The sequence below is a fragment of the Nicotiana tabacum genome, chromosome 1, assembly GCF_000715075.1.
Source record: "Nicotiana tabacum cultivar K326 chromosome 1, ASM71507v2, whole genome shotgun sequence".
In the NCBI taxonomy this organism is placed as follows: domain Eukaryota; kingdom Viridiplantae; phylum Streptophyta; class Magnoliopsida; order Solanales; family Solanaceae; genus Nicotiana; species Nicotiana tabacum.
In genome coordinates, this window is record NC_134080.1 from 34,672,908 (window position 1) to 34,736,171 (window position 63,264).

The 63,264-nt window shown below is 37.8% G+C and overlaps 4 protein-coding genes, 1 non-coding gene and 1 pseudogene across 6 annotated transcripts; 5 read left to right on the forward strand and 1 right to left on the reverse strand.

The window, feature by feature from the left end:
* Nucleotides 1-33,196: 33,196 nt before the first annotated feature.
* LOC107808890 (peroxidase 64-like) lies at nt 33,197-34,895 on the forward strand. Its single transcript, XM_016633453.2, has 4 exons — nt 33,197-33,455; nt 33,578-33,766; nt 34,009-34,171; nt 34,338-34,895. Exons 1-4 carry the CDS (start codon nt 33,234-33,236, stop codon nt 34,733-34,735), a joined length of 972 nt encoding a protein of 323 aa, XP_016488939.1. The 5' UTR covers nt 33,197-33,233; the 3' UTR covers nt 34,736-34,895.
* Nucleotides 34,896-36,248: 1,353 nt separating this feature from the next.
* LOC107808891 (la-related protein 1C) lies at nt 36,249-41,184 on the forward strand. The gene is made up of 6 exons (XM_016633454.2): nt 36,249-36,915; nt 37,115-37,646; nt 37,719-37,881; nt 38,044-38,134; nt 39,360-39,431; nt 40,349-41,184. Exons 1-6 carry the CDS (start codon nt 36,433-36,435, stop codon nt 40,652-40,654), a joined length of 1,647 nt encoding a protein of 548 aa, XP_016488940.1. The 5' UTR covers nt 36,249-36,432; the 3' UTR covers nt 40,655-41,184.
* Nucleotides 41,185-42,067: 883 nt separating this feature from the next.
* On the forward strand, nt 42,068-42,139 carry TRNAE-UUC (transfer RNA glutamic acid (anticodon UUC)). Its single transcript has one exon. It is a non-coding gene; the product is annotated as a tRNA-Glu (tRNA).
* A 939-nt stretch (nt 42,140-43,078) lies between these two features.
* On the forward strand, nt 43,079-50,849 carry LOC107808892 (CO(2)-response secreted protease). Of its 2 annotated transcripts, XM_016633455.2 has the most exons (10): nt 43,079-43,348; nt 46,328-46,587; nt 46,692-46,803; nt 47,055-47,571; nt 48,163-48,266; nt 48,368-48,613; nt 48,720-48,797; nt 49,340-49,454; nt 49,562-49,745; nt 50,072-50,849. In XM_016633455.2, exons 1-10 carry the CDS (start codon nt 43,161-43,163, stop codon nt 50,629-50,631), a joined length of 2,364 nt encoding a protein of 787 aa, XP_016488941.2. In that variant the 5' UTR covers nt 43,079-43,160; the 3' UTR covers nt 50,632-50,849. The 2 variants fall into 2 exon arrangements, with proteins under 2 accessions (XP_016488941.2, XP_016488942.2); XM_016633456.2 differs by lacking the exon at nt 48,720-48,797.
* Nucleotides 50,850-51,090: 241 nt separating this feature from the next.
* Nucleotides 51,091-54,057, forward strand: LOC142179470 (receptor-like protein 7; annotated as a pseudogene).
* Nucleotides 54,058-55,770: 1,713 nt separating this feature from the next.
* LOC107808893 (uncharacterized) lies at nt 55,771-56,262 on the reverse strand. The gene has a single exon (XM_016633457.2). The coding sequence runs from the start codon at nt 56,260-56,262 to the stop codon at nt 55,771-55,773; it is 492 nt and encodes a 163-aa protein (XP_016488943.2).
* Between the last annotated feature and the right edge of the window lie 7,002 nt (nt 56,263-63,264).

The window sequence follows — 63,264 nt, forward strand, 5'->3', positions numbered from 1 at the left end:
CTCCGCAATTTTTGTATTTATTTTTGGCGAAGCACGCCTCCTTTATTTTATGGATATCTTAAAATGACTACATTTCTATTAAATTCGTCTCTAAAATAAAAGAGAAAAAATCCTAATTAATTACATGCTTAAAAAAATGTAACATATTAAATGCTAGGTTAAGACAAATGTTAACGAAAAGGAATATTACTAAAAATTGAAATTATAAATACAATACGGGATCTTAAATAATATATTCAAAAGAAACTAATTATCCCATAACCAGATTAAACTCTCATTGTTAGATGACTTGAACCGTTGAAATTAATTATTTACAACTATTGGAAATTAGAATCAATCTTAATTACTAATGCGTATTTCGAAAATTTATTAAATTTAACATTAACTCGTCTTGTTTGAACTCAAATCATGTCATAATGCCTAATTCGCGAAATTAATTTAAATTCATGCTTTAACTAAATTTAGCTACATGTTTACGATTAACTTAATGTTGACAATATTAAAACCTTCATAGCTAGTGAACTTAATCAGTTTTGCCAAGCCGATTCACTAAAGACCAACTCATGTTATTTTCCTCTTATTCCAATTATTAAACAGTTTGACAGTAATGAGCATGCATAAATATATACTACCTAATATTCAAGTTAAATCAAAGTATTATTTAATACATCACTACAAGATGCCTGGTTATGCAAAGCGACAGAAATTTACAGAATAATAATACATAAAATAGACTAAATACAATTAGTAAAAGAACAAAGAAAAAGCTAAATTAAAACTTTAAAGTTCCATTCTTCATATGTATTCATACTTTCACATTTCAGCTTACAATATGCCAAAGTTACAGTTGTGTACCTGGTATTGTCAATACAAGAAGAAGAAAGTCAGCAAAATAGCATGTAACACAGCAACAACAACAATAACCAACAATAACCAACAAAAGGAACACCCAATGACAGATTTGAAAACCAAATAAAATCCAGCAATAACCAGTGAAGTAGTAGCAAATAACCAATCAAACTCAAGGAACAAACCACATGAAAATTCAGAAACACCAACAATAATCAACGGGCAAAAACAAAGTGACCTTTTTTTTTAAATTGAAAGACCAGTTAATGTTTAACCCTTAATTCTCTCTTAATGTTCAGAAAATTCTTTCTTTTAAACTCTCTTCAAATTTGAATCCCCAATAATCTTTTAATATTTTCGAATTTTTTCTCTCTATTTTCAGCTAATTCTCCTCTCCTAATTCTGTCCAAGTCTGCTCTATTTATGTCTCATCACAGACCCATTAATCAATTAATCAAATAATAAAACCATCCATTTTCTCTTACCAAACCCACTACTACATAAAAAATGCAATTATTATTTATTTAATCAACTTTTCTTGAGCCCCGTAATCCTACTATGTCTTGTTCCCCATTATTGATTAAACAAATGCATTATTCCCCACTACCATATGTCTTGTCCCCCACTATATTATTTTAATACCTTATTTTAATTTTATTAGCTTAGTGGACAGAGCACTCAAAATAAATAATTGTTCAGATTTTCAATTCCAAAAATACCCCTCTGAAATTACTGAAATTACCATTTTACCCCTGAAAATACTGCAATTTACCAATCTACCTCATCAGGTATAACCAATTCACCTAATCAATTCTAACCAAAATACAACAGATATAACCAATTCCTAATCAAATTCAATCAACAAATTCAAACTAAATGATGAACAACAAAGAAACAACTGGAATTATTTTGACTGAACAATATTTTTTAACAACAAACCTACTTTCAGATTCAACAACAATAACAAACAAGTATATTCAAATCATTGATCTCAAATTCAAATTAAACTTAAACAAAACAAATAAACAGATTCAAATCACTAAACTCAATAATCAATTGATCTTCAAATTAAATCCAACAACATTACAACAAAGATGAATGATTCAAACTAAATCAAAAAACTAAAAACCAAAACATAAACTCACATTAAATCACTGGATTAAAAACGAAATTCAAACAAAAAATGAACACGAATTAAATCTAAATTAAACAACAAAGATGAATGATTCAAATGATTAAACTAACACCCTTCTATATTAAAACTAAACAAAAACAAATGAATGGAAACAAACCGAAGAAATAATCAAGAAATGAAAAACAACAAACAAGAAAAGAATCAAACATATACTGATTTCAAATCCGAGAATATCAAACAAAATATGGACAGAAATGAAACTTAAACCAACCAACCGGAAATGAACAACGACGAACTCGAACGGAAACAAATCTGCCCGAAATTTTTTGTATGTTTTTCGGTTGATTTCAGGCGATGAAGCTGGACGACGAAGACGAACAAGAACTCGACCACGAAGACGACGATGAAGCAGCGTGAGGCTGGTCGAGCTGCTGGTCGTTTGGGACGAGGAGATGGAGCAGCAGCAATGAAGAAGAAGAAGAAGCAGCAGGTGAAGCTCATGGAGCTTGACGATGGTTTGAGCATGACGTGGTCATTCACTGCTGCGTGAGGCTGGTCGAGCTGCTGATTGTTGTGGTCGTGAGGACATGAGCTGGGTGTGTGCGATGAAAAAGACGAAGCTCAGGCGTGGTTGTGAGGACGTGAGCTATGTGTGTGGTCGACGGGAATGGAGGTGAAGAAGATGAGAAGGGTCGTTTGGTTGGTGTATTGGTTGCTGCTGTGATGGTCGTTCATGGCTAGAGCTTCGCAACTGGAGGGTCGTTGGTTGTCGAAGACGAAGCAGCGAGGGTGGTCGACGAGGCAGCAGGAGTGGTCATGGTGGAGCTGGAAGGAGGGCAGCCATGGATGCTAGATGAAGAAGAAGAAACAGCGAGGGTGGTCGACGAGGCAGCAGCAGTGGTCATGGTGGTTCAGCTGGAGTGAGGGAGATGGTCGTGGTGGAGCTGGAAGGAGGGCAACCATGGCAGTCGAGGGGGATGGGGTGTTGCGAAGAAGAAGAGAGGGGGGGGGCGGGTAGCTTTTAGGTTTTGTTTTAGGGTTTTTTCAAAACAAATGTCCAAATGGAAGAAAGGGTGGGGGTGTTTACTTGGGGTTATGGGGCGGACCGGGTCGGGTCGACCCGGTAGGAGTTTATTTGGTTTGGGCCTAGTTGATTTAAATTAAAAGGTGGCCCAATCCGATTTTCTTCCTCTTTTATTGCTTCTTTTTTCTTCTTTTATTTTTTCTTAAACTGAAACTAAATTCTAAAAATCCTAAATTATCATATAGAACTAAATTAATTTATAAAAGCGCAAATTAACTCCCAATAACAATTAACATATAATTAAATAAAAATTACGTAAAATCACACAATTTGGACATTAAATGCTAAAAATGCAACGTACATTATTTTTATGATTTTTTCTTTCTTGTAAAACAAACTTAATTACTTCTAATTGTAGAATTAAATCCTAAATGCAAATGCGACATATTTTTGTATTTTTTTTATTAATTTCACAAATAAACATGCATGGAAAAAATTCAAATAATTATCAAAAATGCCACGAAATTCTCAAAATTGCACACAAAAGGAAAATTGTTTTATTTTAAATTTTTTGGGAGTAATTCTCTCATAGGGCAAAAATCACGTGCTTACAGCTGCCTCTCTTAAAGTGAGCGATTTTTTGCCCATTCGAGTACTCCGTGTGAAGCATTTTTTTGAAAGATTTAACTGAACCTTTGCTTCAAAGGTTTCCTACATATCCCTGGCTAGAAGGGAATCATGTTAATGTAGTTCGAGAAATTTTTGGCAGCTGGGACTACCATGGGACTGCTTTTTGCTGTTACTATTGTCGCATGTTGTTACTATTGCTTACCGATCTCCTTGTTACATTGTGCTCAAAAGAAAACTAGAGGCTAGACTAAACTAGGAATTACAAAATCTTATATATCTTCCACGCGCTCTGGTTGCTTTGCTTTCTTGTCGGCTTGTGTTTCCTCTGGTGCCTTTCTTTCGAAAACTGCTGGGGATGACACTGGCCTTTTTCTTTTCTGAACACAAGTTTTATTATTTCGCTCTGTCTGCTGGGGACACTGCTTCCTACATTAAAGCTTGCTATGCTAGGTATTTTTGTTGTAACCCTCCTTATTACTGACTCTGATTTGATCTTGAAATGTATTCCTCTATTTTGCAGGCGGGGACGCTCCTGACACCAACTTGACTTTTGAAAGGTGACACAACATCCATTCTCCAGGCGGGGTCCTGACTTCTTCAACTTAAAAATATAACAATCTCCGTTCTACAGGCGGGCTCCTAACTTATCCATCTTAAAATAAACAACCTCCGTTCTACAGGCGGGATCCTGACTTCAACAACTTCTTCAAGATAATTCAGCCTCCATTCTTCAGGCGGGCTCCTGACTTCAACAACTTTTTCAAAATAATTCAGCCTCCATTCTCCAGGCGGGCTCCTGATTTCTCCAACTTTTTAAATGTAACACCTCCATTCTCCAGGCGGCTCTTGATTTCTTCAATCTTAAAAATAATTCAGCCTCCATTCTCCAGGCGGGCTCCTGACTTCAACAACAACTTAAAATAATTCGGCCTCCATTCTCCAGGCGGGCTCCTGACTTCAACAACAACTTAAAAATAACTCAGTCTCCATTCTCTAGGCGGGCTCCTGACTTCAACCACTTTGAAAATGTAACACCTCCATTCTCCAGGCGGGCTCCTGACTTCAACAACTTTGAAAATGTAACACCTTCATTCTCCAGGCGGGCTCCTGACTTCTCCAATCTTAATATTTAACAACCTCCATTCTACAGGCGGGTTCCTGACTTAAATAGCAACTTTGAAAATAAATAAGCCTCCATTCTCCAGGCGGGCTCCTGACTTTATCAGCAATTTTGAAAATAAATCAGCCTCCATTCTCCAGGCGGGCTCCTGACTTCAACAATAACTTAAAAATAACTCGGCCTCCATTCTCCATGCGGGCTCCTGACTTCAACAACAACTTAAATGTAACACCTCCATTCTCCAGGCGGGCTCCTGACTTCAACAACTTTGAAAATGTAACACCTCCATTCTCCAGGCGGGCTCCTGACTTCTTCAACTGCTTCCTTCCAAACTGGTGTTTTGTTCCTCTGAAAACTGCTGGGAATAACACCGATATTTTATTTCACAAATATGTCATTTTCCTTCTTCAAAGACTATTTCCTTTAAAGCTTAGTTTTCCACTTCCCTGAAACCTGCCGGGAATAACACTGCTGGGGAATTATCTTCCTCCTTTTAACAATGGTGGGGATGATATTGATTCAAAGGTCATTGCTTTTACAACTTTGGGTTATCTTTCTTCTTCCAAGATTGCTCTCCTTTTAAAACTTGTATCTCCCTTCTTGTATACTGCTGGGGATTTTATTTTCTTCAAAACTTGTGTTATTTTCTCTCTTTCCCAAATGGCTATCTGATTTCAAGAAAATTTTCGTAATGAGAGAAAATTTTCTGCCCCACTTTAATAATCTTCTTTGTGACCCTGTCTTCCTGTGGTCAATAATATTTCCTTTTCCTGCTTTAAATCAAAGAAAAATTTGTTAGTTTAAAACGGGGCGAGTGGTCGTGCCACTTCTGCTGGGGATGGTTTTTCCCTTTTCTTTTTTCCTTGCTTTACTATAAAACTTGCTGGGGATGATACTGTTTGCTGGGTCTGATAGTTTTTGCCAGGGATGGTTTTTCTTTTCTCTTCTTTCCCCGCTCTGTGTTGTCCGACCATTGTGGAACTTGGTCGAGAATCTGTCGAAGTTGTTCCTGTATCTCGCAAATCTGCTGGGGATCCTCATAACCTTTTAACTGTTGCTTTTCCATTTTTCTCCAACGTCCCCTGGAAATTTGGTCCTCTTGGAATCTAGACCCATTCATCATTTGGTCTTGTTCCCAACTTCTTTTGCTTTGTCGCCTTATCTTTGGCCTGTCCTATTCGCATTTTGCTTTGTACCATTTTGGCAACTGGTAGTAAGCTCTGAAAATCCTTTTCAAAAACAAACTGTTGGGGAGGTAAAGTCTTTAAACCAAGAAATGAAAAAGTGATGATTTCAAAAAATAGAAAAAGAAGAAGTCTTTCTGAACAAATGCTGGGAAAAAAGAAAGAAAAGAACTTATCTGAATGATATAACTGATCCCAACGATCATGTCGTGCATTCCGGATTAATCAACCCAGTCTATTCATATCAATCAATCTTTCGGACAGCTTCATCTTGCCGGGGATAAATAAAACACTCAACTCTTTGCCAACCGCGGATCCTTCCCGCCAATCTTGCCTTGTCGCCTCATAGTGCCCTTCGAGGGGTTTTCACTAATAAGACTCTCTCATTTCTCTCAACTCCCGTCGCCTTATGGTGCCTGTGAAGGTTTTCACCGATAAAACTCTCTCATTTTATTTCTCTCAACTTTCGTCGCCTTATGGTGCCTGTGAAGGTTTTCACCGATAAGACTCTCTCATTTTATTTTATTTTTCAGCTGGGGATTGGAGTGCTGCCGATATGACTCTCTCTGCTAGGGATTCTTTCGGCTATCAATTCATTTAAAGAAAATGATCCTCTTCTCTGCTGGGGACCAGAGTGTTATTCCCGACTTCCGTTTGCATGACTTTGCACTTTTCGAATACTGATCGGGAGGTATTTTTTGGACATCAATATGGGTTTTCGTGTCTGGCTAAAAGGAAAAGGGGTATCAAAAGGCTCGAAATACTTTTGATGGGTAAAATATTACAACTCTTTGAATCAAACTTTCTTTTCAAAATTACAAACACAACTTGTGCCCCAGTTTTTCTTGCTTGGGGATTTTTATTTTTTGTTACACTATGACCGAGCCGTGAGGCGCCTACGTATCCTTCTTTGAGGAATCGGGTCAAACATAGTTCCCAATTCCTTTGTTTTTCTTGTGACTTTCCTTTTGTCTTTATTTTCATTATTTTTCTCCCTTTCTTTTTCATTTTAATTTACTGATTTCAAAAGAGGGATATGAAAGAATAAATAAGGCTCAAAACGGGAAGCAAAGGATAAAGTGTTTGGATATAAAAAAGAATTGTCTCCGTCATTTCATTCTCCGATAAATGCCAACTACAAACAAACAACAATTACAATCAAAAGAAATCATACATAATATCTCTTAAATGCATCGGAATTGATAGCCATGTCGACGCATTTCCCGTCGATATCTGTTAAACATAAAGCGCCATTGGACAATACTCTGGTTATAATGAACGGTCTTTGCCAATTCGGGGCGAACTTGCCTTTTGCTTCGGCCTGATGTGGCAGGATTCGTTTCAACACCTGCTGTCCCACCTCAAATTTTCTGGGGCGCACCTTCTTGTTGTAGGCTCTCGCCATTCTCCTTTGATATAACTGGCCATGACACACAGCTGCCAATCTTTTTTCATCAATCAGGTTCAACTGCTCCATTCGGGTTTTGATCCACTCGTCATCATCAATCTCAGTCTCAGCGACAATCCGAAGGGATGGAATTTCAACTTTCGCATGTATTACTGCTTCGGTTCCATATATCAACAAATAAGGGGTTGCACCTACTGAAGTCCGGACGGTAGGGCGATAACCCAACAACGCAAATGGTAATTTTTCATGCCATTGTCTGGATCCTTCTACCATCTTCCTCAGTATCTTCTTGATGTTCTTGTTGGCTGCTTCAACTGCTCCATTCGCCTTAGGACGATATGGTGTGGAATTACGGTGTGTAATCTTAAACTGTTGACATACTTCTTTCATCAAATTGCTGTTAAGATTAGCACCATTATCCGTGATGATCACTTTTGGGACCCCAAATCTACAGATGATATGGGAGTGAACAAAATCCACCACTGCCTTCTTGGTTAATGATTTGAAAGTTTTAGCTTCAACCCATTTAGTAAAATAGTCGATGGCCACCAGAATGAACATATGACAGTTGGTAGCTGCCGGCTCAATAGGTCCAATGACATCCATGCCCCATGCAACAAATGGCCATGGCGCTGACATTGTATGCAATTCTATCGGCGGAGAATGAATCAAATCTCCGTGTATCTGACATTGATGGCATTTCCGCACAAAATTGATACAATCACGCTCCATAGTGAGCCAATAATACCCTGCTCGAAGAATCTTCTTCGCCAATACATATCCGCTCATATGTGGCCCACAAACTCCAGCATGTACCTCTGTCATAACTGTTGTGGCTTGACTGGCGTCTATACATCTCAGTAATCCCAAATCCGGGGTTCTTTTGTACAACACTCCTCCACTGAGGAAGAAACCACTTGACAATCGCCGAATGGCTCTTATTTGATCTCTGGTGGCCTGCTCCAGGTATATCCCCATCCTGAGGTACTCCTTGACGTCATAAAACCATGGCTCGCCATCCACTTCTTCTTCTATCATGTAGCAATAGGCATGCTAATCACGAACCTGGATGTGCAACGGGTCAACATGAATTTTGTCTGGGTGGTGCAACATCGATGCTAAAGTGGCCAATGCATCGGCAACCTCATTGTGAACTCTTGGGATGTGTCTGAACTCCACCGATCGAAATCGCTTGCTCAGATTGTGCAAACATTGTCGATATGGTATGAGTTTCAAATCCCGTGTTTCCCATTCACCCTGAATCTGATGCACCAGGAGGTCCGAGTCTCCCAAGACCAAAACGTCCTGGACATCCATGTCTGCAGCTAGTCGCAGACCCAAAATGCATGCCTCATACTCAGTCATGCTATTGGTACAATAGAAACGCAGCTGAGCTGTAACAGGATAATGACGTCCTGTTTCAGAAATAAGTACCGCTCCTATTCCAACACCCTTCACATTTGCGGCTCCATCAAAGAAAAGCTTCCAAAATGGTTCCTCAGGTAATTCCAACTCACCTATATGCATTACTTCCTCGTCAGGAAAATACGTCATCAACGGCTCGTATTCTTCATCAACAGGATTCTCAGCCAAGTGATCTGCCAATGCTTGGGCCTTCATGGCTGTCCTCGTCACATAGACGATGTCAAACTCCATGAGTAATATTTGCCATTTCGCTAACCTTCCTGTGGGCATAGGCTTCTGAAAAATATACTTTAGCAGATCCAAGCGGGAAATGAGATAAGTAGTATATGAGGACAAATAATACTTCAATTTCTGGGCCACCCAAGTTAGGACGCAACATGTCTTCTCGAGTTGAGTGTACTTAACCTCATATACTGTAAACTTCTTGCTGAGATAATAGATGGCTTGCTCCTTTCTTCCTGTAATGTCGTGTTGCCCCAACACGCAGCCAAACGAATTCTCCAAAACCGTTAGATAAAGAATTAACGGTCTCCCTGGCTCAGGTGGAACCAATACAGGTGGATTTGATAAATATCCTTTGATCTGGTCAAATGCCTCCTGGCATTCCGCCGTCCATTCTACCGCGACATCCTTCTTCAATAGCCGAAAGATGGGTTCACAGGTTGCTGTGAGTTGTGCAATAAATCTGCTGATGTAATTCAACCTTCCCAACAGACTTGTTACTTCTGTCTTGTTCTTTGGTGGTGGCAAATCTTGGATAGATTTGATCTTTGACGCGTCCAGTTCAATACCTCACCGACTGACGATGAATCCCAACAGCATTCCAGATGGAACACCAAAGGCACATTTGGCCGGGTTGAGCTTAATATCATACCTTCGAAGTCTTTGGAAAAACTTCCTTAAGTCTGCTGCGTGGTCTTCCTGATGCTTGGACTTTATGATCACATCGTCCACGTACACCTCAATCTCTTTGTGGATCATGTCATGAAACACAGTGGTCATTGCTCTCATGTACGTTGCCCCAGCATTCTTCAAACCAAATGGCATTACCCGGTAGCAATAAGTCCCCCATGGCGTGATGAATGCCGTCTTTTCTGCATCTTCTTCATCCATCAGAATTTGATGATACCCAGCATAGCAATCTTCAAAAGATCCAATCTCACGTCCGGCGTAATTGTCGATCAAGATATGGATGTTGGGTAAAGGAAAGTTGTCCTTTGGGCTTGCCCTGTTCAGATTGCGGTAATCGACACACACCCTGATCTTTCCATCTTTTTTTGGCACCGACACCACATTAGCCAACCAATTAGGATATCGAGTGACACGAGTAACCTTTGCTTGCATCTGCTTGGTTACTTCCTCTTTAATCTTCACACTCATATCCGTTTTGAACTTCCTCAATTTCTGCTTGACGGGAGGGCATGCCGGGTCAGTGGGCAATTTATGAACCACTAAATCTGTGCTTAACCTCGGCATGTCATCATATGACCATGCAAAACCATCTTTGAACTCAATAAGTGTTTTGATCAATTCCTCCCTGATATTTGGTGCAATGTGGATGCTTATTTTAGTTTCTCTGATATCGCCGGCATCCCCTAAATTGATGGCTTCTGTGTCATTTAAGTTGGGCTTGGATTTTTCTTCAAACTGGCTTAACTCCTTGTTTATCTCCTCGAAGGCTTCATCCTCACCGTATTCCGATTCATTATCATAATCGACCTCTTGTATAGTTAGTTCAGAATCAAATTGATCTTTTAGACTAGGTTGAAGATCCGTTGTGCATGCCATATCGTTAGAACCAGTATGAAAAGAACTGTTCAGAAAAAGAAACGAAGGAAACAAAATTAAAAATAACATATAAAATAAGGAATAAAGAAGAAACTTTTTCGTTTTATTGAATTATGGGATAACAAGGTTTCACACTTTGTTGAGCAATAATAGAAATAAAAAGGATTCTGGATTACAACCCTGGAATAATCCAGAAAACAAAAAGGAAAATCAGAGCCAACTACCAGGACTCCCTCCAAGTAGGAAGAGCAGTAGCTATCCAATTGTTGACATTGGCCCTAGGCCTCACAAATTGTATATCTGTTTTATTGGAACCCTCTCCAGCTTCTATTATGTTGACATCAGTGAACATTCTTTCAAAGCCCTCATTCAAATATCCATCTGGCCCGATCAAGGGTCCAAGAACTTCCGGGACTGGCAACTTTCTGCACCCTGCTTTGACAAATGATCTGGACAGGCGTGAGATTGGCTTAGGAAGGACCCAGACTCTTTTCTTCAACTTGTGGGCCCGCTTTACATCCGTTGTGGTAGGTTTGAATCCTAACCCAAAAGTATCCAAGTTCTTAGGCAAGGAAACTGGCTGGATCATTCCCTGCAGATCAATCCCCAGACCTTTCCCTGGTACAAACCCGTTGTTCAACATCTCTGAGGCTATCATGAAGGTTGCAGCTGTGATTCTGGGAAGTGGAAGGCCCCCACCCTCAGGAATTTTATCTACTGAGACTGCGTCGAAAACCTGATAAACCCATAGGCCCTTGTCATCGTCGGTTTCTATGAAGGGCACAATAGCATCACTGACGGCATGTGTGCCATCATCCCCGTGTACCACAATCTCTTGTCTATCCCATTCAAATTTGACCATTTGATGTAGTGTAGAAGGCACTGCTTTAGCTGTGTGGATCCAGGGTCGTCCCAACAAAAGATTGTACGACACCGCCACATCTATCACTTGAAATTCCATAGTGAACTCGACTGGACCAATGGTTAATTCCAGTACGATATCACCCACTATGTCAGTACCGCCGCCATCAAAACCTCGGACGCAGACGCTGTTCTTGTTTATCCTATCATCAACAACTTTTAGTTTGTTCAAAGTGGCCAAAGGACAGATATTGGCACTTGACCCATTATCAATTAGTGCTCGAGTGACCACCGATTCTTTGCATTTTACCGTCAGGTAGAGTGCTCTGTTGTGGTTAGTACCCTCTACCGGTAATTCATCGTCAGAGAATGTCACTCAGTTTACTTCGAAGATTTTGTGCGCTATTTTCTCTAAATGGTTCACTGAGAGCTTGTCCGGGACATAGGCTTCGTTCAGAATCTTCATTAAGGCCTGACAATGATCGCTTGAATGGATTAACAAATATAGCAACGAAATCTGGGCCGGGGTCTTCCTCAACTGCTCTATAATTGAGTAGTCCTGTGCCTTCATCTTTTTTAAAAACTCCTTTGCTTCTTCCTCCGTCACTGGCTTTTTTATTGTTACAGGATTGGCCCTTCTCAATTCTGCGGGAAAAAAACACCTTCCCGAATGAGTTAACCCCTAGGCCTCGCATACTTCTTCCACAACCTCCTTTCCCTTATGCATCACTGTCACTTGACTGTAGCTCCACGACACAGCTTTCTCACTTGTTATCGGCAACTGCATGACTGGCCTGATAACAACTGGTTCTACGTGGACCCCCTTTACCACCAACACTGGTGTGCTTGATACTCCCTGCAGTACTGCCTTGGCTGACTCTGGCTTCTTCGCAGCAACAGGTGAACCTTTCCCCACTACCACAAATGGCTTGTCATCTACCTTTCCCAACTGTACCACTGCTTTTCCACTGGTCGAATTTTCATTTGGACTGGCACGAATCATCATTATCATTTGTGAGGGTGTTTTAAGTTTCCCTCCTTCGTACACTAGTTCGATCATGTGGGCCTCATGGTGCACTGGTAACGGGTTTTCATTGATGTTGGGTACCTGTGGTGTTTGAACCTCGATCCTATTTGTGTCAATAAGATCTTGTATGACAGTCTTCAACTTCCAACACTTCTCAGTATCATGCTCGGGAGCCCCCGAACAGTATTCGCAGCTTACTGAGTGGTCCAAATTTTTGGGAAGGGGATTTGGCAATTTGGGTTCAACAGGACTTAATATGCCTATCTGCCTCAACTTGTGGAACAGAGTAGTATAGGTTTCTCCCAACGGAGTTAATGTTCTCGACCTCTGCACCCTCTCGTTCCTGAAAGCCTGATTTTCGCGGAAGCTTGGCCCTGAAGGATTCCTGTAGGCCCTTGATGGTGGATATGTGCTTTGTGGAGGTGGATATGTGTTTTGTGGAGGTGGATATATATTTTGTGGAGGTGTATATATATGTTGGGGAACCGGCGCACATCATTGTGGGCGAGCCGGAGGCTGGGTATAAGTTTGGGCGTGATGGACGGAGAGATGTGGCTCTTGTAGTGGATAATAGGGTTGTGGAGGGTTGTATGGAGTGTGTGTATAGTTTGGGTAATGGTGTATGGGTTGGTAGCGAGGGGATGGTACTCTTGATCTGGACCAAGTACCTGCTTCGACCGTTGCGACCTCCTCTCTCTTCTTTTGCCCGAGCGCACCTCCCGTGCCGCTTTGGATAGCTTGAGTTGTGGCCTTGATCGCCGAATAACTCATTATCTTATTGGACCTGAGTCCCTATTCAACCATGCCGTCCATATTTACTACTTCATTGAAAGATTTACCAACTGATATCACCAGGTGACCAAAGTAAGTTGGCTCCAACGTTTGTAAGAAATAGTCCACCATTTTGCCTTCCCTCATTGGTGGATCGACTCTTGCTGCTTGTTCTCTCCAACGGAATCTGAATTCCCTGAATCTCTCTCCAGGCTTTTTCTCAAGTTTTAACAGTGTGAGACGGTCGGGGACGATCTCAAGGTTATACTGGAAATGACCTGCAAATGCTTGTGCTAGATCGTCCCAGGTATACCACCTGCTAGGATCCTGCCTCGTGTACCATTCTAATGCGGACCCGCTTAAACTTTGACCGAAATAAGCAATCAACAACTCATCCTTTCCACCTGCCCCTCTCATCTTACTGCAGAAACCTCGTAGATGTGTCATGGGATCACCATATCCCTCATATAAGTCAAACTTTGGCATCTTAAAACCTGCCGGCAATTGAACATCGGGGAAGGGACACATATATTTGTAGGCCACACTAACTTGGATGCCCAATCCATGCATATTCCTGAAGGATTGCTCCAGGCTTTTCACTTTACGGAGCACTTCATCCTGCTCCGGATTCTTAGCTGGCCTCTCAGTTTCTGTTGGGAACTGAAGGTGAGGGGTGTAAGTGTATGGCTCGGGTGCTTTGAAGGTGAGTTCAGGAGGATAGTATGGATTGTCTTGAACCTGAAACACTGGTTCATCAGGTGATTTTTGCAATGTGGCGGGTGGAGGTGCCACGAAAATAGGAACAGCTGGTGGAGGAGGGTTTTGTTTGGGTGGTGAAGCTTAGTGATTATAGGAAGTTTCCCCTTGATAGTATTGGGCAATGGGGAATCTCGCTGATGGACCAGTGGAAGGGTGTTCCGGAGTCCGAGCTGGTGAAAGGGCAGGAGTAGGGAGAAGTTTTGGTGATGTTTGTCCCTTAGCCCAGGCTAGGTGCATCCCAACTATGTCTTGTCTCAACCTATCTACTTCCTCTTTCATCATTTGCATCTCCGTCTTTTCCTCCTCAACACTTTTGTCCGAACCAGACATACTTTCCGGAATGGGCCCTTTTGATCTTGTGTGGTAATGGTAATCTGCCAGACCGTTCTAACGAGCTAATTGTTTTGAAATATCTTTCTCTGGTATAAACAACAAACTTGTTAGCGTTAGAGCTTAACACATATTGCAATTTCACATTGGGGAATGCAATGTTCCTAGGCAGTTTAACCATTTCTAACATGTTTTTGCTTCGATTGCATGCGCCATTCCGGCTTATGTCCTTTCTTTATTCACTTTGCCTTTTCTTTTTATCTTTTAGTGGTGGTCGAATCTTATGTAGATTGCCTACGTATCATGTCCCCACATGAATTAGACCGGGCGTAGTTCTGCCACAAGTAAAAATAAAGACACAATTTTGCATTTTATTACCAAAACATGCTATTACAAGCTACCCATTTGAAGAAAAACAAACAAAATACAGACTCCACACTATTAACATTGTTTGATATGAAAAGAGAACAGAGGGGTAGACAACAGACTTTTAAAAACAAACGAGTGCAGACTTGAACTAGGGATACATTAAAGCCTTGAATTTTGGGGCCCGCGAGGCATCGTTCGGCCTTTTCGCGGGCTTTGGTGCCAGGCCTCTTTGCAAGCTTTTTAATTCCTCCATGATCCGGTGGACATAACCCATGACTGAGGCAAAAAGGGTATCACGGGGCATTTCCTCACATGTTAGGCATTTCGTGGTGATGTAGTGCCCAATCTCATCGATCCTACCCCTGATTCTATCCCTTTCCATACACAGCTGTTCTATTTGTTGATTCTTTAATCCCAATACTTGAGTTTTGTCAACGAGTTGATCTTGGAACCTCTCCATTTGTTTTTCCATTCGGGCTATTGAATCATAGCAGCGCTCCCTGTCCGTTCTAGCCTATCGAGTTTGTTTAAAGACCCAATCTCTAAGAGTGGATTTTGTTTCTCTCAATATTGCAATGCTCCCTTCATAATCCCTTCTCACTTGCCATAGGTGCTTTTTCTGTGCTGCTGTACCTTTTGCCCATCTGGCCCGCATTCTTGCTATGCTAGCCTCGGATCTTTCCAAGTCTTTTCGGCTTTCAATGAACTGATTCCTTAACCCTGCTATCAGCCTTTTATCGGACCGGCTTCTCCGTTGGTTGTCAACATCCATTTTCATTTTCCGGATTTAAGCTTTGAGGATCTCGCTTTCCCAGGCTAATTTGTTCTTTTCTCCTTCATCGGCAACAACCTGCACCTTGTTCTCAAATTTCAGATCCTTAGTCTGTTGTTTCAGCTTGCCTATTTCGGCCCGGTATTCCTGCTCTTTGGCCAACCAGTCCCACGGTTCTTGCGATGCCTCAATGAACTTTTGAATGTGGACTTTTTTGGCTAGTCGTTCTGGCTCATCTCTTACAACATCTCTCTTTTGTACCAGGTGATATAAGCCGGTGAGACTTTATCTCGGGATAGGTCGCGCACTCCAGTGTTTACCGTTAAATATTGGCATTCATTCCATATAGAACGAACGGCTTCTTCATAAAATTGGCCATGGATACCAACCTCGACTGCATAAATACTGAGATCTTCATCTGGGTGTACCACCTGGCACCTCCCTAACTGTCTCATCACCCGGTAAGGCGCATAAGGCTGAATGCCTCGGAGTCCCATTAAGAGGAAGTAAGGACCCGTGACGGGCATGTATACAATTTCTTCAACAGGAAGCCAACCCAATGTCCACCCTATTTGTGATGTTGTGGTGCTGCGAAGGCAAGATACCCAGTCTTCAGACCCTTCTGGCAGTTTGAGCCCTGAAACCCTCGTGTTATATCCTTCAATGCAACCTTCGTTTATAGATCTATAGCTCATATACTGAGGATGATGACACAAGTGCTCGATCATCCACATTTGCAATAACAAGTTACACCCTTCGAAAAAATCTGCCCCGGCTTTACAGGCTGTGAGAGCTCGGTATATCTCGGACACTATCATAGGGACCAGCGTGCTTTTGTTGTTGGTAATTAGGACCTTGACAACTCCAGCCACCTTTAAATCAATATTTCTGTCTTTCCGAGGAAACACCACAATGCCCAAGAATGCCATGAAAGCGAACCGCCTATGTTCATCCCATTTTGTCTGATTCCCTCTGCTGCAAACCCCGCTTTCCAGATCGTCGAACCCTCCTATATGCCCATACCTCTGGTATATGAACTGCAAAGTAGAAAACCCCCTATCCAATTCAGAGTACGGGACTCCCTTGCTTATCTTTAGCAGATCCATGAACTTGTGCGAATTGACGGTTCTTGGTGCAATCAGATATTTATGCCTTAGCCCCTCAGTAATGTCCATATATCCTGCTACCTCTTCTAAGGTTGGGGTGAGTTCAAAATCCGAGAAGTGGAATACGTTGTGGGTCGGGTCCCAAAATGTAACCAAAGCTTTTATGATGTCACATCTGGGTCTGACGTTCAACAAAATGGTGAGGCCTCCCAGATGTGATTTGATTTTATCTCGCTCTGACTTTTCCAAATCCTCCCAACACAAGCGCAACTCCTAAGGGATCTTGCTCCTAACTGTTACCGGCAAACTTGGACCCGTGCTCATTCTGCATGTTTGTTTGGGGTGATTAAGACTCATTGGACTCAAAGGAAGAGTTGACACACATTTAAAACTCCGGTCTTGTCAATACGGCCCTTCAGCACTTCGAAGAAGATTTAAAGGCTGTGTTTTACCAACCGGGCAAAACCTTAAAAATGACCAACAGTGACTATTCTCGCAAAAATAGCCTTCCGGCATTTTTTAGGGACATTCGGCTATTTTTACAAGAATGGAATCACCCAACTTATTTACGACGAAAAATTAAAATTTTTGACATTTTTTTTGGCTATTTTTGCAAAAGGGGAGGTTGGACCCGATGAGAGTTGCCTACGTATCTCACATCCTGTGAGAATAAAACCTGCGTAGTTCGGGCAACGAAAATAAACTAATTCTGAAAACAAGACTTGTTTACTAAAAACACTTTTTTTTATTTTCTCAAAATTTTGACAGAGTTTGCTATTTGGACACTGTTTTTTTTTTAAGTATTCCAGTATTTTTAGAAGCCGGTCAGCATGCAAGTCTGCAACAAATAAATGCGTAAAATAAACAGGATGCAGCAGGATGGTCTTTTCATTTCAGGTTGCTTGTCCTAGACGGACCCAACCCTTGTATTGAGTCCCCTAAGTCAAGTGCACATGATGCAAATAAGCGTTCCTACTAGGGATCCGGCATGAGGTTTTGTTATACTAGGTTTATCCTGGGTGTTTGTTCTAGACCTGGCTTACCCGAGCGGACAACTCGAGCCGAGGATGGGAGCTGCGTACCGGTAACCAAAAGATCATCCGGTTTTGCAACTCCTCCGAATCCTCGTTCTATTTTGGGATATGACACTAACAGAAAGAAGTCACGACCAGCGTGCACTCCTCAAGAGAGAGAAGAGAGGGATTTCGTAGCAGTTTATATATACAGTTCAGATAATATCAAAGCGGTAAAAAGCAACATTTTAGCACATTAGGACAAAACATGTAATAAAATCAGATGATAAATAAAGCCAAACATAACAATTTATCTAAGCTCGAATTCTAAACCCTGAACCAGAGATTCTGGGTTCGTTCCCCAGTAGAGTCGCCAGAGCTGTCACACCTCCTTTTTCGCCCGCACCACCCACAACAGAGACGCGGAAGGGAGTTTATTCCAATTAAAGGACAATCGAAACGGGATTTATTTCTTTATTTCAGAGTCGCCACTTGGGAGATTTATGGTGTCCCAAGTCACCGGTTGAATCCCGAATCGAGGAAAAGAATGACTCTGTTTAACAGTCTGCGTACCAGAAATCCGGATAAGGAATTTTGTTAACCCCGGAGAAGGTGTTAGGCATTCCCGAGTTCCGTGGTTCTAGCTCGGTCGCTCAACTGTCATATTCGGCTTGATTATCTGATATAATACATGTTGAATATATGTGCGAATTTTAACTTTTAACCGCTTTTATCATTATTATTATTATTTTATTTATTGAGAATTGCAACTTTGTGAAAATATATCTTGAACCACGTCACCATCAATGTACCCGTGGTCGTCGACACACTTCGACTCCGTTGAGATTTGGATTTGGGTCACATAAATGTGCACCCGAGTATAGGAAAATAACATTATTAAATACGCACCTAAAGACTAACGTGTTGTTATTATTTTTTGGTAGGGCCGTGAAATTTGCTAAACGGCCCGTCCCGGAATCTAAGTACTTTTAAATAAATAATTATTGAGGGCCCCGCAATTTTTGTATTTATTTTTGGCGAAGCACGCCTCCTTTATTTTATGGATATCTTAAAATGACTACATTTCTATTAAATTCGTCTCTAAAATAAAAGAGAAAAAATCCTAATTAATTACATGCTTAAAAAAAGCGTAACATATTAAATGCTAGGTTAAGACAAATGTTAACGGAAAGGAATATTACTAAAAATTAAAATTATAAATACAATATGGAATCGTTAAATAATATATTCAAAAGAAACTAATTATCCCATAACCAGATTAAACTCGCATTGTTAGATGACTTGAACCGTTGAAATTAATTATTTACAACTATTGGAAATTAGAATCAATCTTAATTACTAATGCGTATTTCAAAAATTTATTAAATTTAACATTAACTCGTCTTGTTTGAACTCAAATCATGCCATAATGCCTAATTCGCGAAATTAATTTAAATTCATGCTTTAACTAAATTTAGCTACATGTTTACGATTAACTTAATGTTGACAATATTAAAACCTTCATAGCTAGTGAACTTAATCAGTTTTGCCAAGCCGATTCACTAAAGACCAACTCATGTTATTTTCCTCTTATTCCAATTATTAAACAGTTTGACAGTAATGAGCATGCATAAATATATACTACCTAATATTCAAGTTAAATCAAAGTATTATTTAATACATCACTACAAGATGTCTGGTTATGCAAAGCGACAGAAATTTACAGAATAATAATACATAAAATAGCCTAAATACAATTAGTAAAAGAAACAAAGAAAAAGCTAAATTAAAACTTTAAAGTTCCATTCTTCATATGTATTCATACTTTCACATTTCAGCTTACAATATGCCAAAGTTACAGTTGTGTACCTGGTATTGTCAATACAAGAAGAAGAAAGTCAGCAAAGTAGCATGTAACACAACAACAACAACAATAACCAACAATAACCAACAAACGGAACACCCAGTGACAGATTTGAAAACCAAATAAAATCCAGCAATAACCAGTGAAGTAGTAGCAAATAACCAATCAAACTCAAGGAACAAACCACATGAAAATCCAGAAACACCAACAATAATCAACGGGCAAAAACAAAGTGACCTTCTTTTTTTAAAAGAAAAAAAAATTGAAAGACCAGTTAATGTTTAACCTTAATTCTCTCTTAATGTTCAGAAAATTCTTTATTTTAAACTCTCTTCAAATTTGAATCCCCAAAAATCTTTTAATATTTTCGAATTTTTTCTCTCTATTTTCAGCTAATTCTCCTCTCCTAATTCTGTCCAAGTCTGCTCTATTTATGTCTCATCACAGACCCCTTAATCAATTAATCAAATAATAAAACCATCCATTTTCTCTTACCAAATACACTACTACATAAAAAATGCAATTATTATTTATTTAATCAACTTTTCTTGAGCCCCATAATCCTACTATGTCTTGTTCCCCATTATTGATTAAACAAATGCATTATTCCCCACTACCATATGTCTTGTCCCCCACTATATTATTTTAATACCTTATTTTAATTTAATTAGCTTAGTGGACAGAGCACTCAAAATAAATAATTGTTCAAATTTTCAATTCCAAAAATACCCCTCTGAAATTGCTGAAATTACCATTTTACCCCTGAAAATACTGCAATTTACCAATCTACCTCATCAGGTATAACCAATTCACCTAATCAACTCTAACCAAAATACAACAGCTATAACCAATTCCTAATCAAATTCAATCAACAAATTCAAACTAAATGATGAACAACAAAGAAACAACTAGAATTATTTTGACTGAACAATATTTTTTAACAACAAACCTACTTTCAGATTCAACAACAATAACAAACAAGTATATTCAAATCATTGAATTCAAATTCAAATTAAACTTAAATAAAACAAATAAATAGATTCAAATCACTAAACTCAATAATCAATTGATCTTCAAATTAAATCCAACAACATTACAACAAAGATGAATGATTCAAACTAAATCAAAAAACTAAAAACCAAAACATAAACTCACATTAAATCACTGGATTAAAAACGAACTTCAAACAAAAAATGAACACGAATTAAATCTAAATTAAACAACAAAGATGAATGATTCAAATGATTAAACTAACACCCTTCTATATTAAAACTAAACAAAAACAAATGAATGGAAACAAACCGAAGAAATAATCAAGAAATGAAAAACAACGAACAAGAAAAGAATCAAACATATACTGATTTTAAATCCGAGAATATCAAACAAAATACGGACAGAAATGAAACTTAAACCAACTAACCGGAAATGAACAACGACGAACTCGAACGGAAACAAATCTTCCCGAAACTTTTTGTATGTTTTCCGGTTGATTTCAGGCGATGAAGCTGGACGACGAAGACGAACAAGAACTCGACCACGAAGACGACGATGAAGCAGCATGAGGCTGGTCGAGCTGCTGGTCGTTTGGGACGAGGAGATGGAGCAGCAACAATGAAGAAGAAGAAACAGCAGGTGAAGCTCATGGAGCTTGACGATGGTTTGAGCATGACGTGGTCATTCACTGCTGCGTGAGGCTGGTCGAGCTGTTGGTTGTTGTGGTCGTGAGGACGTGAGCTGGGTATGTGCGATGAAGAAGACGAAGCTCAGGCGTGGTTGTGAGGACGTGAGCTATGTGTGTGGTCGACGGGAATGGAGGTGAAGAAGATGAGAAGGGTCGTTTGGTTGGTGTATTGGTTGCTGCTGTGATGGTCGTTCATGGCTGGAGCTTCGCGACTGGAGGGTCATTGGTTTTAGAAGACGAAGCAGCGAGGGTGGTCGACGAGGCAACAACAGTGGTCATGGTGGAGCTGGAAGGAGGGCAGCCATGGATGCTGGACGAAGAAGAAGAAACAGCGAGGGTGGTCGACGAGGCAGCAACAATGGTCATGGTGGTTCGGATGGAGTGAGGGAGATGGTCGTGGTGGAGCTGGAAGGAGGGCAGCCATGGCAGTCGAGGGGGATGGGGTGTTGCGAAGAAGAAGAGAGGGGGGGGGCGGGTAGCTTTTAGGTTTTGTTTTAGGGTTTTTTCAAAACAAATGTCCAAATGGAAGAAAGGGTGGGGTTGTTTGCTTGGGGTTATGGGGCGGACCAGGTCGGGTCGACCCGGTAGGAGTTTATTTGGTTTGGGCCTAGTTGATTTAAATTAAAAGGTGGCCCAATCCGATTTTCTTCCTCTTTTATTGCTTCTTTTTTCTTCTTTTATTTTTTCTTAAACTGAAACTAAATTCTAAAAATCCTAAATTATCATATAGAACTAAATTAATTTATAAAAGCGCAAATTAACTCCCAATAACAATTAACACACAATTAAATAACAATTACGATAAAATCACACAATTTGGACATTAAATGCTAAAAATGCAACGTACATTATTTTTATGATTTTTTCTTTCTTGTAAAAAAACTTAATTACTTCTAATTGTAGAATTAAATCCTAAATGCAAATGCGACATATTTTTGTATTTTTTTATTAATTTCACAAATAAACATGCATGGACAAAATTCAAATAATTATCAAAAATGCCACGAAATTCTCAAAATTGCACACAAAAGGAAAATTGTTTTATTTTGAATATTTTGGGAGTAATTCTCTCATAGGAAAAAAATCACGTGCTTACAATAAGTTCATTATAGGAGATCCACAAGAGGGAATAACTATACGGAGATCTCAAAAGAACAAATCTCATGTAGCTCTCATTTCTCAAATTGAGCCCAAGAAAGTGGATGAAGCTTTAAAGGATTCTCATTGGATTGATGCTATGAAAGAAGAATTAGAACAGTTTGAGAGAAACAAAGTCTGGGAACTTGTTCCAAAGCCTCAAAATTCATCTGTCGTTGGAACTAAGCGGGTTTTCAGAAATAAAGTTAATGAATCAGGTCAAGTTGTTCGGAATAAAGCAAGACTGGTGGCTCAAGTTTACTCTCAACAGGAAGGAATCGACTATGATGAAACCTTTGCACCTGTAGCAAGACTTGAATCCATCCGAATTCTACTTACTTTCGCTGCTCACAAAGGATTCAAATTGTTTCAAATGGATATTAAAAGTGCGTTCCTAAATGGTTATATCTCTGAAGAAGTATACGTGAAGTAACCTCCTTGCTTTGCAAATGCAAATTTTCCAAACCATGTATACAAGCTGACTAAAGCCCTGTACGATCTTAAACAAGCTCTACGAGCATGGTATGAAAGGTTGAGCTCTTTTCTTCTAAGTCAAGGTTTCAAACGAGGTAACATCGATACAACTTTTTTTTATTAAGCAATCCAATTAAGGTAATCTTATTACTCAAATTTATGTAGATGACATTATCTTTGGTAGCTCTAACTTAGTTCTTTATCAAGAATTTGCACTTTCCATGAAAGGTGAATTTGAAATGAGCATGATGGGAGAACTGAAATTCTTCCTTGGACTTCAAATCAAGCAATCCCCTAAAGGAGTTTTCATAAGCCAAACCAAGTATACCAAGGAGCTCATTAAGAAATTTGGGATGGAAAATGCTAAAGTTATTAGCACTCCAATGAGTCCAACTACCGTGCTAGATGAAGACAACAATCGAAAAAGAGTTGATCAAACCATGTATAGAGGAATGATTGGATCTCTACTTTACTTAACTGCCAGTCGACCAGATATTATGTTTAGTGTTTGTAAATGTACTAAATTTCAGTCGGCTCCTAAGGAATCCCATCTTACCACATGGAAACACATTATTAGATATTTAATTGGTACTCCTAAGTTCCGAATATGGTATGATCACTCTAACAATTTCTCTTTGAGAGGCTTTTCAGATGCTGATTTTGCAGGAGACAAGATTGATAGGAAGAGCACCAGTGGGACATGTCAATTGCTAGGAAATGCATTAGTATCTGGCATAGCAAGAAACAAAATTGTGTTGCACTATCAACTACTAAAGCAGAATACCTAGCTGTTGGAAGCTGCAGTACATAAGTCCTATGGATCATGCACCAACTTCTTGATTATGACTTATCTCTTACTTCTACTCCTATTTTTTGTGACAATACTAGTGCTATCTGCTTATCTAAAAATTTTGCGCATCATTCTAGAGCAAAGCGTATAGAAACTAAACATCATTTTATCCATGATCACGTAGCAAAAAGTGATATTACTTTAGAATTCATTAGTATTGATTCTCAACTTGCTGATATTTTTATAAAACCGCTTTTGGAAGAAAGATTCTGCACTCTTCGAAAAAAGATTGGCATTGTGCCAAATTTGTAAATCAAATATTTCCTTAAGTGTTCAAATCATTTTACACGATTTCAGAATATTTTATTTCCTTAATTATATATGTTCTAATTAATTTTCTGTGGAAGTGCAATTATTACATGTACCGCCGATCAGTCACTTCTGAACCATCACTTCCGTCTGCACTTAACCCTTCCAGTTACCAAGATTCCTCTTCACTCCTCTTCACTCCTCGATAAAAACTCTCCATCTCCAACACTTCTCTCATTCACTACCAACCAACTCCTCTCACTATGGTCAAAATAAATCCCTACTAGACGCAGTTGAAAGTTTAAAAAACTTCTCAACACTGAAGAACTTGTGGATGTGGAGTCATCCATTGATTCAGATTTTCTTAGAACTAATAACAATAGCACTGCCTCATCTGAAAATCATCCTATCAGCTAGAAAAAGGCCGACAAGAGGCCCATGGAGCAAACCCCTAAAAAGGTTGCATGCAAGAAGGGCAAGGTTGAACGTTTGGAGTTTGGTCCTGAAGACAAGCTAATATTTTATGGCCCTAGTGAAAAGGCAAGGTTTGAGTCCTACAAGTCAAAATCCATGGCTTATGGACACTCTATAAGTCTTTCTATTATGAAAAGCCTTCATTATGATGTGACTGCAATTTTCGATTTTCAGCACCTTCCCTTTATTTGACACTCTTGAAAATACTGTGTATGAAGAACCTGTGCGAATGTTTTATGAAATATGTTTGTGAATGATAAAGATGATTTGGAATCTATGATTTTAGGGACTAGAATTGTTTTGGACTCCTACCAATTTGAAAGATCTTTTCCGCCAAGTTTAATGGGTATGCTGTGTTTGTCCAAAATTCTTCGCCCAAAAACTTTGAAGTGTCCTTTGATGAAGCAAAAAGTTTTCTATCTGATAACCCCCTGACATTGGCCCCAAAAATCTTAAGTTTGAACACCGTATCTTAGACCATATGGTTGCCACCACTCTTCTTCCCAGATCTGGGTCCCTCAGTTCCTTGTCTACTAGAGATATTTTTATCCTCTATTGTCTCGTTAATAGTAATCGTGTAGACTGGTTTGTGTGGATTCGTCAATAAATGCTTGAAAGTATAAGGGATATTTCTTCTGCTGCTGCATGTCTGCCCTATGGTCTTCTTATCTCTCATATTCTGGAAGTTATGAAAGTAGACTTGACACCTTTTTCATCCAAGCACATCTCCAGTACCTATAATAAGACTGCTTTTTCTATGATGGGGTACACTCTGGGTAATGATGGATGGGTTAAGCGAGCCAAGGTTTAAAGTGCTCCAACTCCTGTTGATATCCCGATTGATCAACCAGCTTTTCAGTCGACTACCTCCCTGAATCTTCAACAAATTCAACATTATCTTGATGGAGTCAAACTACTGCTTGTAGAGATGAAAGAATAGATAGATAAGATCAAGGATGTCAGGAAGGAGACAGGTACATATGTGGCCAAGCTTCGGATTGAAATAGGAACTACAAGGAGACAAGGAACCAAGGCTTTCAATTCCATGAGTGAAAAGATGGACAAACTCGTCAAGGATGTTGAGAATTCGTATGACTCCTTCTGCACCAAAGTGATCAACACCCTCAAATACTTTATGGGACAAAGTTAATTTCTATGGTTGTGCTATTATGACAAAAAATTTCCTTTTACATTTGTTTTCTTGTTGGTGGTTGCTTTTAAACAATTTTTTTGAACTGTACTAACTAAGCCTCTACTGAAGGCTCTACTGCTCTAACCACCTTATCAATATGTGCATTATGTTCTATTTTGCTATTTTTATGTCTCTTTCCTTTTTGATTAATGTCAAAGGGGGAGAAAAATGTGAGTAAACAACTAGCTCAGGGAATATAGGAACAACATAATCGCAAGGGAAGCATCAGCTCAGAGGGAGCAACTAGCTCAGGGGGAGCAACTCCTTAAAAGGGAAGTATCTTAATTTACTTTACTTTGTTTACTTCTTCTTGATTGTCTTCATCAGAAAGGGGGAGATTGATAGGTTTAAGTTTAAGTTTCAATGATGACAATATTTTCTTATGTTATATTTATAGGACAAACAAAAAGGAAAGAATGAAGATGCTCAACAAGATTGCTACTGGATTCAAAATAGCAAGTAAGGAAAGAATGAAGATGTTGTTACTACATTAATGATCAATCAAAAGAAGCAAATTGACTCGTCCTCAATCAAGGGAACTCGGATTGCCAATCATGGATCCTCTAATTAAAGAGATCTACACCGTTAGTTTCCCAGCAACGACGCAAAAATTTGATCACGCTCAACTATGCCTTATAAAAAAGACTAAGTGGTAGTTGCAAATATAATCCGGTTTACAAGTCCGGAGTCGAATCCCACAGAGAACTAAGACTTAGCTACAACTGTTCACTATCACTAAGAAGACAAGCTTGAAAAAGTCCTAACTTATAGATATTAAGATTCTTGTGTTTAAATAATTAACTAACAAATTAAAATAGAAAATTAACAACTAAAGATACTAATAGTTAGAGACAAGATTAAGGAGGTCTAGAGTTAGTCGGAATCCTTCCCGCTAAGTTTTCCATAAATTCGCTTAAATATTCTCTACCGATCATAAGCGCTCTGACTATCGTAACTCTCTCCCGATTAATTACCACAATTTATTAAAAATATTTTCCCGAATTACGCTAGCTGGCATCAAGCACGGCTCACTCGGATCGCACTCAAGGTTTCGTTATCCCTAATCCCACCTTTAAACCCTTCGTATTGATCCCTCATATACGTTAGGAGTGATGTTGTTCAACAACTACCTAAATATGCACTCTCTCCCGAGTAATACACACTAAATAGGCATAGTCGATTAAAAGCTCTTCAACTAACCACAATAGTAACGTAGTTGAACAAATAGAGAAAATACTACGACAAAACTATATTAACGTAACAGGAAAATCATCCTCAAATCGGTTCCATCAAAACCCTAGATAACAAATTAGTTATTCATAATAGTATGCAAAACTACAATACTATAATTCATAACCAATAATGGAAATAGGAAGAAGGAAGGGAAAAACTCGTAGAAGAATTCTCCGCCTTGCTCCTAGTGTGTTCTTGCCTCCTTAGGTCGAATCTCTGGTCTCCTTAGCCTCCTTAGGTCTAAATTATGTCAAAAGTATGTCAAAGGTGCTCAAAATACCATTTTCCATGTATATATACCAAATAGGGTTGGGCCCAAATAATTACACCTTCTCCTACGCAAAAAGGACATTTTTCCCGAACAGGACGTCCGCGGCCGCAGATTCAACCGCGGATCTGGCCGCTGATTTTACCCAAGTTCTGTCCGCAGCCGTGGATTCAACCGCATACCTAACCGCTGACCATTTGGAATTTGGAAAACCATAAAACATGAACGTTCTAGCCCTTTGAATTATCTTTCCAACTATATATTGTGGACCCTAAATGAAGTTCTGAGCAAGGAGTTATGTGTATTTTACTAGACAATGCGCAATATGCCTACTCGATTCTTCGTTCATTTTTAACTATCATCTGTTGATCCCCGAACACGATCCCGGATTAATTCCTTGGGATTTTACTCAGAATTCAAAGCTCCAAATTACTTGAATTCATTCCATAACATCTACATGGCTCGGAATCACTCCTGTAAAGCATAAAATACACAATTAGTGGAAAACACTAGCAATTAAAGCTCAAACTCAATTAAAGTGCAGTACATTAGAGTGTATTAAGCGACTAAAATGCATAATTATAGCCTATCATCAACACCCCACACTTAAACTATTGCTCGTCCTCGAGCAATCAAACTACACATTATATAGACACGACCTTTTAAAGCAATTTTCCTAACTCAACACACCAAGAATATTTAAAATAGAATAAGCACAAAAGTGTAACATCTTCAGTTCAAGATTTGACTCACAAGTACCACTCATTATTCACAACTCACACACTTACTCTAATATAGAGGTTACTGAAATTACCTTTCCTTCATGAATCAAGTGCCCTCATACATCAAAGAGAGTAGTTCCACACAATATAAAAGTTAAAAACAATTAGGAACTCAAGATAGAAAGAATTAACTCACTCTTAGAAACGACACTCATATTCCACAAAAGATGCACCATAGTCTTGCCCGTAGTGTACTACTATATAATTGAGCTCATTCAATCTAGGATCAAGTAGGACTTTATTTGGTTGTAATGTAGGCTGAGGGACGGGTAAGATACATTTATATATAAGAGTGACTACACCTCCCTAAGCACTTTAATCCATACACTTTAACATTCAAGCACATACTTATGTCAAACCATGACTCCACCTTCACATCAATATACATCAACTTCCAAATTATTTGAGCATAATTACATCAAGAGTTACCACTTGTCAAGGAATATTCTTCACAACAATACAACTATTTTTACTTTTTTTTTTCCAATTCAAGTGGCTCTTACTTTTTTAAAACAGTGCACCTTTCTCCTTATTTCATTAGTTCTACTCAAAAGCCAAACCAACCACCCCACACTTTAACTTTTACAAAGTTCATAACTATTCAAGTGCTCATGAGAGGTTAAAAGGTTCAAATAGATGGTTAATTCAAACAAATTAGTAAGACTTGTAATGTGGTTGCCAAAGAAACAATATTATAGGATCAAAGGGGTTAACTACGATACATAACAATTAGGCGGGTAAAATATACATATTTGGCTCAACAAAGAAACGCCTATATTACTTTCAAGACTGAACAAAACCAATATTTCGCTTTGCAAACACACGGGGCAAGTTTTAGGCATCAAATACAACACATAGAATAACATCCAAACCTCACACACACGGCACATAACTCACTCAGGATTGGATTCTTCAAGACACTCTAGTCAAAGCAGTTAAGCAAAGTTAAGATCATATAATTTAAGGTACTTATACAAGAGTCAAAAACTAAGCCTAAGCGTCACAACCAAAGTCCTAACTATTCTCAAGGCATACCAAAGTTAAGAGATATCGCTGCAATTCAAGTCATCTCACACTAGCTCCTACTCCTAAAAATAATAAAACTAACTACACCCGGTTCAAACAAAATCCTTGGAAAAGAACCGCGGCACAAAGAAAAACCAAGAGGGAATTACTACACTACCTACCAAGAATTTTTTTTCTTTAGACTTAAATCCTTCAAGACAAGAGTCAACTCATATCCATCGACGGGAAAAATTCAATCTTTAAAAAAAATCATTATTCAATTAAACTAACACATCTAAAATAGCATAGAAAGTCACCCAGATAATCTCCTCACCCCACACTTAAAATTGTGCATTGTCCCTAATGCACATCATAATTATAAGAGGGTAAAAAAAAACTCCCTAGTAGGCCAAAGGTCGAAGCACTAGCAGCTCATGGATACTCAGACTTCTCCCAAGCTTGGTCCTTCGTGCGGGTACCTTACACTTAGTTCCAACCATCTGGTTTGTTGTTGCATCCTTCCAATAGCTTTGCTTTCCATGCTCCTAGAAAATCGAAAATCGACACTACAAAAATAATATAATTAAAAATACTAATATAAAAAAATAAAAGAAAGCAGTAAAGCTGGGTTGCCTCCCAACAAGCATTGATTTAACGTTGCGGTACGACGCGAATCACTTTCTGCCTCCACTTTGAACTTATAAATTGCACCCCAAATTTTGATTCTGCTCTGTGATCATGCTCCTAAGGTGGTAGAACAAATCTGACTGGCCCAATAAAACAATATAGTATTCTGCACAACTTGGCCTTTGGATGAGATGTGTATTCCTGACTTTCTGGCACGAAGAATTCCAGAATGTAGGCATCTTGTTCCTCACTCCTTGACTCCTCCAGTAGCTCGGACGACTCTATTTCCATATCATCATCCAAATACAATGTGGAAAAATGCTTGGAGTGTAAACCGATGCGCTCAATTACATAAATATTGGGATTGCCAACATCCTCAACACTAATGGCACTAGAGTCAACTAAATATGTATCCTCAATATTCTTGATTGACTCTAGTATCTCTTCTACGACATCAGCATTCTCAAAATCTAGTTTGATTGATTGTTAGTGTTCTACTCTGGCCTTCTCCTCTAGCTCATCCTAGTATTTTTTTAAATCCTCCAGTATAATGAAAATTTCTGCAGATTCATACTCATATTGGATACTATCCACAATGTCAACTTGTTGCACTTTACAAGGTTCAGTTAATTTATTCGCTTGAGCCTCCAAGTTGTGAATAGTTGCCTCTTGCCTTTGTATCTACCGTGATTTCTTATCATATAGTTCCATGCAACACTTTAACATATCTTTGATATCTTTCCGGTCATCATCTCTGGGTTCTTTGTTCCTATTAACTTCACAAAAAAAAGAACCATTAGAGTAAGAGATTGGGGGAAGATAAGAACTATAAGCATAACCATGAAAGTGACCATCTTGACCACCACACATATCACGCACATTCCACACATAAGATTGAGTTGGTGTACATAACTCGCCCTCGGTAATATTTTGATAATTTTGTCCTGGGTGATTTCCTCCACAATATGCATAAGGAGGATCAAAAGTAGAATTACCAATATCAAAACTCTCATAATTCCAAGATGCCATGTCTCTCAAGTCAAAAATAAAAATAAAAAAAATAATCAAATACAAGAAAACAAAACTAAAAGTTCAAACTTGCAACCTAGAAATATGTACACCTATAGCTACACCGTTAGTTCCCCGGCAACGACGCCAAAATTTGATCACGCCCAACTATGTCTTATAAAAAGGACTAAGCAGTCGTTGCAAATATAATCCGATTTACAAGTCCGGAGTCGAATCCCACAGAGAACTAAGGCTTAGCTACAACTGTTCACTATCACTAAGAAGACAAGCTTGAGCAATTCCTAACTTATAGATATTAAGATTTTTGTGTTTAACTAATTAACTAACAAATTAAAATAGTAAATTAACAACTAAAGATACTAAGGGTTAGAGACAAGATTAAGGATGTCTAGAGTTATGACTTCCCCTATTGTCGGAATCCTTCCCGCTACGTTTTTCTATAAATTCGCCTAAGTATTCTCTACCGATCATGAGCGCTCTGACTATCGTAACTCTCTCCCAAGTAATTAACACAATTTACTAGACATATTCTCCTGAATTACGCTAGCTGGCATTAAGTACGGCTCACTCGGATCGCACCCAAGGTTTCGTTATCATTAATCCCACCTTTAAACCCTTCGTATTGATCCATTATATACGTTAGGAGTGATGTTGTTCAACAACCACCTAAATATGCACTCTCTCCGGAGTAATACATACTATATAGGCACAGTCGATTGAGATCTCTTCAACCAACCACAATAATAACGTAGTTGAACAAATAGAGAAAATACTACGGCAAAACTATATTAACGTAATAGGAAAATCTCCTCCAATCGGTTCCATCAAAACCTTAGATAACAAATTAGATATTCATAATAGTATGCAAAACTACAATACTAGAATTCATAACCAATAATGAAAATAGGAAGAAGGAAGGGAAAAACTCGTAGAAGAATTCTCCGCCTTGCTCCTAGTGTGTTCTTGCCTCCTTAGGTCGAATCTCCGGTCTCCTTAGCCTCCTTAGGTCTAAATTATATCAAAAGTATGTCAAAGATGTTCAAAATACCATTTTTTCATGTATATATACCAAGTAGGGTTGGGCCCAAACAATTACAACTTCTCATATGCAAAAAAGGACACTTTTCTCGGACAGGACGTCCGCGGCCACGGATTTTACCCAAATTCTGTTCGCGGCCACAGATTCGACAGCGGACCGTTTGGAATTTGGAAAAACGTAAAACATGAAAGTTGTAGTCCTTTGAATTATCTTTCTAACCATATATTGTGAAGCTCAAATGGAGTTCTGAAGCAAAAAGTTATGTGCATTTTACTAGACAGTGCACAATATGCCTACTCGATTCTTCGTTCGCTCTTAACTATCATCCGTTGATCCCCAAACACGATCCCGACTTAATTCCTTGGGCTTTTACTCATACCTCAAAGCTCCAAATCACTTGAAGTCATTCCATAACATCTATATAGCTCGCAATCACTCATGTAAGGCATAAAGTACACAATTAGTGCAAAACACTAGCGATTAAAGCTCAAATCCAATTAAAGTGCAGTACATTAGAGTGTAATAAGCGATTAAAATACGTAATTATAGCCTATCATCAGAAAGTCACATTCGAATCTGGGCTAGTCAAAGAGCAAGATTCGAAGAGGCACCCCTTGAGTCAAATCCTTTAATTAAAGATCTTGTGCCTCTGATTTCGCAAAAGACTCAACGACTCTTTTCTCTCCGATAAGAAGGCTAATCCCTCAAGAAGAAGATTGCGTAACTACACACATTGTATTCTAAGTTTATCTACTTCTTAGTTCAAACAATGTAATCCTTAGTTATCAGTGTCTCAAAAGACAGGGAGATCTAGAACACAAAATAGAGTGGTGTCAACTATTCTGAACTTAAGTGTTGATACTGTTCGTTGGTAGTGAACCATCTGTATTGTAACTTATTCAAAGATCTTAAGAGAACCCTTGTGACCCAAGGAAAACTGAATGTAAGTACCACAACGGTATCGAACCAGTAAATCGCTATGTGTTATTTACTGTTCTTTACTGCTTACTTTCATTTTGAGTTGTGATCAGTCAACTAATACTTGTATTAGTCAACTAAATTTTAAATAGTTAACACTTCAACCCCTCTTGTACTTTTAGTACGGTTAGTCGTTAGATCAGTAAAAAATTAACAGTACTTGCTTAGTTGCCCGGCAATCGTTCGTCTGTCTTGGTTCTATTGTAAAGTTTGAAGTTGTTGGAAATTAGAATTTTAAATTTAGAATAATACCCTCAGCCAGACAGCCACAATTTCGGCTGCTTTAATAAATGGCCTTCCCTTTATTGGTTCAACTGGTCCATCAATGCAACAATAACATTCCTCAAAGTGGAAAAAGTTTGATCATTTTGCTTACCTCAGACAACGCACTTTACAACTGCTAATCAAACCTAAAAATAACGCTTAGTTTTAAGCTTGTGGTTAATCTTGTTATAACCAACTTATTCTGTGTTTTATTAAACTATTTATTTCTTGGTATAAGTACACAATAGTTTAAAATGAATTGATAGGCAATATTTGCTAGCTAGTAAAAATGTGCTAATTATTAAACAAGTCTTGTTTCATTTCCCTATAATTGTTCTAGTTCAACAAACTTATTAACGAACATATCCAATCCCCTATAACAACTCTCCTTGTAGTCTTTTGCCCTCTCTCTCAGTCCCTACCATTTAATTAAATACCTATCGTACTTAGCTCGTTAGCTCTCACAATCAAGTGCCAAGTCTAGATTGAGAACAAATTTTGTCAATTTCAATCATTATGATGACATTAACTAGCTCTCTTATTGCTCTAGTTTCTGTTATTATTCTCTTTTCAACTTCTCTCCAACCTGCTGTGATCGCACTTAGCTCCGATTACTATGACCAGACATGCCCCATGGCCGAATCAACCATCACTAAAGTTGTCAACAAAGCTATGTTGAATGATAAAACAGTTCCAGCCGCGCTTTTAAGGATGCAATTCCATGATTGTTTCGTCAGAGTAAACTTCTACTGTTATTGCCATATGGAGTATATATTAGCACTTATCATCATCTTTATTTTGCAATAGTTACATATTTTCTTTAGTAACTTATTGTGGTATGCTTATTATATATATGAAAGGGTTGTGATGGTTCTGTGCTGTTGAATTCGACAAGAAACAACAAAGCAGAGAAAGATGGACCAGCTAATATTTCATTGCACGCGTTCTATGTAATTGACATTGCTAAGAAACAAATTGAGGATATGTGTCCTGGAGTTGTCTCTTGTGCTGATATTGTGGCTCTTGCTGCTAGAGATGCTGTTGCTCTTGTGAGTTTTGCTTCAACTACAATTTATTCCCATGCAAAGAAGATAGAGTAATAATGCAACATTAGTTTTTGTTAAAAAAGGAAAAATTTAAAAATAGTGTTATTACCCTTCCAAGATAAGCCTAACACACACCCACATATTACTCCATATGTTTTTTAAGCAGTCCATTTGAAGATTTTAACTCATATATTTTTTGCTTTAAAGACTAAGGTGAAATAACTTTTTCTAACATATAATTGTAGTCGGGAGGTCCTACTTGGGATGTGCCAAAAGGAAGAAAAGACGGTAGAATCTCAAAGGCCATTGAAACGCGACAATTACCAGCTCCCACCTTTAACATTTCTCAACTGAAACAGAGTTTCTCTAAGAGAGGCCTTTCATTGGATGATTTGGTTGCACTTTCAGGTAAATCAACAACACTTTAGTCAACGAATTAATACTATGTCTCAATCCTAAACTAGTCAGCGTTGGACATATGAATCCTCTAGACCCATTGAATGTGCTCTATTTAGTGGAATTTTATCATGCTAGCTAATGAAATAATTCACAATATTTCTTGTTTCACTTATAGGAGGACACACTCTTGGATTCTCTCATTGTTCTTCCTTCCAAAACAGAATCCACAACTTCGACAATAGTCACGTTGTTGATCCAACATTACAAGCATCATTTGCAACCAGTTTGCAAAATGTTTGCCCCATGCACAACAAGGTCAAGAATGCAGGAGCTACAATGGATTCTACTACAACATTATTCGACAACGCCTACTACAAATTACTAATGCAGGGCAAAAGCCTTTTTTCTTCAGATGAATCTTTGCTCACTTCTTCAAGAACCAAAGCATTAGTTTCAAAGTATGCTAATTCCCAAGATGAGTTCTTTAAAGCATTTGCCAATTCAATGATCAAGATGAGTAGTATTAGTGGTGGTGGACAAGAGGTTAGGCTGAACTGTAGATTTGTTAATTAGGTGATAAGCCTGATTTATTTACTGTAAATTGGACTCTCTTCATTTGTGTAGTTTTAATTAATTTTTTCGGAAGAGCTAAGGATCAAATGAAAAAAACAAAGCTCATATTGTGTCTGTTTTGTGGTCAAGTTTGAAAGGATTTGATGAAAGATTTGTTTAAGCATGGTTTGTTTGTACTTGATTTAACTGCATTATAAACTTTAGAAAGAAATTGTACAATTCGTCCGAGCAGAGAATATTGTCTTACGTTTTGATTCAAACTGAACCTTGTCTGATAGTGTTTGAACCTTGTCTATAGTGTTTTGTCTTGCGTTTTGATTTTGTTGTGTTTCACAATTTTTTTTTTAATTTTTTTTTGTTTTTGTCGTTGTCTTTCACATTTTGACCTTTCTATTTATTTGTTGTATTTTACGATGCTAATACTATTTTTCTAGTTTCTGTTGCAGTTACGCATATATTATCTTTGAGCCGAGGGTTTCCCGGAAACAACCTGTTTATCCTTTCGGTATAGGGGTAAGGTCTGCGTACGTTCTATCCTCCCCAGACCATACTAATGAAATTCTGTTGGATTGTTGTTGTAAACTGAACCTTTGTCAACAGTCAAGTCCAAAATTAGCATCTCTTTATTTGGGACAATGAAACAGTTAAATGCAAAAAAGGTGTTTTATTTGGAAGGTACGTATGCACCCGTCAAATACTAGATAAGGTTATAGTGAGTTAAGGACGGACATCAATGGGAGAGTTAATTAGAACTTTAAATAAGGAAGAACCCTTCTTTTTTCCTTTTATTTTATATCTTTTTTAACTTATTTCAAATACAGTGCGATCCTTATCTAAGTCCTGATCAATATAAGTTTGATTTTTGGTTCAAAAGAATAATATATTAAAACAATTTAACCAATGTTTTTTCGGTTCAAAAGGATAATATATTAAAAAGCAATTTAACTAAAGTCATTACGAGTAGTCTCATGTGAGTAAATACGCCGATCAAGAGCTTTATATAAGATTGTATTTAATTGGTTAGACCATGTCATATCGTGACATATGGCATGAGTTTGTATCTCAATATAAAATGGACCTTGGCCTTAAAACTAATAAAATAAACTCATTTATTATCCAAATTAATTGTTCAACCCTAATGAGATTAGATTTAATTCAAATCCATATGTGTGCAAGTGGACCTAGAAAATCCAAATGAAATCTTAGTGCTTACAGTCTCATGGGAGATTATATTTCCTAATTGGCTTGTAAATCGTACGTATGACTAGATTGTTTTATTAATACTCCCTAATTTACATTGTTTATGAGAATAATCGTTTCGCCATGTGTTTAGGGGTGATAAAATGACAAAAATGTTCATTTATGTTTGGTGTTGATCCAAAATTGTCCTTTACCACCCAGCATTATTAAGGTTGTTTAATTCACTAACAAGGGCAATATTGGGTAATTACTTTTGGTCAAAAGTATGATATTGGAGCCTTTTTAGTAAGTAAATTACATTTTCTCTCCCTACAAGGAAAATTTTAATAAAATAGAAAAATAAAACTTTGGAAAAGACAGAGTAACACTCGCATTGATCACTGAAAACCCTAGTTTTCCCGTTCAGTTCTTCTCACCTGAACCCTCATTTCCCCTGATCATTTCGATTTCTCTTCTCGAATCTTCCAGCTGAAGTTCCAGAAAATTCCTATTTTTTGATGGCCATGCCGGCCGATTCTTCAGTATCTAACAACTCGCCGCTTTCGCCTGTCACCACCGCCGACGGTAGCTCCGCCGCCGTCAACAGTCCTCAGTCTCGCCTGAGTTTAACCTCACCTTGGGCACAAGTCGTCCGCGGTGGTAGCGATGCTGAAGTAACCACGGTCACCGCTCCTCGCTCCCCGTCAGCATCACCATCACCGCCGGAGCAAGTTTCGGTTCCCGATAGCTCGGCTCAGAAAATTTCTCCGGAGAATGAGGTCTCCGATAGTCAGCCTGAGAGCTCCAGTGGTACTAATGATGCTTTAGGTCCTCCGAAAAAGCCTGCTTGGAACAAACCTTTAAACGGCGTCGTTGAAGCCGGTTCGGTTATGGGTGGTGCTGTTGCTTGGCCTGCTCTCTCTGAGTCTACTCGGGCCATCCCGAAATCGTCTTCGGAGTCATCGAAACCGGTTGCAGATGGATCAAACACACTTCCTCAGGTTCATTTTCTCTGGATTTTCTAAGGTTTTAATTTTTTTATTATTGCTCCGAGTATGTTGTTTCATATATGTTTATCTGTATAGTTAGGCTTTACGAAATCGAGTTAAAAAATGGCTGCATTGGTTTTTCTGTTGATGTAGAGGAAATAGGATTTGTTTTAGCTGTATGTTTGATTGATGAAGGTGTTTTTATGAATAGGGACCTGTCATTTCACCATTACCGCAAAAACAAGCTAATAGTAATGCAAACTCACATTCAAATGCAAATCACACAATGCCGGTTAGACAAAGATCAATGAAGCATCGCGGGGGCAGCAGCAGCAGTGTTGGTAGTGGCCCGGGTAGTGGATCTAATCAGGGCGGCTTTAGTCGGGCTCCACCTCCACCCCCACCGCCATTGCCACCACCATTTCCTGTGATGCCTTATGGGAATTTGTTACCGCCTGTTCTTGATCCTCGTGTAAGGGGTCCTAGACCCATTGGAGGAGTTTCGTCTCAGCCACATGGAGGTGATCAATCTTCACATAGAAATCCAAACAGGAAGGGAAACTTTGGGGGCCGACCCCGTGGAGATGGATCTTATCATAGTAGGCGTGATCAAGATCGGAGAGATGTCCACCAAGCCCCTCAATTTGTTCCTCCTCCAGTAGGGTTCATAACACCCCAGTCCCCTGGTTCTGCCCCATTTATGCCTGCACCTTTGAGACCCTTCGCTGGTCCAGTGGGATATGGTAAGTCTTCCTTAGCATCTGTTCATTATCTAGAAGCTAGAAATTATCACTTATTTCTTTGGTTCCTTTCAGATATGCCACCTCAGTTCATTTATGTCCCCACGATGCCTCCAGAGTCCTTTAGGGGTGTTCCAATTATCCCGCCACCTCCACCACCACCACCACCTTTCTTTTTTCCAGTCGTGGATCCAAACTTACCTGCCTTGTTGGTTAAACAGATAGAATATTACTTCAGGTATTTGTGATTTGGACTATTCTTTCTTTCTTTCTTTCTTCTCTTTTTTTCTTTTTTCCCCCTCCCTTATGAATGCCAACTTCTTCCCCCTTTCAACTTCTTCCCCCTTAATCTTGAGTTCTTTTAAGAGAATCTGCTGACAGAATCTTTTATTTGTTGCAGTGATGATAATCTGGTGAAAGATGACTTTTTGAGGTCCAAAATGGATGAAGAGGGATGGGTTCCTATTGAATTGATTGCTAACTTTCCTCGTGTAAGTGATTTAACCTGGTTCTCGATTTTAATGGGAAGGTGTTTGATCACTGCTTGAGAAGTCCTAAGATTTTTACCTCCTATGGCCTTCTATTAGATATAAATGGTTTTGAGACCTCAGATACCTCCACGAAAAGTAGCTTCATGTCTCCTCTTCCTTCGTCTTGTCTTCCTGTTATTAGTACGTAAATTGTTTAGCAGTGAATACTGATACTTATTAGATACATAAAATTATCTTGAACCTTGTTTGCTGAAGATTCCATTGGTTGATTAAACATCTTTCTTTTCCACTTATGGAATGATATCTCTGGTAAGTGTTTTACTCAGTCTACTTTAAAAAGGATTGTTGCTGGATTGTAATATCTTCCTATTTCATGTCAATGTTTCCTGTTGATTTTAGCATTATATTTACCAGTTTTGATACTAGTCTGTTTGTCTAATGAAGGATATTATTGCAATTGACAGAAGTAGGTTTCATTTAAGCTAAACTAATTATCTTGCAGCTTCATTCATAACTTTCTTTTTTTGTTACATTTCTTGCTCTTTCCGAACTCTAAGGTCAAAATGGAAGTTCATTCTCACTCCTATATTCAGTTCAAACTCGACATCCAAATTTTAAGTTTTGCTAACTTTTTCTGAGTTCTAAAATTTACCAAAGATCTAAACCTTGCCTTTCTTTCACCCGACTATTTTCAGGAGCATTGTGTCTATATCCAATTTCAATTTGTACCAGTGGCTTCTATGATTCTTCATAATGGATGTTTGGCTTCTTGCTACTTTTATTTGATCTAAAATCGATGCAATTGTACATTTAAGTCACAGGATGTTTTGCTATTATCAAGTGGATAAGTAGGACTTCCATATAATATCGATCAAATGATGAAACCCATCTTATTTATTTCTATTTTCTTTGTTGTTTGATCTTGTGGTTAAGCTACTGCTACATCATTGAAAGTTCCTAAATTATTTTAGTATTCATCATGTCAACTAGATAAAGACTTTAATGACTTTTAGTGAGTTCTGTCTTTAGGTATTGAATTCTTTTTTCTAAAATGTAGGAGTTCTGACTTGAAATTGTAATTATATTTTTGAACATTATTCTTCTGTACAGTACGCTGAGCTTTGACAACAGGACAACATTTTCTTGCCTTCTAGGTGTTTTTCATTTCTGTGTTAGTATTGCCCATGCACAGATCAAGGTTTTGCTCTATGGTTTCTTTTTTCAGGTTAGACATTTGACAAACAACATCCAGTTTATCTTGGACTGTTTGAGGGCTTCAACGCTTGTGGAAGTGCAGGTATTGTGTGAAATAAAAATTCTAAATCAACTCTTGTTGTTATCATGTCGGAGGAGGCAGCTAATGCCTTGGAACATTTTGTGGGAATTGCTGCAGTTTATAAGTATTTATCCACTGCCTTTTGGAAAATTATGGTAGTTACAGCATGATCATTCTGTTTACCTGCTCTTCTTTTGTCCATTATTATACACTATGGCGCCAATGATGCATAAAGGCTGCTAAAGTTATTTGTCTTTGAATTGTCCGGCTTGAGTTTAATGCATGTTGTAATATTTCTTATTTAAAAGACGTGGGTGAGATTTCCAAATTTCCCTGCATAAATTCAATGGGTTTTCTTTTCTTTCTTTCTGTTTTTTTCTTTTTCAATTCAAAGAAATTGCAGTGACAAGTCTTTTATTAATTCTTCAAATCATATCTTATGACGTCACGGCCAGTTTTGGGATTAATTAACTGGGGACTGGGAAGCAGTTAAAAAGCTTCTTTGATTCTAACAACCTGTATTTGTTTCCAGAGCTGTTGTTTTTAAGCGTTTTGTGGTTGGTGATATACTCACAAATTCTATAATGAATCAATTATTTAAATACATATACAGGGGTGGGTCTAGCACTATTGATGTGGCCCATTAGAACCCATAACTTTTAACCTAGACTTGGATTTATCTGTGTAAAACCAACCCACTACCCACTGGAATTGTTGAAAATACTGAACTATGAACCATAGCTCAAATCCTGAACCCATAGAACTAAATCCTGGATCTGCCTCTGTCATATACTCATAAGAAATTTCCAATGTGATGTAGTAAGAACATGCACTGTGAACTGTATCACTGGATTCACATTGTCTGTTGTAGTGGGCTGTTGAGCTGTTGAAAATTGAACTCTGATGTTGCATGTTCTAAATATGACTATTTTTCACAGGATGATAAGGTAAGGAGACGTGATGATTGGAAGAAATGGATACATACTTCTGGCCATCTTACAGCTGATTCAGGCTCTCAAACTCCTGGTGGATCGACGGAAAATGCTCTAACGAGTTCGTTCCAGGAGGTCTCTTTGGGTGAATCAGGTAACGACAAAAGTAATGATGTGGATCGGCGAGATGTTCAAGTCGAGGTGGCTGTCAGCGGCTTATCGGAGGAATTGACTAGCCAGTCAAAATTGGTTCAGGAAGGTAATGCTGAAGAAATCTGTTCCGGCCACGCAGGAAGCAGTCAAGTTGGTTGAAAGTTTTTGCATCTTCAGTCATGGTTGTTGGACCATGTTCGATAGTTCTTGTCTTGAAGGAACATGTCTTTGGAAAATTGACAGGTACATCATTGCTTCGATTTTGACCCTGCTGAAGCCAGATTTTTGCACCTTTCGAGGTGAGTGGGTGGAAAACAAATAACGTATAACTTATCTGGTATAGAGAATGAAAAGAAGGGGGACATAAAAAGGATACAAAGTTGATTGGCTTGAAGTTATTAGTTTTTTGGCTTGTACACTTGCAATATGGATGCAGTGTGGGATTCCATTGCAATTCAATGGCGAGGATTTGTTTTGTGCTTTGAAGTGAGGAATTTTTTGGGGTAATTTGTCTCCGTGTGCTTGGAAATTCAGTTGAAAGTTACTGAAATGTAAAAAGTTCTTGGCTGTTAAAGAGAGCAGTTGAGCTCTACTGATTTTGTTATACTTATCTAGGCATTTCTGCTTCAATTATTTTTGTATTTTGATATATTTTTTAAGTTTCACTTTGCCTCTTTTTGCGCCTCCTATGATCTGGCTCTAGCACAGTTCGTTCTTTTATACAGATCTTGTGTTCTGCTCTTCTTATTGCAAACTTTCTCTTAGCGTGGGAGAAATTTGTGTTGAAGTATTGAACATGGAATAGAATGTTCAATTCCTTCGAAGTTCTAGTAATAGTACTTAATAACGCTATATGGTTTGTTTGATCCTTGATTAATCTTCCTGCTCCATTACGTACCTGGCTCTTGCATGAGTTGTGGTTGCCTTTAAGTGGAGGAATTAAACAAAGTATGTGGTTCTTGACCATTTCCCTAGAAGAGTCTGAATTTCATGAAATTTATGGCTGTAATGTTATCAGATACCAAAGAATAACTTGCCTGCCGGTATTGCGTTGATCACCATTAGTGGTTCCTTTCATGTTGAATAGTGAAAAGGGGGGTAGGCTTCTCCTGTCTAACCATACCGATCTGAACTTTGAGATGCAATATATGGTTGCTGAAATGTTAGGACTAACAGACTTGTCAAATGACCAGCATGCACATGTGAATTTGAATATCGGCCAAGACGGATTCATGCAAATAAATGTCGCCTAACTAAGCTAAGTTTCTGGAAGCTATGTAGGGTAGTCATTAGTCTTCTTAATGCGACATAAGTTATCTAGGCGACCCTCTACTAGAATGTAACCTTTAAATTATTTTAGACATCGAGAAATAGGTCCTTTTGAAGCTTCATTATAATACAATTTGTTTCAATATTTTTGTGGTTACTGCGTCACTGAAACCAACATGCAGAGAGTATTAGTAATCAGCTAATATGTTATTGTAATTTAGAAGTAAGCGTGAGGTGGAGAAGCCGAGTCAGTACCAAAAAGAACCTTTCAAATTAGAGTACATGACGCAATCGTACCAATCATCCGTTGTCGTCCAGCGGTTAGGATATCTGGCTTTCACCCAGGAGACCCGGGTTCGATTCCCGGCAACGGAAAATCTTTTAAGTTATGTGAAATGCAAACGCATATCCTGCTGCTGTTCCATACTTTTGTTTATTTATTTATCTTTTCTCATTTTATTTTACTCCATTCATCACCTCTTGAAAATATTAATATAGATGGGTCACTAACAGATTATACTTTGATGACTATAAAGCGATCGTGTACGCAAGGGCAGGTAAAATCACAGCCGCCACTCTCTTAAGTTTAATGGTTTATCTATCGGAATATCAAGTTCGGGTGCTTGTGTCATCATATGGAGGGAGCATTACAAGCGTGCACTTAGGACATGATTTCAACACACTAAAAATATGGATCACTATCATATGAACATTAAAGGGTAGCATAGTGCACAAAAATCGAGCTATGCGTTAGATTCCGGGAAGAGCTAGATGGACCATGTTGGGTCAATCTATTATACGCAACTTTATCTTGCATTTTTACAAGAGGTTATTTTGAGGGCTTGAACCCATCAATTTTTATTATCACATGCATACAATTTTGATCGTTGCACCAAGACTTCTTTCTAACAGATAAATGAAACTTTGATGACTTTAAAAACATCTCGGAAGTAATTTTAGACTGATGACAATTTGCTTATAGACAATAGTCCTTGAATCTTTAACACTTCACATGAAGAAGCTTCAATTTTGTTATTACTAACTGCTACTACCTTTATATTATAACAAATGAAATAGAAAGGAATTAACACCAGAATGAGAAACAAAACCAAAAAAAAAGAAAAGAAATTAAAGTATAATTCCCGCTAAAATAATAAAAGGGAGTCAACAGACTATTAGTCATCAGTCAGTGGGCGTTTTAATTGGGATAAGCAATAAACGCACTTTGAGAGGAGAGGATGACTGATGGGCGCTTCAGCCTTCAGCAGTGCGTACACATATGAATGCACCAACAAAAATTGCCATTACTTAATTAGAACATGACTGTCGGGATTAATTATAAGCTTGTTTTCTATACCTTTAAACGGACTTCTCATCAACATTTATCAGCAGCAAAATGAAAGGAATATCTTTGTTTTTCTCTTTTTCTCTTTTCGTGATTGTCTCTTGTATAAGAGAAGAAGCCGAGTCAGCTTCTCAAGCAAAAAACGATGGAATTTATATCGTTTATATGGGTGCTGCTGCTTCATCTAATGGTGGCACCAGAAATGATCAAATGCAGCTTGTGAGCTCATTGATTAAAAGGTTGGTTTCTTTTTTTTCAGTCTCAAAAAGATTAAAAGCTTTATATATTTGGAAATTCTTTAATTTTAACAATACTCTCGTCATACTAGGAAACTTCTGGTATGTTATACTGTGTTTTTTAGTTTATATTGTCCCAAAGTTTTTATTTTTAAAATTTTATGTCTTCAAACAATGTCCGTACATAAAATATAAAAAGTAGTCAAAAATTACCCCTCTATTATATCTTTATTTTATCCTGAGCTATACTCTTTCGTTAGCGAATTAGCTCATATTTGCGATTGATCCTAACAGAGCCCCCTATCTGCAGTATAACAGAGTATAGTTTTAAACTATAGCTAAAAGCAAAGGCAAAATACCTTACCACCCCCTAAACTTGTCACGGATTATTAGTTACAGCCTTAAATTATTCGTGGTCTTAATTACCCCCCAACTAAGTCTTTTGAGAGCCATTACCCTCTGGACGCTGATGTGGCAAATTGTGTGGGTGCACTCGCCTGCCACGTGGATTTTTCTGTATATGTGGCATTTTTTTGAAAAATAAAATATATTTTTACCTTTTTAAGTATGTTACTTTTTTAGATAATTTTTTTCGAATACAATTTATAATAAAACTTGGATAGAACTACATTATTTAGGCAAAATTCTTTTATTTGGTTAAAAATAATAAAGTAATAGTTAATCTTTTTTTGAATTTGACCTGAAAATAAAGATTTATACAATTGAAATAAATAGTCAATGCATATAAAAAGTTACAAAAATACATGGTTTGAAATTAATTATTTTGGCTATAATTTTTTATATAGGTCTAAATTATGGTGCTCTAAAAATATTTTCTTTTTACAGATTTTACCTGAAAAAAATAAAAATACACAATTGAAATAAATAGTCATTGTATCAAAAGAAGAGATAAAAAGAGTGTACAATTGCAAAAAGTAACTTACTCTATGGATACATTTTTAGAGCAATAAATAAAGGGCAACCCGATGCACTAAGCTCCCGCTATGCACGGGGTCCGGAGAAGGGTCGGACCACAAAGGTCTATCGTACGCAGCCTTACCTTGCATTTCTGCAATAAGTATTTTTTAGAGCAATAACTATGTTAGAAATAATAAGTTATTTCTTGCAATTGTTTACTCTTTTTATTTCTTCTTTTGATGCAATGGCTATTTATTTCAAGTGTGTATTTTTACCTTTTCAGGTAAAATATGTAAAAAGTATATTTTTAGACCATCATGATTTAGAGCTATATAAAAAATTATAGCCAAATAATTAATTTCAAACTATATTTTTATAACTTTTTAGATGCCTTGACTATTTATTTCAATTGAATAAATCTTTATTTTCAGGTCAAATTCAATAAAAAATTAACTAAAGCTTTATTATTTTTAGGCAAATAAAAAAATTTAGCCTAAATAATGTAGTTCTATCCAAGTTTTATTATAAATTATATTCGAAAAAAATTATCTAAAAAAGTAACATACTTAAAAAGGTAAAAATATATTTTATATTCCAAAAAAATGCCACATATACAGAAAATTCACGTGGCAGGCGAATACACCTACACAATTTGCCACGTCAGCGTCCAAGGGGTAATGTCTCTCAAAAGGCCTAGTTGAGGGAGATAATTAAGACCACAAATAGTTTAAGGCTGTAACTAATAATCCATGACAAGTTTAGGGGGTGATAAAGTATTTTGCCAAAAGCAGATGGGTAAATATAGACTTCCTCATGTGGAATCCAACCCGTTTATGTTGGCAGGCAGATCCAAGATTTAAGTTCTACGGGTTTAATTTTTAAATTTTTTAATATTGAACCCATTATATTTTTAAGTTATGAGTTCATATCTATTATTTACTATATTTTTAATAGAGTTTTATGCGTAAATTTATACTTTGCGTCTAAAGTATTGAGTTCAGATGAACTCAGTACTACTTAGCTGCATCCGCCTCTGTATGTTGGAGCTTCATTAAAGTTAAGGAAAAATACGAGATGATTTGCTAATGACAAAGGTTTTTAATATTGAGATATTTCGTAAAATAGATGGGTAAATTTGAACATTTCCTATCAGAGAAAGATTTACGTGGAGGGGTGGGGGGTGGGGTGGGGTACATGCACCCATGCTCCCCTCCCTAGGCTATGTTAAAATACTATTTTTTTTAATTATGTGGTTAAATATATTTGTGGCCACCCGTGCTTAAGTGATTGGTTTGGTGCATTGGTGACTAAGTGCCCCTCTTATTCCTTTTTTGTCCCCAAGGTCAAGGGTTCGATCCCCATACAATTCTTTTTGATTAATTCCTTTTATAATTAATTACAATAAATAAATTCCCAATTTCTCACACTCTTTTCAATTAACAACATATCCCTATGCCCTTTATTTCTTTTCAATTAACAAACAAATACATTTGTCTTTACTTTTTTTATAAAAAAAATTCCCTTTTGCCTACGTCTTTTTTATTTTCTTCTCCTAATCATTCTTTTGAGTACAAACACTTTGAAATCCTGAAAGCAAAGTACTCATGACTCTTCTCTCTCGGCTCTGAAGTTCTCAGGCTCTCAGTGGATTCAAAGCAGGAAAACCCCTTCTTAATATTAAGCGCCGCTTTTAAAAACTTGTTTGAATGATTGTTTAATTTGCTATATAGAGCGTGAAATATTTAAAACTGTAAGTAATGATGTTATTATTGATTGTTTTCAATAAAAGCTCGTTGAGGACAATTGTAAAGTGAATTATATTTTTTGCGAATATAGTATTAATATAGTTTGCTCGTCAATTTGCCGCCGTTATAAAATTTTATATAATGAAACCAAACATCTATCTTAAAGATAATAGTGCACCCATGATATTAAAATCCTGGATACCTTTGTTTCCTATGCAAGTCATTTAGGTGAATTTGTCACCAGGTTATAAACTTAAGTTGTGCTAGACTAACTATTGTTTCCGGAAATAAACAAACATAAATTTTTGCTTTGTTTTAGAAACAAGAATACAGTGGTACACAGCTACAAGAATGGTTTCTCAGGATTTGCGGCACGTTTATCAGAAGCTGAAGCCCAATCTATCGCTCAAAGACCTGGTGTTGTCTCTGTTTTCCCTGATCCAGTGCTGCAACTCCACACTACACGTTCATGGGATTTCTTGAAGTATCAAACCGTTGACGAAACCAATTCAAGTCCAAGCTCTGGTTCTGATTCATCACCAAATGGAGCTGACACCATAATAGGAATCTTGGATACAGGTAGGGCATTTTGAAATTTTATACTGATATCACAATATTATAGTGCAAGCTTACTGCATTTTCTTTGAAATAGTTTTATGTAAAATCACTGAAATCATATTCAGGAATATGGCCAGAATCAAAGAGTTTCAATGACAAGGGTATGGGTCCAATTCCAGCCCGGTGGAAAGGAACTTGCATGGATGGTCATGATTTTGGCGCTTCCAAATGCAACAAGTAACTTTCTCCTCCTCATATTTACACTTACTTTTTCAGCTATATTGCTTTTTATATAGATGAAACTTGTAACTGAGACCTACCTTGTTTTGATTATGTAATTCTTTTCCAACTCCGTTATATGGTTTCACTTTTCTTTTTCTCTTATGTCAGCTCCTTGTTACTTAGTCGACTTCTCTTCCTCATGGATTCATATAACAAAGTTAAATAAGTAGTTGTTCATTTTTTGTGATGGTTGAAATTTTCTGTAGGAAGATAGTTGGTGCAAGATTTTACGAGGAGTTTGATGGCAGAGGAACGAAAATGGCTGGATCAGCCAGGGACGAGAATGGACATGGTACTCACGTTGCATCCACAGCAGCTGGGAGCCCTGTTGCAGGTGCATCCTACTATGGTCTAGCTGCAGGAACTGCCAAGGGAGGATCTCCAGGTTCAAGAATCGCTGTGTATCGTGTCTGCACGTCTAATGGATGCCGTGGATCAGCTATCATGAAAGCATTTGATGATGCAATTGCAGATGGGGTTGATGTTTTATCTCTATCACTTGGTTCATCACCTGGGTTCGAAGAGTTATCAAAAAATCCTATTGCCATAGGAGCATTTCATGCCGTGGAAAAGGGCATTGTTGTTGTCTGTTCTGCTGGAAATAGTGGCCCTGATCCCAAAACTGTTGTCAATACAGCTCCTTGGATTCTCACTGTTGCAGCTACCACCATTGACCGTGACTTCGAGACAGATATTATCTTAGGTGGAAACAAGCTGGTTAAGGTAAATACTACTGTAATAACAAACTTCCTTCTCCATAACTTAATTTCAGAAGTGACAGATGAAACACAGCTCCTTATCTTACCGTAGCCAGGCACCGAGGCAGATTCAAGATTTAAAATCTTGTGTGTATATATATATAGAAAATACACACATAGAGAGAGCATAAATATAGTGTTCAAGTACAAGACAGTGGATGCACGTGCACTACTGTTGGGTGTGTGAACAAAGTCCCACATTGGTAAGGATCTCTTATTGGTGTGAAGCCGACAATATCACACCATGTTAAGAGTATTTTTGGGTTATTTTGGCCCAATAACTGGTATCAGAACCCAGGTTCAGCGCTGGGCGAATATGGAGATGACAGAGTGATGATATGAGACTCGGTTTGGAGGTGTGCATATAAAACGGACAATATCACACCAGGGTAAAAGCATCTTTGGGTCGTTTTCGATCCTAACAACTACTGCTTATATGCTTGATCCATCTCTACACCAAACATTTGTGACTACAATACTAATCATCAATCATCTGCTTTCTTTTAGTTCAAAGCTATTTATAAAAATACTTGGACATATCCTCGTTGAATTTCAGGGTGGAGGTATAAACTTTGGAAATATGACAAAATCTGCGGTCTACCCATTGATTCAAGGCTATTCAGCTAAACTAAACAAGCGTATTACTGAGGAAGAGGCAAGGTATATATATGCGTCAAGAATGTCACGTCACATTTTCCAGTGCTTCCCAAAGATATGAAATGCTAATATGTACCTGTAACTAAAAATGGCGGTGTTTTCAGGGGTTGCGTTCCTGATTCATTAGACAAAAACAAAGTCAAGGGGAAAATTGTTGTATGTGAAAACCTTCAAAATGATGGATTTTCACCCAGTGACAGACTACTCGAAGTGAAGAGCCGAGGTGGAGTTGGATTTATACTAATAGATGATGATCTAAGAACAGTGGCACCCAAATTCGAATCGTTCCCAGCAGCTGCAGTCTCTAGAAAAGATGGTACTGAAATCATCTCCTACATCAAATCCACAAGGTAATATCTGTCTATATTCGATTTGTGGAAATCCAACTTAAAGATTTTTGCACTAGACTCAATAAACTAGTTTTTGTCACTTAAAGACTTCTTTTATGTTCATCAGAAAATCAAAATTCCTGAAAAGCCCAACACTTGACAATGGAAAACCAAATAGGCATGCAAATCCAACAAAAAGGCCAAGGTGAATCAATCCTAAAAATGTTATTTATGATCACTGAACTTATGATTTGTTGTAGTGATGTCATAAACCTCGATCTATAATTCTTTCACCAGATAGAAGTTACTCATCTCCCCTCATACCGGTAAAAATGGAGTCATATTTTATCGGCTAGATCTCCAGATAAATGGTAGCATTGGGTAAAAATTCACATTATAATGATGTTTCTTACATGATGATATGAGAAACATTGCATCATATGACGAAGAAAAATAGATATTTAAAGTACGACAATATTTTACCCATTGCCTTTTTTTTTGTAATGTGTAAAAAGAATTTATCAGAATCAGACCTCTCTATAATATTATTGTTATATAACAACTTTTCACTAGAAAAGTCAAGTTTCGTTTGGAACCAATTTTCATGCTATGTTATAATATATGTTCTCTATGACAACCAATTTTTTTTAGAAGAAACGATGCTGCTATAGAGATGTTTGACTGTATCATTGATATGATATTGTTGCCAAGTGAGCAAACAGTTAACGATTCTTCAACATCTTGAAGGAATCCAGTTGCATCAATTCTACCAACTGTTTCCACAACTAAGTATAAACCAGCTCCTGTTGTGCCTTACTTCTCATCAAGGGGCCCTGCAGGAAACACCCCTAACCTCCTCAAAGTAAGGCCAAACATATTTGATATCTTTGATTGGTGTTCTAAACATAAGTTTTCTGTAGATAGAAACAACAAACCACATGCTAAATGGATTTTAATTTGTCCTTGCAGCCAGATATTACAGCACCAGGGGTAACAATTCTTGCTGCTTGGCCTGGAAATAAACAACCAATGTTCAACATACTCTCAGGTACTTCCATGTCCTGCCCTCACGTTTCCGGCATTGCTGCAACTGTCAAGGCGCAAAATCCCACCTGGGGTCCCTCCACTATCAAATCAGCTATTATGACCACTGGTAAGGAACTTAATAATACTCCCTTTGTTTCAATTTATGTGTGTTTCTTTCTGTTTTAGTCTGTTTCAAAAAGAATGTCTCTTTCTATATATAGTAACTCTTTAACTTCAATATTCCACATGGCATATTTGAGACCACAAGATTCAAGGGAATTTTGGTGTATTACACTCCTTTAGTTTAAAACCACAAGATTAAAGATTCTTCCTACATTTTTTAAACTCCATGCACAATCAAACTAAGACGCATAGAATAAAATGGAAGGAGTAGTAAACTAGTTAACATTCTTTATGTGATATCCTTGCTCATTTCGAACTTTGTTTCAACAGCTATTCAGACAAACAATTTGAAGGCTCCAATCACTACAAACTTTGGATCCAAGGCAACACCATATGACATAGGTGCAGGAGAAGCAAGCACTTCAGGTCCATTAAAACCAGGTCTAGTCTACGCGACAGATGTCGCCGACTACTTGCATTTCCTCTGTTCTGTTGGCTATGACATATCAAAGATAAAGCTGATCTCAAGTACAGTTCCTAAAGACTTTTCATGCCCAAAACATTCAAGCTCTGAATTGGTTTCTAATATGAATTACCCATCAATTGCTATTTCTGGTCTCAAAAAGTATAAAACCAAGAAAGTTACTAGAACTGTTACTAATGTTGGAGAAGAAGCATCGGTATATATTGCGATTGTTGAGGCACCAACTGGATTGCGAGTCCAAGTGATTCCAAGTAAACTGGAATTTACAAATAAAAACAAGAAATTAAGCTATGAAGTGTCTTTTAGAGCTTCATCTACTACAAAGGAAGACATGTTTGGCTCAATTACTTGGACAAATGGTAAGTACAAAGTCCGAAGCCCATTTGTTGTAAGTAACAGTGGCTAGCACAAGTCTACGGCTAACATTTTCAGACCTGTAGACTATTAAATAGTCTAATAAGTTTGTATGCAATGTCATACATGCATAAAGGCAATTATGTTAGCAACACATCACTGTAACTTTATTAGTAATCTTTGAGTATTTATTTGAGAACTGTAGGCTACTAATTAGTAATCTAGAAAGTTTGCATGTTATAGTATCACTCATCCATGAGCACAATTATGTTATCAACCATCGCTATTAACTTTCTCTTTAGACTGTAGGGCAATTATCACATAGAAAGTTCAGCTGTGGCGCACACTAGTGTTTTAACTTTTTATTTTTTACCCAGCTTTTTGGTTGCAAAGATAATATTTACTGCACATACTAAAGGGGGCCATAACATATTGTAGCATCACTAGATTTTCTAGGTTTGTCTTGTGTCTTCAAAACAAACAGTCCATGTACTGATGGGCGAGCGACAAATATGTCTTTAGTCCACTTAGCTATATCTGCCTCCACCCCGGCACAAGTTGAAGTGTCCTTGTGTATTGGCAGAGGCGGAGCTAGCCCATTAGGTGCGGGTTCGGCCTAACCCAATCATTTTCACTGTTGTATTGAAAAATTAATTAAATATGTATAAATATTTAATTGTGAAACCAGTAAGTAAGACGAGCTATGGATTCCGTAATAATTTTGGAACCCATAAACTTCAAATGCCGACTCGTCTTACTAAAGTATACATCTCTTCAGCCATATCTCAAAATTTATCTTCTTATATAACAACTCTGAGGTTGGGATCCACAGGATTGTATGGGATAATTCCTGAAACTATTTTTCACTTGCCAGACTTGCAAGTTCTTAACTTGTCAGACAATAATCAGCTCGATGGTTATTTTCCAAAGACCAAAATGGAACAGCAGTGCATCTCTCGGGGAGTTAGATCTTTCTCCAGTTAAGTTTTATGGTGATTTGCTTGAATCTCTTGGTTATCTAACTTCATTGCAGTCCTTGGAACTTAATTCATGCAATCTTTCGGGGCCAATTCCAAAATCTCTTTGGAATCTCACTCGTCTAGAGTTGTTGCACCTTTCAAATAACTATCTTGAAGGACCAGTTCCTCTATCTCTTGGCTATCTAACATCCTTGCAGTCCTTGCAACTTAATTCTTGTAATCTCACGGGACCTATTGCAAAATCTCTTTGGAATCTCACCCGTATAGAGTCTATGGATCTTCGAAATAACCATCTTGAAGGACCAATTCCTCCTTTTACTAGTGGACAGCAGAATCTAAACACACTTCTACTATCAAATAACTCCCTGAATGGAGCGTTACCATCATGGATATCCTCACTTCCATCACTAAGTGCACTAGACTTGAGTTTTAACCACTTTTCCGCTCAGCTTGAGGATTTCAATTACAATATATTAGTCGAGATTAATTTAGAACACAACTAGTTGCAAGGTCCTCTTCCCAAGTCACTTCAGAACCTCGTGAATCTAACATTACTCTATCTTTCATTTAATAATTTTAGTGGAAATGTAGACGTCAACATCTTTTCAAACCTCAAACAACTTACCGATCTAGATCTTTCATATAATAGTATTTCGCTGACCAATGAGAACAAAGTTAAGTCTACCTTGCATGAATCTTTGACAAGCTTATTGTTATCTGCTTGTGAAGTAAATGAATTGGATTTTTTGAGATCAGCAAAGAATCTTGAGCAGTTGGATCTTGCATATAACAAGATTCAAGGAAGAATCCCTGATTGGGATGGTCTAATTGGATGCATTCCATGTCAGTTCTTGATCTATCCCACAACATGTTGACAAGTTTTTACCACATTCATCTTCTTCATCTATATGCTATTGATTTACGGTCAAATTTTCTTCAAGGATCGCTGCCTATTCCACAGCCCTCTGTACAATTTTTCTTCATGTCAAATAATAATCTCACTAGGGAGATCCCTTCCTCTTTTGCAATTTGACATCATTAATAATTCTAGATTTGTCAAGAAACTAGTTGAAGGGAGCAATTCCACAATGTTTGGGTAACATGAGTGAACTACTCATGGTTTTCGATATGCAACACATTAGTCTTTCTGGAAATCTCCAAATAACTTATACATCTGGGAGTTCACTTAAAAGCTTCAATTTGCATGGCAATAAACTAGAGGGAAAAATCCCAGGATCCTTGGCCAATTGCAAACAATTGGAAGTTCTTGACTAGGAAACAATCATCTCAATGACACATTTCCTATGTGGTTGGGGACTACAAGTTTTAAGCTTGAGATCCATAAATTGCATGGACCCATTAGAACTTCAAGCATTGAAAACTTGTTTCCTCATCTTCGGATACCAGATCTCTCTGGCAATGCGTTTACAGCAGAGTTACCAACAAGTCTTTTTCAACAATTGAAAGCCATGCGGAGAATGGATCAAACAATAAAGCCACCAATTAGTGATGAAGGGGATTTATATTACACAGACTCAGTAACGGTTGTAACAAAGGGACTGGAGCGTGAAGTTGTGAGAATCTTGTCATTGTACACCACCATCGATCTTTCAAACAACAAATTTGAAGGACATATTCCTAGTGTTCTGGGAGATCTCCATTCGCTTCGGGTGTTGAATTTGTCTCATAATGGATTACAAGGTCATATTCTACCATCACTTGGAAATTTTATCTCTAGTTGAATCGTTAGACCTTTCATCTAACCAGCTTTCAGGGGAGATACCAAGAAAACTTGCTTCACTTAATTAGCTTGAAGTTTTAAATCTCTCCCACAATCATCTTGAAGGATGCATCCCTAGGGGACCTCAATTTGCTACATTAGAGAACGATTCATATGAAGATAATGATTGATCACGTGGATTCCCAGTTTCAAGAGGTTGTGGAAGTAACGGGATGCCAAAGACAAGCAACACAACGTTTGTGCTGAACGAAGAAAGTGAATCTACATTTCTTAGTAAGCTCAGTTGGGAAGTGGTTCTTATGGGATATGGTTGTGGACTATTTATTGGATTCTCCCTAGCATATTTCATGCTTTCTTCACGAAATTCAAATTAGCTTTCTTGGATCATTGAAGAAATAGAATACATAATCATTGCGAGAAGGCAAAAGAAGCAGCGAGGCCAAAGGCATTACAGAGGAAGGAATAATGGTGTCTAAACAAGTTTCGAAACGCACAAGATGTTAAGTTCAAAACTTTCAGGTATATATTCAAATTAAACTCATTTCTATAGAAAGAAGTGTGAGAATATTGAGATAATTGTTCTGTATCTAACTCTTTTACTTTGTATTTAATGAAATAAATGCAGGGAATAACTTGGGATAAGTGAATGGACAGAGTTGAAATGCTAAGAATTGAAAAGACTATGTAGTAGATGTTTGCAACAACAAATGCCAATATGCTACCAGAAATAAAGGATCAAAGTGAAACTGTTTGGGCCATAGATGCTTTTTGTGTGTGGGGGGGGGGGGGTGGGGAGGTCATACTCCTCTTTCTTTAAGTTGTGATATTAAAGAAAGAATTTGTTATTCATTCACTATTTGCAAATTTTACATTGAAAAGAGGAAAGAGAGAAATATTGAACTAAGAAGAACAAACACCAAAGATAGAGCATAGAAGTCCCTTCTTCTGTTTCTATTAAGGAAGATTTCCTCTGGTGTGATAACATGAACTATACATTCCAATTTCTGTGAATGTGAAAACTTTAGAATAGTACATAGACTCCACATACAGGTAACATTTACTATTTCTTAAGCAAAATCAATATTTCATTCTTCACAAGCCTCAGAGCTCCGTTCGTCCTGCAAGATGATCAAATGGATCAGCAATCTCATTTTACATAATCTTAGAATACATTTTATTCTGAAGGAGACGAAGCTCATATCAGAGTAGTAAAATGCTCTTGAGCATCGAATTTTTATACTTTTAACTAAGGACATGACCTTGGATAGGAGGGTGTGGAAGTTACTTGAGGATTAGGGTAGAAGGTTAGTAGGTAGTCGTGCGTTTACCTTTGTCTTCATTAGTTCGATAGTATTAGTGTTAGTATGGTACCCTTTCATCCAGAGTTTGCTATTATCGCATATCTTATTCTGTTATTACTTGACATCAGTACTTCCTTAGTTTGCTATCGGTGCTCCATTCATATTCTCTATTGCTATCAGACCCTCGGATTTAGTTCTCTAAATATATTGTCTTGCTATCGGTACTCCTTTCATATTTTTTATTGTTATCTTCAATTTAGTTTTATAAATATATTGTCTTGCTATGAATTGCTATTAACGCTTCTTCCATCTTCTTTAGCCGAGGGTCTATCAGAAACAGTCTCTCTGTCCTTCCCGGGTAGGGGTAAGCCTGCGTACATCGTACCCTCCCCAGACCCCACTTGTGGGATTACACGGGGATGCTGTTGTTGTTGTCGGGAAAGGGACGAAAAGAAAAAGCAATGATAACATATTTTAAGCACAAAAACTTGGTAGTATTATCATTAGTCTCCTCTCCTTTCCTTCTGGTTCTTTCCATCAAAATGTATCTTCAATAACTTAAGCATAGCCTTGTACTTAATTCTCCTTCGCAAATATAGTCTTCAAGCTTCAACTATCTTAAAGGTAGACTCATCAGTTAGCCCTCCCATAGTTGAACCACTCATACACAGAAGGTTGGGTAACTTGAGGCATACAACACAAGAATACTGGGAGTTGGTATAACAATTTTGTTCAGTAAAAAGGATGATATTTGATAACCCAAAAATCTCAGAGGGCCGGCTGGTACATGTTCAAAAGTCGGTGGATGATGGGCCCGCCTCCCTACCCTTATCAACTTAAATACATAACAAGCTTTGTTTGTAGCGGTTCGAACTCGTGACGTGCGCCTAAACTACACATCACGCGATGCCATTAAAAATAGTACACCCTCAGTTTCATTTGATCTATCTTAGTTTTGATTGGTCACGGAATTTAAGAAAGTAAGATTATTTAATATTCCAAAATTAAACTAAAGATATGTGTAATATATCAAAACATGCCGGATGAAATGTTAGAATTAAAGAATTATTACCAAATATAGAAAGTGACATTCTTTATTAAACAAATAATATAGAGTAAGACTCATAAATTGAAATGTATGGAGTATAAAGATAAGAACTTTGACCTCATCATATTGAAGAAAGGAGAGAATCTTGGCACCCCTTATTATTCTTACAAGTGGGAATAGTCTCAAAATCCTTAGCAGGCAACTTCTCAGACAAAAACCCAACATGGAATTCAATCATATGAGACTCCTCATCAACATTAATCCCTGTTACAGGGACCCACACGAACAGTTTCTTAGCTTGGATTCCAGAGACATCAGAAACCTCACCATAACTCATTTTCCCTTTGATTTCTTTTTGGTAGTAAACAAGTTGATCTTGGAACTGTACATAACAAGGGTGTGTGAGTTGGACTGTAAAGGAATTGTCTTTAGGAGAAAGAGTGTAGGATTTCACATTGTTTGGGAGAAGTCCCTTTGGAAGGTTGTAGGAAGGAAGGAGATCATGGATATCATCATCTTTATTTGGACGGCTACGATTGAAGGACAGAGATTGGGAGAAGAAGATGAAGAGGAGAGAGCAAAACAAGAGTTGTGACTTTTGAGATAAAGCCATTGATGAGGCAGAGAGAGAAGGTGAATGATTGGAGGAAGAGGAAGAGAATTATAATGGGGAAATCAAGAGGCGAAATAGTATTTCAATTAGAGTATATTACTTAAAAACTCATGTATAATAACTCAGTCAGAACCTGTCATTCTCTCGTAAAGAGTATAATAATATTTTATTGACTTAAAAATAATTAAGTCGATAATAAAGTAAAAATAGCATGAACTAACCAGTTTTCAGATCGCGTTTGCAAAGTCAGTGAAAAATAACCACTATTTTGCTGCAACATGAAAAGTTTCAGCATAATATACTAGAGATCGGTGCACCTGTGTATGAACTTAAATATGTTGGAACTCCAACACGCGAAAAGTTTCAGCATAATGTATTGGAGATTGGAGCACCTATGTATGAACTTGCAGCATATTATGTTGGACTGGTATATTATACTGAAAATTCAGTATATTTATGATGGAAGTCAAGTATATTATACTGGAGTATTTGTCCGGATTTTGAACAATATTTTCGTTCAGATTTATTTTTACATGAAAATGACTAAATTTTGATTACTTTTGAAATTATGGCTATTTTTAAATGACCACTTGTAAATCTGACTATTTTTTAATTTCTCCCGATAATAATACATTGAATCAGATAACCAAATTGATGTTAAACTTATTTATTAGGTAGAAGACAGTGTTTTCTTTTCTTCTTTTTTTTTGTTTTGTAGGTTTTTCCTGACAAACTAAAGTTGGCGTAGTTGGTTATCTAATTAAGTGCTCTTTCTGTTATTTCCTCTTTTTTTTGTTCTTTATGCAGTATAATTATTTCGGAGTGTTGTTAAAATAAAAATACTTTTTTCTTTTGTGTTGAAAGAAAATAGAAAATAATTCATTTCGGGAAATAACACCTTTTATAAAATAACTTAATACAAAAACCTCTAAACAATATGCGTAATCGTATGTTAATGTAACATTTCTCAAATTTATATAAGTTTTAAGATATGCTAATTATAGAACTAAATTATTATTATTACTATTATTTTTATCTTGCAAATAGTGAAATATATATATATATATATATATATATATATATATATATATATATACACACACTTAAATAATTGAATATACAATTAGGAAAATATTAATAATTTTAGTGTTGTTAATTATTAAAAATGGATATTATTAATTACTAATTAAGTCAAAAAAAAAAAAAGCAAAAGAAAAAGGGCGTGCAAGCCAAGCCCATAGAGGGCTTTTTGGCATGAAAAGGGCATAAGCTTTAGGAACAAAAAAGAACATAACTCCACGTTCTGTTTGCCAAGAAACAGCAGCGGCTTTACAACAAAATACTCACGGAAGATTCTAGGTTTTATTACTAGAGGCAGAGCCAGAGTTTCAAATTTATGGGTTCAGGATTCTAATTGTTAAAAGTTAGTTGGTTCTATATTAATCATTTATACATATTCAATGGATTTTGTAAGACAAACACAGGGTTTGGATTAAAGTTATTGGGCTCGACCGAACCCGGTCCCGAATCTCTACCTCCGCCACTGTTCATTACGAATCACTAATTCTTGAACTCAGGTATATAAAAAATTTTATTGTCAATTATCCGACAATAGTAATAGGTAAGAATCGAATAGTTAATTCCCTCCTTCCTTTATATCAACAATAAATTTCGTGTTTAGGTGTGAAACTTTAAAATTGATTAAAATGCACTGATTGTTGTAGAATCGATTGTTTGACTGGTGTCTATTGGACTGAGGCCTACGTATTAGCTCGAGAAGTTTTGAGGTGAGTTGATATAACCCTTTACAAAAGTGTTTAACTCACAAAACACGCATACAAGGTGTTTGATGAATTGCTTAAAAGAGTTTATATTTACTTAATTGGAGCGAGTGAGTACCTATTAACTTAGAATTTTTCTAGCAAAAGTTTAGATAATTTATTATGATATACATGCATAAATTTTCAGATTTTTTTGTTATTCTTATAAGCTATTTTCATGTTGAAAATTTATGAAGAAGCAAGAATCTTTAGAAATACTTTTAGATGTTTATTTCATTCTTATGCCATGCTTTACATTTAAGGGTACCAGCCCGAGCATGTACATGATGTTCCAAAAAGAAAAGATTTGGACTTGAAAAGTCACAAGAAGAAGTAAAAAGAAAATATTTTTGGGAGTATCATTTATTCTGAGAAGGGGTCATCGTCCAGGCCAAGGGTCCTGACCAAGGCGTTGACTTCCTGAAACTACTTGTGCCAAAGTAGGGAGCACACGAGCCGAGGGTCTCGTTGCTGAGAAATTACTTAGCCATGCTAAGGTATGATACATGAGCGCTGAGAACCATGAAGCGAGTGGCACCTCGTGGATTGGGCCTATTCGATCAGGTTGGGATCGAACCTGTGCCGATCACACGGTGACTGAGACAGAATTAAGTCAGGATAGTTGGAACTCCCAAAATATAAAGTGAAGTATTTTTTTTATAAGAAAGAAAAAGAAAAGAATTTCTTTTAGAATGTTCATAAACTGCTAGTATGCAATTATTTTAGAATTATTCTTATAAGTTTTATGTTTTACATGCATTTAGAACATTTGCTCGTAATGTATATGTTAGTAAAGTTTCGCCCCCTGTTGTTGAGACTCACTGAGTACAATGGATGGTACTGACGTTCTCTTTTGGGAACCTACGTTGGTCTGCGGTACAACGTAGGAACCGATTTTGCAGGCGAGCAAGCTACGAGTTCGGACTTCCTTCTCTTCCAGTGCTATTGGTGAGCTCCGCTTTTGTTCGTGGAGTATTCCTTTGAGTCATCTTTATTTAGTCATTTCTTTGTTTACTTAGAGAACTGGCCAGGAAATCTCATGTCCTGAACAGTGCGTCAGTTTATCAGTAGAGGCTTCATAGACATAGTCGTTGGGTTAAGATTCAGATGTTTTTGATAATAACTTAGCAGTAATTCAGTAGTTACTACGAATAAAGTTTAGGAGTTGATTTGTTTAAATGTTTAAATTAATCAAAAGTATTTAGTTAGAGTATTGTCTTGTCGCATATAAAGTTTGGAGTTATAATAGATTTGATAAGTAGAGATGGTTCGCTCGGTCATGTTTAGTGATCGAGTGCCGGTCCCGGCTTGTTCAGAAAATGGGCCGTGACAAACTTGGTATCAGAGCCTCAGGTTTATGGAGTCCTAGGGGTCTATAAAGTTGTATTAGTAGAGTCTTGTTTATGGGTATGAAGCACACCATACTTATAAACAAGAGGCTACAAGCATTTAGGAAAAGTCTCATTTTTTTCATACTTTAGATCGTACAGTAGAGTCTGCCTCTAATAAATTATATTATATTTTCTCCAAAACTCGCATAAATGGCTCGTACTCGCAACTCTGACACCAACCCACAGGATGCTGCTCAAGGAACTATTGCTACTATTGTGGCTTAAGGCAGAACTAAAAAGGCTCCAACTCATAAAATGAAGGGTAAATCCACAAAGGGGGTTCAAGTACCCCGGGTTGAACATGAAGAAGGGGTGGAACATGATGATCCAGTACCTCAGGATCCAGTGCTGCCCCCAATAGTAGCTCCGGCTCAGACAACTATATCTCTAGAGGTGAGTCAGATGTTTAATGCAATCAACAATGCTATGGAGATATTTCAAGCCTTCATGGCCAACCAGAACGAGAGAAGAGATGAGATTCCAGCTCAATCAAATAGACAGAACAATTTTGAGTCCTCAAGAGTGAATGAATTTTTGAGGTTAAGTCCTCCAGTGTTCCATGGTTCTATAGTTGTTGAAGATCCAATGTTGTGGCTGGAGGGTGTGAAGAAAGCCCTCCGAGCAATGAAAGCATTTGATGATAAAGCTGTGGAGCTGGTTGCTTACCAGCTTAGAGATGTGGCTGGCGCTTGGTTTGAGATGTGGGAAAAAGAAAGAGATAAAGATGATGGTTCGCTTACTTGGGAAGAATTTGAAGAGGCCTTCATGGCTAACTTTATCCCAGAAGAGGATAGGGACGCTAAGTCTACAGATTTCGAACAACTCAAGTAAGGGAATAAAAGTGTTCAAGAGTACTACATGGAATTAATAAGGTTAGCTAAGCATGCTCATCACATGGTTAAGACAGAACAAAGCAAAGATTCGCAGGTTTGTTGGCGGTTTAGCTTACCACATTAAGAATACGACATCAGTTGCAACAGTAGGGATGATAGCCTTCTCCTCTGTTGTGGGATTTGCCAAGCACTTAGAAAAAGACAGACAACAAAGGAGAGAAGAAAAAGAGCATAATAAGAAAGCCCGGACAACAGGCAGGTTTAATGGTACATCCAGCGGAGGTGAAAGGGATTCCTCTAATAAAGAGTCATTAGTACCAGCTCAATCCAGTCATCAGTCAGGTGGTGGGTCTTCTTTCAGACGTACTCACAGTTATGGAAATTAGTCTCGCCAGGATCATAATTTTAGGACATCATCCTCACATAGCCAGAGTCATGCTGAGCAACATTCACACCAACAAGGTCTTTGTGGAACATATAAGCGGAAACATTCAGGTCAGTGCAAGCTCGGGTTTTATGGTTGCGATCATTGTGGAGACATTGGTCATATAAAGGCCAACTACCCAAAGTTGCGACTTAATTTCAGTGGTGGATCAACTCGTCCTTCTAGTTCCTCAGCTACTACAGTTGCACCATCCCAGGCTCGTGGTTCTCATAATCAGGTCGGGCATAGGACATGCAGAGGTGCAGATCGAGTTACTCGGGGAGGGGGACAACCCCGTTTGTTTGCTACACTTGATTGTCAAAGTGTAGAGGCATCTGCAAAATTTATTACAGGTATACTTTTAGTCTGCTCACATAATTCTTATTCCATAATGGATCCAGGTTCAACGTTTTCATATGTGACTCCATACTTTGTAGTTAACCTCGGACTAGAACCCGAACAACTTAGTGAGCCATTCCTAGTATCTAATCCAGTTGGCGAGTCAGTGAAAGTCACCAGAGTCTATAGAGGTTGTATAGTTTTATTCCAAGGTCGCAACACCAAAGCCGATCTCATAGAGTTAGAAATGGTGGATTTTGATGTGATCATGGGTATGGATTGGTTGTCTTCCTGCTATGCCATGTTAGATTGTCACGCCAAGATAGTCAGGTTCCAATTTCCAAATAAAGAGGTCTTAGAATGGAAGGGTAGTTCAGTATCGCTTGTAGGTAAGTTTATTTCTTACCTTAAGGCACAACGAATGATCGGTAAGGGGTGTCTCGCCTATTTGGCACACATCATTAATCCAAAATCAGAACCACCAGCTCTTCAGTCTGTGCTAGTTGTTAGAGAATTTCTAGAAGTTTTCTCAGATGACCTTCCCGGACTTCCTCCTGAATGAATCATAGACTTTGGTATTGATCTCATGCCAGGCACTCAGCCCATATCTATACCTCCTTATAGGATGGCTCCAGCAGAACTTAATAAGTTGGGATAGCAGTTGAAAGACCTTCTTGACAAGGGCTTCATCAGGCCGACTGTTTCACCATGGGGTGCCCTGGTCCTGTTTGTCATGAAGAAAGATGGGTCCCTCATAATGTGCGTTCACTATCGGCAGTTGAATAAAGTTATAATTAAGAACAATTACCCACTGCCAAGAATTGATGATTTATTTGATCAACTTCAGGGTGCAAAGTAGTTTTCAAAAATAGACTTGAGGTCGGGGTACCATCAATTGAGAATCAGGGAAGAAGATATATCTAAAACAACCTTTAGAACTCGCTACGGGCACTATGAATTTCTAGTAATGTCCTTTGGGTTGACAAATGCTTCAGCTGCATTCATGGACCTCATGAACAGAGTTTTCAAGCCATTCCTAGATACCTTTATTATAGTGTTTATAGATGGTATTTTGATATACTCTAAGAGCAAGGAAGATCATGCAGAACACCTCAAAATAACCTTGTAGACCATGAAGGAGAATGAGCTTTATGCCAAGTTTTCAAAATGTGAGTTCTCGATGTAGTAAGTGGCATTCTTAGGCCATGTGGTATCTAGTGAAGGCATAAAAGTAGACCCTCAGAAGACAGAAGCAGTCAAGAACTGGCCTAGGCCGACAACGCCAACCAAAATCAGGAGTTTTTTGGGGTTAGCTGGCTACTATAGAAGGTTTGTAGAGGGGTTTTCCTCACTTGCAGCTCCATTAACTAAGTTGACTCAGAAAGCAGTTAAGTTCCAATGGTCAGACGCTTGTGAGCAGAGTTTTCAAGAGTTAAAAAAGAGGTTGACCACTGCACTCGTGTTAACTTTTGCCGACAAGTTCGGGTGGGTTCACAGTGTATTGTGATGCCTCCAGAGTGGGCATTGGTTGTGTTCTTATGCAAAATGGAAAAGTTATTGCTTATGCTTCCAGGCAGTTAAAGAATCATAAAAAGAACTACCCCACACACGACTTGGAGCTTGAAGAAGTAGTGTTTGCATTAAAAATATGGCGATATTACCTTTACGGCGATCATTCTGAAGTGTTTACAGATCATAAAAGCCTCCAGTACATTTTCAAGCAAAAAGAATTAAATTTGAGATAGAGAAGGTGGCTCGAGCTATTGAAAGATTATGACATCAATATCCTTTATCACCCGAGCAAAGCTAATATGGTAGCAGATGCACTTAGTAGGAAGTCAATGGGTGTGCATAAATGAGGCAGAAACCCGTCATGAGATAAAAAGAATAAAACGTAAGGGAATACTCAACATATGATGACCCAACATGATATACAAACTTATACATGTGACATACGGGCCTATAAGGCCGACATGACCATTTGTAAACTCAACACATAGGTCAACAAGGCCATACAAGTATCCATAAACCTAACATCTGTCTACAAGCCTCTAAGAGTACATAAAATCATAAAGGTCGGGACAGGGCCCTCCATACCAATCAATACATATCCAAAGCATACTGACCAAATAGGCAACTTCGGAGCAAGTGGAGTTCACCAACACCTCCGCTGAGCTGATAGACTACTAGGAAGA

What these genes read in the sequence shown, in the direction of transcription:
- LOC107808890 (XM_016633453.2), top strand. Translation starts at nt 33,234, where the DNA reads ATGATGACATTAACTAGCTCTCTTATTGCTCTAGTTTCTGTTATTATT. An exon ending in TCCATGATTGTTTCGTCAGA is followed by an intron (nt 33,456 to 33,577) that starts GTAAACTTCTAC and finishes TATATATGAAAG; the next exon opens with GGTTGTGATGGTTCTGTGCT. An exon ending in TGATTTGGTTGCACTTTCAG is followed by an intron (nt 34,172 to 34,337) that starts GTAAATCAACAA and finishes TTTCACTTATAG; the next exon opens with GAGGACACACTCTTGGATTC.
- LOC107808891 (XM_016633454.2), top strand. Translation starts at nt 36,433, where the DNA reads ATGGCCATGCCGGCCGATTCTTCAGTATCTAACAACTCGCCGCTTTCG. An exon ending in GATCAAACACACTTCCTCAG is followed by an intron (nt 36,916 to 37,114) that starts GTTCATTTTCTC and finishes TTTTATGAATAG; the next exon opens with GGACCTGTCATTTCACCATT. An exon ending in CGCTGGTCCAGTGGGATATG is followed by an intron (nt 37,647 to 37,718) that starts GTAAGTCTTCCT and finishes GGTTCCTTTCAG; the next exon opens with ATATGCCACCTCAGTTCATT.
- LOC107808892 (XM_016633455.2), top strand. Translation starts at nt 43,161, where the DNA reads ATGAAAGGAATATCTTTGTTTTTCTCTTTTTCTCTTTTCGTGATTGTC. An exon ending in TCCTACATCAAATCCACAAG is followed by an intron (nt 48,614 to 48,719) that starts GTAATATCTGTC and finishes TATGTTCATCAG; the next exon opens with AAAATCAAAATTCCTGAAAA. An exon ending in ATCAGCTATTATGACCACTG is followed by an intron (nt 49,746 to 50,071) that starts GTAAGGAACTTA and finishes TTGTTTCAACAG; the next exon opens with CTATTCAGACAAACAATTTG.
- LOC107808893 (XM_016633457.2), bottom strand. Translation starts at nt 56,262, where the DNA reads ATGGCTTTATCTCAAAAGTCACAACTCTTGTTTTGCTCTCTCCTCTTC.